The 72,089-nt window shown below is 41.9% G+C and overlaps 3 protein-coding genes across 4 annotated transcripts in view; 1 reads left to right on the top strand and 2 right to left on the bottom strand.

Moving 5' to 3' along the window:
- Positions 1 to 17,524: 17,524 nt before the first annotated feature.
- On the bottom strand, positions 17,525 to 30,276 carry MORF4L2 (mortality factor 4 like 2). Of its 2 annotated transcripts, none has more exons than XM_068532577.1 (4): positions 30,196 to 30,276; positions 27,354 to 27,442; positions 20,623 to 20,726; positions 17,525 to 19,080 (listed from the first exon to the last, which is right to left on the bottom strand). In XM_068532577.1, exon 4 carries the CDS (start codon positions 19,054 to 19,056, stop codon positions 18,190 to 18,192), a length of 867 nt encoding a protein of 288 aa, XP_068388678.1. In that variant the 5' UTR covers positions 19,057 to 19,080; positions 20,623 to 20,726; positions 27,354 to 27,442; positions 30,196 to 30,276; the 3' UTR covers positions 17,525 to 18,189. The 2 variants fall into 2 exon arrangements, with proteins under 2 accessions (XP_068388678.1, XP_068388676.1); XM_068532575.1 differs by lacking the exon at positions 30,196 to 30,276 and adding an exon at positions 28,868 to 28,970.
- Positions 30,277 to 32,939: 2,663 nt separating this feature from the next.
- Positions 32,940 to 54,133, top strand: TMEM31 (transmembrane protein 31). The gene is given in 3 exon segments (XM_068533445.1): positions 32,940 to 33,038; positions 53,080 to 53,204; positions 53,729 to 54,133. Coding segments are annotated over 2 exon segments (507 nt in total). The 5' UTR covers positions 32,940 to 33,038; positions 53,080 to 53,102.
- A 17,028-nt stretch (positions 54,134 to 71,161) lies between these two features.
- The window catches only part of LOC137756896 (glycine receptor subunit alpha-4-like), a 10,173-nt gene continuing 9,245 nt past the window's right edge, over positions 71,162 to 72,089 (bottom strand). The window contains 2 exon segments of the mRNA XM_068533444.1: positions 71,162 to 71,196; positions 71,199 to 71,471. Coding sequence (XP_068389545.1) covers positions 71,162 to 71,196; positions 71,199 to 71,471 — 308 coding nt within the window.

Below are 72,089 nucleotides of genomic sequence, written 5' to 3' on the forward strand. Positions count from 1 at the left end.
TACTTTGTCAGTTGCATTGTAATCAGATTTAAACGTGCCTTCTTAAGTCTTTTGTCATTATAGACAGTTATGATTTCACTCTGATGCCTTTGCAAAAATGCTTCCTCTTCAAGAAGATTTATAGAAAGGACTTTTGGATAAATGCAAGTTTCTGACTTTCAGACCATAATGCTGAACTGGGTAAGAAATTGAAGAATTCTAATGGGAAACCTGATGGCTTCATAAAGCTGTCAACAAAAAGGATTAGTTACATAGGACTGAGTGAACTGGTGAATATGGTTATAATTTTTATGGTTTCTATCTGAAAAATTACTGGTTTAAATCTGTGTTTTCCAGATGTAAGGAAAACCTTCCCCTTACACTAATTATGACTTACAATAATTTGGTAAATTATACCTTTGTCAGCAGAATTGAAACATTTATCTTTTCTCTCTATCTGCTTCCTCCAGAGATTGAAAACTCTTAGGTTCCCAGCAGCTTTATCAGATAAATTAGGAAGGCTACCTCACTAACAGGTACAGAAATCTCAAGGTATTTTGGGAACCTTGAAAAGGGAGGAATTCACCTAGATCTATGAGGCAAAATCTGTGATAAGCTCTTGGTGGGAATTTGCTAGCCCTGAGAGGTCTTTTAAAAGTCCAGTCTGAGACTCCTTATAAAAGTTTCAGCAAGCAAAATGCCTATATGATCAATTATAGTTATATAAATCATCAGGCCAAGATTATTAAGACCAGAGTTATTTTGCAAACAAACTAGTCTTAATTTGGTTATATTTTGTAAAAACGAGGGTAATTTTAGAGAGAAAAATTACATTTCAGTGAATATTAAATTCCAGTTTTGTTTACGGAGGTCTGTATTTACTAAGACTCACCTCCCAGATAGTTCCTTGCTGTTACGTTATATTAATGTAAAGTTTAATTGAAGGACATGCTAAGTTTGTTTCTGAAGCTTATCTCAATAATCTATCTTTGGATGAAGATCAGATGCCCCACGACCTGCAACCAGGGGATTATGCATGCTGGAAAAGACATAATTTAAAGGACTTTCTCTACCCTGGGCAGAAGGACCCTTATCAGGTGCTCTTTAACTAGCTCAAGCACGGTGAAACTGAAGGGAATTGACTCTTGGATTAATTTCCACTCACAAAGGGCCCCCGCACTGGACTGGCCTGTAGAGAGGATGGTTTACCTCAAAATCACCTTGAAACAGTGCTCAAACAGAGGAGAAACTACACTCATACTAGGATGCAAAGAAGACCACATCAGAAGTAGACAGCTTGCTCAAGATCCTCAACCTGACTCGTACGATCACTTATAATGTTTTCTTGACTTCTTGGACCCTTGCATATGAATCAAATGTTCTCCTATCATGAGCACGATCCTATGCTAGTTTTAAAAATCAATCCAATTGTTCGGTTTGTGGCCAATTACATGTATCTAGTACTTCTGGGTTACCTTGGTGAATTTCTCCACTTCAAGGCTCTAACTGGTTGGCTCTGAGGAAATTTACTTTAAAAGCAAAATTATAGTCATGTTCAGGTCACTACTGATATTACTAGATGGAATCCCCTCACCTGGCCAATTAATAATGCCTAAAAAAAAAAAAATAATGCCTGCTCTGACCCCCTGGCTATAAATATGAGTTTTCGTCTATTACTCAGGCTCAATCAGAGCAACAAGCAAAATTTCAGCCAAGGAATAAGACCTCCCACAATTATGGGATGGATTTATGTAGCTATGTAACACCAGACTATGGTAATTAAGGCTCCTATATGTTGGGAACAATTAAATCATACTAAGGATAATCAGTCTAGTAACACTAGGAAACTGGGCTGGGTGCCTTATGGACAATGCTAATATATAATTTCCCTTAAAGATAAGGATTGGTACAGAACAGACTAAGTCAGATGACCTAGGATATACTGGGCTGCACCTAATGGAAGTTCTTGACTTATGTTCTTGCTTATGACCTTACTAATCTGCTAGCTATATTGTTTTTTTATACTGCCTGTTTTACAAAATTGTTGTTTCTTGCATTACCAAATGTGTGACTGAGCCTCTGATAAAATGATGATATATAGTTCCATATAAGATCAATGATTTAATGGTGTAATTCTAGATATGGGAAGAAGCAACAAGAGGGAATATTTTCCTGGACCATAAGAGACTAGTGAGACGGGTGGTCTGGAGACTAGTGGCACTGTTAATGAAGCCTAGTCCAATAATAGCAGGACACTGAGTGGCCTATCAGTGAAATCTTCGCCAGACCTGGGAATAGGTATTCTTAGCACCGTGGGACGAAATGGTCATGAAATGCCCCACAAACCATGGTCAAACTTATGACCCTGAAGGGGCTCTGCCAACTGAAAATTGCCATCTGCCTCTGCAAGGGTTAAGTCAATGGCCACTGTGGCCACTGACCTTCAACATCCCCTGAAAGGAATTCAGGGTGTAGATCAGGATGAGGCACTCTGTGCTCTGAGAAAACCTGGCAGAACAGGCCTTTAGCTACTTAGATGTTTTCGGGAGAAGATCTTATGAGCCCAAATTCTTGCATCTTCTCATACTTAGAGAAACACTAACATCATTAACGGTGACATCTGCTTTGGCTATAAGGGGAATATTACAATTAAAAGTCAAAATGGAGCAGCTATGGTTTAGACACCCAATGAAATAACTAGGTAACATTATGGGTGTGATTTCAGACAAGTCCTTGTATTGCTAAGAACTTGAGTTTTCTGAGCTGTGTCAGAATTGGATGCCACCAGCCATTCTCAAAACAATGTCAGCTGGCAGCTGGTAACTGCAACCTTACTTTTTAAAGGTCTCGTCTTGTAACTATTACATTTTTAGACAATGAAATTGCTTTAGATCATACATTAACAAACAGAAGAGACATGTATGATGACCAATAGCACCTGTTATCTATGTGTTAATACCACATTAAAAGTTAAAACCTACTTAGATAAAAGTAGACAACTGGCTACCTGGCTACAAGTCTCCCCAAAGTGCTGGTCCAGATTGGGTTTCAGGCTTACTTTCCTGAAATGAAATGAGATTTATTTTTCCTATTAAAATTCCAGTCGTCACTCCTCCAACTACTTCTAATTGGGTCTGTTACACTAAAATGGCAGACCAAGGGATTGAGATTTTAATCATACAAGACTCAGATCCAGAACTCGGAACTCAGAAATATTTCTGATTCAGTGTCTATTTTCCAAATTGAGGCAGGACTATGCCCCATTTTAGCAGGAAGTGGCCAGAGCCATCATCATCCAGTTCCCTGAATTGAAACTGAGCAGGACTCTGTGGGGCTCCGGAGTACAAATCCTTTCTGTGTCCCCTGTTTCTTGTTTGTAGGATTTAGACTTCATTCAGCCTCCTTGACCATCCCTGAATTCCAAAGGGCAGATTCAAACAGTTGCTAATCAGAGAAGGGAGGGGATACAGAAACAGGGGAGTCAAGTGGTGGTACAGCCTTGGGACAGGCTTCTGGCTCCTCCTAAGGAGTATGCATAGCAATACCTTTGAGTTCTTCTGCAGGAACTAAGGCCCCCACCCAGGTGGAGGATGGTAACTTCAAGCTGAGTGCAAGATTCCTGGAGCAATGTCCTGTTACTTTGCCACCGACCAATCAGAAGAAAGTCACACATCCTGCAGATTTTGCCTTCTTTTTCTGGGCCCAGTGATGACCATCCAGTTAGACTTCCTGTTTGGCCCCTGTCTGTTTCATCTCCGACAGGGTTCAACAGTTTCAGGCTAAATTGTTGTTACCATGAGGGTGAATACTGGTTTCGGGCACAGAATACCTCGATTTAGATCAGGTGGAGAGAGACTTCTACTCTACTAGGCAGGACTATGCCCACTCTCAGCAGGAAATAGTTACAGAAGAAAGAGACCTCTTCCCCAACTCCCAAGAACTATCTTGAGTATGAAGTCTCTCAGGGGGGAGTTGTTAGGGGAACCACTGACTGAAACTGCCCGCTCTGGCCAGGCCCAATAGTAACCACTTGCATGAGTTATCTTAAACAGGAGGTCCTGGTAAGGAGCACGGAATTAACAAGCCACCACCTACTGGAAGAATTCGGGAAAGGTCAAAAGGAGACAGGAGACGGCAGTCCATATGTCCTCCCAGAATCCTTCTCACTGGGATCCATCTTGGCTGAGCGATGCACACGCCACCAGGAAGGACCCTGAGTCAGAATGATTGGCCAGAGACAACCGGGAAACTAATCCCATCACCATAAAACCCGAGACTGCGAGCCATGTGGCAGAGCAGTCCTCCTGGGTTCCCTTACCCTCCTGCTCTCCACCCGGGCACCCCTTCCCAATAAAAGTCTCTTGCTTTGTCAGCACGTGTGTCTCCTCGGACAATTCCTTTCCGAGTGTTAGATAAGAGCCCACTCTTGGGCCCTGGAAGGCGTCCCCCTTCCTGCAACAGTGAGATGGAGGTGGGCATGTCTGGGATCAAGCTGAAGGGAAGCTGACTTGGAATTACATTTAGTTTGGGTTTAATTGGATAATTTATTCATGTGTTTCTCAGTCACTTCCATGTATGATTAATTACTAGTAAGATTTCACAGTGTAGTGAGTAGAAGCTCTAGGATTCAAACTAGGGTTGTCTGATTCTAATGCTAATGAACTAATGCTACACTCTATTGCCTTTCATATGTTTAGGGAACCATGAACAAATTTTACAGCTCAAATTAATACCATGGTGGTTTAACACCAGCTACTTGCCAGCATTTGATGCTATTTCCCACTTCATTACCTGATTCCAAGATGCTTTTTTTAGTCTTGGCTCCCATTGCTGCCCTATAAGTACGTACGATATGATTTATCAAAAATGCACTCCTGGTCTTTTGCTACACCGACCACATGTATGGTTTTGCCCAATCACATCCACACAGGTTCGTATTAATTTCTTGGTGATGTGGCATGAAATACTGACATTGGCTAAGATACCTTAAAACTCAAAATCACTACTACAGTGAGGACTGTGGGGGAGGACAAATAATTTTCCTTCTACCCTTCTAGGTTCTTGGCTGAGACCCTCCTGTAATAAAGAACAGATTAATAAGAGAAAAACAAACACATTTAATAACACGTATAGGGACTTCCCTTGTGGTGCAGTGGTTAAGACTCTGCACTCCCAATGCAAGGGGCACGGGTTTGATCCCTGGTCAGGGATCTAGATCCTGTGTGCTGCAACTAAAAGCCCGCGTGCCACAAGTAAAGATCCCGCATGCCGCAACGAAGATCTTGCACGCGGCAATGAAGATCCTGCGTGCTGCAACTAAGACTGGGCGCAGCCAAATAAATAAATAAATATTAAAAATAATAATAATGTGTATACAGAGGAGAGACCCAGCAAAACTGAGTAACTCCCCAAAATAGCCCAAGACACCACTTTAAATATCATCTTCTTCTAAAGACAAAGGATGTTGCTGGGGGGGGTGGGTGGGTGGCCAGTTATGGGAGGTGACCAGGAAAAGCACAGTAAACAAGAGTAAGGTTGTTATGCAAATTCGAGTCGTTGCCTTCTCCATTGATAAGAGTTTCTAGAGATTTAGTCATCCTTCTCCTCCAGGCACTGAGAGGGAGACACCCCTACAAATGGAGATTTCCCTTATAAATGTAAATCTCTCTTACAAAAGGGTAACTTACCAGTTTTCTGAGCTTCTGCTAGTGAAACCGTGCATCTCAGATTGGGACTTGAACCCAGCTAAACCCCAGATTGGGGCTTGAACTCAGCCAAAACCCAGACTGGAACTTGAACCCACGGTCTTTTAACTGAGATCACACACCTGGTCTCAGGACTTAATGAAGCTCAGGTTCTTGATGTCTCATCGCAGAAAGAATTCAGTGAGAGACAAAGTGATGGGTAAGAAGTGGATTTATTTAGAGAGAAACACACTCTACAGACAGAGTGTGGGCCACCTCAGAGGCAAAAATGGCCCTAGAGTATGGGGTTGTTAGTTTTTGTAGGGGTTGGTAATTTCATAGGCTAATGAGTGGGAGGAGTATTCCAGCTATTTTGGGGAAGGGGTAGGGATTTCCAGGAGTTGGGCCACTGCCCACTTTTTGACATTTATGGTCGGCCTTGGAACTGTCATGGCGCCTGCGGGTGTGTCATTTAGCGTGCTGATGTGCTACAATAAGCGTATACTGAGGCTCAAGGTCTAGTGGAAGTCTCGTCTGCCATCTTGGACCTAGTTGGTTCTAACCATTTATGTCGTGTCTATGTCATTCTTTTAAAGGTTGTGCCCTGCCCCCTTCCCTCTTGTTTCACTAGGTCTGGGTTTCTTAAAAATAATCAGTCTAAAATAATCTTTATGCCCAGGAGGCATATTTTGGGGTGGCAAATTCTGCTCCTCTTCAGGACACTGACATCAAACTGGTTTGTAAGTGTCATTATTAAGACTATTTAAGATAAGAATCTGCACAAGAAAACCTAAATCTTAAGCCCATATAAGAAAGAAACTTGACAGAGTTAGACAGCAGTTTACTCAAATTTGATAATACTAAAAATTCACCCATCACCAAGAATGAGTTGTAAAGCTGAAACTTTTATCAACAACAATAATAATAATAAATTGATTAACCATGCAAAGGAAAGACTGAATTATCTTTACATTTTCTCTAGGAAAAATATTACACAGGCATATGAAGAGAGGATCAAAGAGTTTATAATAAAAAAAAAATTGTAGCGAAAATATCATAGAGGTGTGCCAGGCAGTAATTAATAAAAATATTGTTTGTATGGAAATTGGGATGTTTTGTATATGCCAGCTGTTCAAATTTCATAATTTCTTGTGATTTCTCATTATAAATAAATATTAACTTTGGCACCTAATTGCCTGCATTACCCATAAATTTTTAGTGTCCTTTTTCTTAAAGAGGGTCCCCTGAATCTTAAGTTTCAGGCCTCACAACCTAGATCTGTCCCTGAGATGGTAAGAAGTAGTATGAAATTTTGGTTGCAATTGGAAAGGGTTAATAGGGATGTGGATGTGGTAGACAACTGGGAAACAGAGCAATTGTGGAGGTTAAATTAATAATAATCTTGAAGACCAGGACATGTGACCAGCTTTTAAAATCTGAAATTCCAAGTTGGTATTATGAAATTATGTGACCTCAGAGGCTGACTTCATGGACCAGCCCCCCAAACACACACACACAGGGGCCCCTCCCAAGAGGAGCCTCCAGCTGCTCTGTACATTTCAAACTTCCAAAAACGTAGCTGCCTAAAGGATCTATATTTGTATTAACACTGAGCAGGGAAAACAGGTGGCTGGGTTGTTTGCTTATTCCCACACACACGTGAATCTACCTCTTGCTTCCCAAATGACAATAGATAGCTCTTTTCTATTTTCTAATGGTAAAAAGGACATAGGCTGATAGTAATAACGGTAATGATAATAATAACTACAAGGCACAGAACTGACAAATGTTAAAAAGAACTAGTAAAAAATCTCTCTCTCACTCCGATCCTTACTTCCTGAACCCCATTTCAGTGCCTGGACAGGACTGCAAGGGAAATGGTAGACCTTCGGGTCTTGGGGGAGGGGAGGTGGAGAATCTAGGGAGCAGGGGGGGCGGGGGAAGGAGACACGGGTCGACTAACCTTCAGGGGCTGATCCTCTCTGATAATCTGAGAAAGGCGCATAGAAATTCCAAGGAGATGATACACTTCTCCAGTTTCTGGCCAAGACTGAAAAGATTGTCAAGTGGGGCGGGGCAGGAACAACCTGGCTCCTGCTGCAGTGCTGTTGGGAGAGTTAATTGGGGAACTGAACTCACTGTTAACATGGGCCTCGCTGGACAAAGGGCTGACGTGAACTTCAGTCACTGTGTAGTCTGACTCCTCTTTCCCCCGCCTGAGCACCATCTCCCTCTTACCTTGGAGGCAGGCGGGCGCTCTTCTGGACACTAGACCAGAGGAAGTGACTACCACCTGCCGGGGATCTGAGCAGGTTTGAAAGAGCAGAGGCTATCCGAAGGCGAGGGCGAACACCATTGCGGGTCCAGGACTGCATTGGCTATGCTCCTTTCCTGCCCCTGCTCCGGTCCATTTTGGGGCAAAAAAAATGGTGGGCTTGGGGGAGGGATCTGGGAAGGGGGCGGCGGTCATGTTTGAGTACCAGCTCCCTACTGCATTGAAAGCAGGCTGGCCTCTGGCCCAGAAAAAGAGGAGGAGGAGGAAAACACCAGGGTTCCCTGGAAGTGGAAGTGCAGGTGGGAGCCACCTGCAAACCACTGGAAAGGAAAGGGGCGTGGGGGGTGGGGTGGGAAGCGGACCCCGTTCTGCAGTTTTCACCCCACATCCACGCCTTCTATCCATTTTGATTCAGTAAATGGTGGGCAATGGGGAATGCTGGGGAGGTGGGCGGGAACCCTGCGTGGGTGCAAGCATCCTATTGCGGAGGATGTGGGCGGGTCGAGGGAAAGATGGAGAGAGGTAAGCACCCCGGATCCCTGCAGATGGGTGCGAGAGTGGCTGGTGCCTGTAGCCCTCAGGGGCGGGGGCGGGCAGACATGGAAGCGAATCCTTTTCAGGACTGCATTCCCCACACTCTTGCCCTGCCGCGCGCGCGCGTGCGTGCCTGTGTGTGTGTGTGTGTGTGCGCGCGCGCGCGTGTGCGTGTGCGTGTGTGTGTCTGATTAGGGGAGCTGACGGAGCTCTTGAAAGGAGTGCTGTGCATTCTTTTTTCCATTCCTCTCTTGTAGGGAAAACATGGACTTTTTTCAAAAGAAAATTCCTAACATGCCACACTAGAAGGTTAGCAATATCTGTGTGGAGTTCTGGATTTTTAATTTTTCCCTTTTGTTTGCGTCTTCTGTTTTTCCAAGCACCTGGGTGACAAATACTATTATAAGGTTAAAAAAATTAAAAAGTATAAAATTCAAAAGGATTTGTCAAATCAGCTGATAATTGAGTAGTTCTCTCCTATCATCACTAATCCATGTCTGTCCCCCAATATATTTTTTGTCACAAAATATGTATTTTAACGTTTCACAGGTGATTCTATTGCATCCTAAACTTTGAGAGCCATCGCTGTTTGTCAGGTTAGGCTAGGCTTATGCTGGGGTAACAACCCCCAAACTTCAGCGGCTTAACATAGTAAGGGTTTAGTTTTAGCACGCAATAAGTGCCCAACAAATGTTGGTGAAGGTCAGGGGTGAGGGGGCTCTGCTTCCTATCTGTCAGGGACCCCAGCTGACAGAGGCTCCACAGCCTGGAACATCGCTGGTCACTGTGGCAAAGGGAGAGTGTCATAGAAATCTCTTATTCTTCTAAAGTCACTGTAGTCTAGAAGTAACATAAGTCACTGCTCTGCACAGCTGACTGGCCAAAACTAGTAACGTAGCCTCACCTAATGGCAAGGGGCTGAGGGTGCTATGGGACTAGGAAGCATAGTTTTTTTGTGTGTGCAGAGGCAGTATATACTATAAAGTGAGAAAAATAAACTAAAAGAAAATGTTCATAAAAATTCCAGGGGGAGTGCCTTTCTAAAGCACTAAAACGAAAAATTGAAAATTGTAAAGAAAAAGTGACAAGTATAATTAAGTTTCTATGGAGCAAAGTAAGAATGAATGTACCCTTGGCTTTTTGTTTTCTCAGTGGTGTTATTTTGGGGGAATCTTCAGACCATTCTTTAAGGTTATGGTAGCCTGATGGATGCTGATTGGGCTGGATTCTGGCTGGAGTGAGTTGAGGGTCCAGCAACTCACTTGCCAGCTTTATAGGATGGAATGAATCCAGCCCCCTGGCACTGAGGGTTGGTGCTGGGGCAGGATGTGGAAAAGCGCCCCCAAGCCATACTCCTCTCCAGGGTGGTCTGACATTGGTTTCTCTGCTCCAGCCTGCAGCAGGCACCAGACTCTTCTAGGCTAAAGGCCAGGCTGTCCTGGACATACACACCAGGAGGACAACGACTGTCCCATTGCAGGTCAGAGCACTTTGCCTCTCTTTCCTTTTCCCTGTCTCTTTTGGGGAACCTTTTGTAGGGGAGGAGATAAAGCCCAAGGGTTCCCAAGTGGAAACATTGGTCGGGACAGTCTTTGAGCAAACAGATGTCTGACCTGGCTGGGCCTGACCAGGTAACTTGGGGCTGAAGCAGAAGGGGCTGGCCCTTCTGTCAGAGTCCAGTGAAGTAGCCCCCCTGAAATGGGGTTAGACCTCGGACACGACCTCACCCATCCCTCTCCCACTCACGTTGCTCAGATTCCCAGAAGGGCCTCAGATGTGCCCTGGCCTGTTTGAGTGGTTCTGCAGTGACTTTAGGTCTGTGTGTGCCTGGTGCGGCGCTCCTGAGGTCTGCGTCAGCCCAGGCCCAGAGGCACGGGAGCCCCCAGGTAAAGGGAGCTTCAAAGGCATGTGGTCTCACAGCTCAGGAGAAAAGGGGTGGCACCTCCTGTGTGAACACCCCTATGCACTGCAGGCCTAGCCCACGACTTGGAGGTCAGGGCAGTCAGGCTGTGGATTGGTGTGAAGATGTTTTGGAGGCGTTGATGGTGGAGGGTCAGCAGCATCCAGAGCCTGGTTCTCTGGCCCCCTCACCACTTCCCTGCCCACACAGAAGGCTGATATCCCCATCACGTGTCCAAGAAGCTACTTGCCTGGCCAACTCCAGAGCAGAAAGCATTGAGGGTCCAGGACCCTGGAGAGAGCTGTCTGCTAAGCAGGATGCCCAAGCCCTTGGGAGACAGTGCCTGGGAGTGGGAGCCCCTCTGGTGAGGCAGGGTAGAGGGATCAGGTTCAGGGTTCTTGCAAAACACTCAGGCGCCAGAAGGTATGTGGATGACTGCCAGGAAAAAGTCACTGGGTCTGTGGTGGCCATGGAGTCACATAGCTCAGATATTTCCTCAAAAGAACCTTTAGATCTCCCCTGACATTCACGCTAAGGCCACATTTTACCCAGATTGCTCCCATACCCTAACTGAGCACAGTTGGGCAGCCAGAGCCAGGCCGTTTCTGCTCTTTGCATTCCCTTAATCTTTGCCTGTCCTCCCCACTGGCCTGGTGCAGACATTCTTTTTTTTTTAATTTATTGATTGATTGATTGATTGATTGATTGATTGATTTATGGCTGTGTTGGGTCTTCATTGCGGCGCACGGGCTTCCTCTAGTTGCGGTGAGCAGGGCCTATTTGTTGTGGCGTGTGGGCTTCTCATTGTGGTAGCTTCTCTTGTTGCGGTGGCTTCTCTTGTTGCAGTGCACGGGCTCTAGGCTTACGGACTTCAGTAGTTGTGGCACGTGGGCTCAGTAGTTGTGGCTCATGGGCTCTAGAGCACAGGCTCAGTAGTTGTGGCACATGGGCTTAGTTGCTCTGCGGCATGTGCGATCTTCCCGGATCAGGGCTTGAACCCGTGTCCCCTGCATTGGTGGGCAGATTCTTAACCACTGCGCCACCAGGGGAGTCCCCAGACTTTCTTATTGCACCACAGTCTGAGGCTCTTCCTGCCTAGTCTGCCTGCCTTCCCTCTCTTCTTTCACAGGTGTGAGATGTGCATCACAGTCTGAAGGCTTTCCCCATGTCTTCCAGGTCCTTCCTCTTTTATTTTTCATAAGTGCTCCCCCAATAAATCTCTAATGTTGCCTAATCTTGTCTTGGCATTTGCTTCTAGGAAGGCCTGAACTGGTACCTAGGCTCAGGGTACTTTCACAGATGAGAGCTCACGTTTCACATTTCTCAATAGCTGTACTGTTTTTCAGAGAGGCAGGGTAGTATAGTAGTTAAGAGCCTGACTAACTGGGTTCAAGTCCCAGGTCTATTACTTTTAGCTGTGTGTCCTTGGCCTCTGTGCCCCTTTTCTAAAACTGAGATAATCACATTACTTCCTCTTAGGATTGTTGTGAGGTTTATATGAATGATTTTTATACAGACCACTTAGTATCTCACACATATTAAATAATATCAGCTATTTTACCACCTTTGGTAGATGAAGGCAGAAGAGGGGAAGGATCTTACCAGGTCCTGTAGCTATTGATGAGCTTGGGTCTGGAACTCTCAGTCTTACGGTTCTACAGCTCTAAGTACATATGTTTTATTGATTTTTAACCTAGAAGCTAAAATTAAGGTTTAGGAAAACACATGAACCAGTTAAATGGCATGATGATTGTGACTCCTACCTTCAATTCCATTGGGTGGGTAACTCCCAAAGTGAGAATGGTATGATAATATTGTCCCTTTTCCTATATTGTATCCATCAGACAACTTATTCTGGAATACAGAAATGGCACTGAAGACCATACCTGTGATTCCTCTTCTTGTTACATTTACCAAATACTCTTTATGGTAGAGTGTGTCACAGGCATGTTTTTCAAGGAAGGGAAGAGGCAGGGTGGGAAGGGAACTAACATTTTCATGAGTGCTCACTAAGGGCCAGATGCAGTGTTTGGTGTTTTGGGTTGATTCTCTCTTTAATCCCCATAACAGTCCTGTGAGGTAGGTAGCAGTATTTCCCTTACATGAAGAAGAAACAACTCCGAGAGGTTAGGTGTATTTTCCAAGGCCCTTAATCTAGTAAATTATAGAGTTTATATCCTAACCTAGGTTTTGTTATACTCCAAAGCCCATACCCTACCTTTTAAAATTTTTTAAACTTTAGATGGTGACCTTCCAGGACTGGGGGATTTATTGGTTTAAATTTGCATGACAGGATGTTAAATTTGAGTTTTCTCATGAGCAACCAAGATATAATAGATACGAAATTCTAAAGCCACTTTTTCAAAGGAAATAACCAAGCAGCTCTAAAACTTAAAAGGATTAAAAGGATTAAGAGAGAGGAGATATGGAGAAAGAATTTTTTTGAGGATTTCTTTGGAGTGGGCTTCCAAGGGCGAAGAGTTCCGGTGCTTTGCCCTTCACCCCAAGGCTTTAACTGGACCCCTTGAAGCTTGATATGTAGCTCCTGGAGTTTGGAGGCACAGTGAAATGGGATCTGACTCTAGCATAAGAAATCTGATGGGCTAGAGAATGGGGAGGATAGGGAAAGAGAAGAAACCCAGCACATCCCTTCCCCACAAAGTGGGAGGCCCACCAGAAGTTGGTGCTAGCTAAGGGAGGAGAGGTTTAACTCTGAATCGAGTTCAAAGGCTCCTTTATTATTTGGGACTAGGGGTTCTAATCACGGAAATGAGGCTCAATTTGTGATTTAAAGTGACTGGAGAGCTCTTTGGAGTGAGCTACAAAGCCATGGGGCCCTGGGAAAAACTTTTGCTACACTAGCTTTCTTTTGACTAGTATTTGCCTGGTATATATTTTTCCATCTTTTTATTTTGAATTTTTCTGGATAATTTTAAGAGCATCTCTGAGAAAAAGCATGGAACTGGATTCTGTGCCTGGAAAATAAATCCAATCTGAGGTTTTATTCCTGTTGAGTTTAATCCGTGTATCTTTATTTTGATTATTGGCATACTGTAGCTACATTTATTTCTACCTTCCTAATTTGTGTTTTCTGTTTATAATGTTTGTTCTTTGCATCCTTCCCCTCCTCTCCTTTCCTGCCTTCTGCTGGACCAATGGAGTTTTCTTTGGAATTTTGGTATTTACACATTCTATTTTTTTTTAATTTATTTATTTAATTTATTTATTTTTGGCTGCGTTGGGTCTTTGTCACTGCACGCGGGCTTTCTCTAGCTGCAGCGAGCTGGGGCTACTCTTCCTTGCAGTGCGTGAGCTTCTCATTGCGGTGGCTTCTCCTGTGGCAGAGCACGGGCTCTAGGTGCACGGGCTTCAGTAGTTGTGGCACGCGGGCTCAGTAGTTGTGGCTCACAGGATCTGTAGTTGTGGCGCACGGGCTTAGTTGCTCCGCGGCATGTGGGATCTTCCCTGGACCAGGGCTCAAACCCGTGTCCCCTGCATTGGCAGGCAGAGTCTTAACCACTGCATCACCAGGGAAGCCCCCTCTATTTTTAATCTTTTAGTGCTTGTCCTAAGATTTTTCTAAATTGATTATCTAACTTTTTAAATTTTTATTTATTTATTTTGGCTGTGCTGCACGACTTGCAGGATCTTTTTTCCCTGACCAGGGATGGAACCCAGGCCCTTGGCAGCGAAAGTGCAGAGTCCCAACTACTGGACTGCCAGGGAATTCTAACTTTATATTTTTAAACAAAATCTAAACTATCTCCAACTTCTATGCTCCTCCTTATTTAGACTTCTACATTTTGAAAGGTCTTTCAAAATATATATATATACAGCTTCTGATAACTGGCATTTCTATAAGCAAGCAAACTGTTAACCATTATTATTATTATAATTCACAATTCATGATGTATTTTAAAATATATTATCTCCCTTGATTCTAGAAAAAGCTCAGCTAGGTGTTACTTCATAATGAATTAGGAAAAAAAGAAAGAAGAGGGAAGACCCGAAGAGAAGAGAGCTCTTCAATTCTTAATGGTATCTTTAAAAACCCTTAAGAGTCTGGGGACCTCAGGTTGAGAACCACGGATCTTAGAAATATATTATTCACCCTTTTCTTTTGGGAAGTGAAAGAGGAGAGAGGATTATCATTTTTGAACGTTTATTCTGTACCAGAAAATTTTCTTAGGCAAGATAAGGCTTATATTTAATGGCTACCTTTACTTTCTAGGTGTTTTATGGGTGTCATGAGAGTTATTTCACAACCTGCTTCCGTTGTGAAATCCACATACATTCTCCTGAATGGAAAATGACTTATTTTTCTTGTTAATGATGTTGCTGAAAATAATAAATAACAATTATAATAGCATTTATAATGGAACCACCATGTTAGCTAGGTGCTGAATCTGATGCGGTAAATATATTCTCAAAACCACCCTTCAGTTTCAGAAGGGAAGCCTTTAGTCATTTAGATGGCTAGATGAAACTACATCACCTGTGTAGTTTAAGAATATAGAAACTTGCTAAATCAACAGAGATTTGGGTAATAATTTGGATATACTTATTATAATTGCCTTCTTTTTTTTAATCAATAGGATGGCCTGGTTTAGGTCCTAACAAAGCACTTTAGGCCTCTCCTGAATATTCCTAAGGTGTTGCTTTTAAAAAATGACACAAGAAGAAATCAGCTAAAATAGAAAGAAACTACCTGTGAACCTAACTGGAAAATACTGAATTATTAGTCATTGAGATATTAACATGTATATTGTGTTCTTATATTTTTTCTCTCCTCCCATTTTCCGCAGAGATCCATGAGAGGGAGGTTTATAGCAGAGCTGGAGGTGAAAGCTGCTTGAAGCCAGTGGCTTTTATATTTTGAAAAGGACTATATGCCTTGACAAAATCAAACACGGTTTCCCTAGATGGGAATGGAGGGCATTTGAAGGCAGCAAGAGAAAAGAGGTCAGGGTTTATGGGTCCTTCCAGTAGCAGAGACATGTTTTTCCATATTAGGCCCCAAGGAAGACTCTGTGGTGGGTTCAGAGAAGCTGGGCACCTAGTCTTACTAAAGATCCCCCTACCCAGAGGGTTGATGGAAGCAGCAGGGACAAGGGATCTGAAGATACCGGGCCAATTCAGTAAAGGAGCACCTCATTCCTAACCAGTGTGGACAGACATCTGATGTCAGTGGGGACATCCTCAGGCTTTGATGCGACCATAGAATGTTTGTACAAGTAATAAAGATGGGGGATCCTCAATAATAACTGAAGTGGCTATCCCACCAACATGCTACGGTTGGATCTCAGGGTCATATTTATGTTCATTTAGAGGCAATGTGATTTTTAGAAATGTGATGTTTTAAAATGTGATATTTCTAACATGTTCAAGCATGTGAGCTAACATCCGTTTGTTTACTAGGCCTCCAGTTCAATGGATAAATGGCCTTGTTAAGAATCCCGCTAGTTGGCCAACGCCCTAGGTCCCAAAGAGGACATAATAATTCTAAGAATATATGGCAAAGTGTGAATAATGGTTATTTCAGGTATGTGTGTGCTAGAAATCTCATTTGCTCTACCCCCACCAATCTACTTTTCCTCCCTGCTGTGTCCCCCAAGCTTACCAATATAGATATATCAAAGGTCTTCTTTGCCCTTTGGTTTCCAATATGGCCAAAGGGAAATACCCAGCAGGAGATAAAAAGCAGGGAAGAGTGAGGTCAGGTACACCACCCCAGCCCCTCTTCCTGGATTCTGCCTACTTTGAGGTTTCTGTGAGCTAACTGCATCCTAAAGATTCCAGCTGCTGTCAGGTGGCCCTTTCCACACAGCTGTCTACCATTCCAGTAATTTCCCCCTTCCCTCCCCCCTGCCACTACTCCTATTTTCTCCCCTCACCCTGCTCCTTCCTCTCACCCCTACTCCACAGTCTCCTACACTCCCTCCTCCCGCTCCCTCCCCTCACCCTGTTCTCTCCTCTCCTACTCTTCTTTGTCTAGATGTAGTAACACCCTGTTACAGGCTGAATTGAGTCACCTCCAAATTCATGTTAAAGTCCTACCCCCTTCCCCCCAGTACCTCAGAATGTGACTGTATCTGGAGATAGAGTCTTTATAGAGGTAACTAAGTTAAAATGAGATCATTAGGGTGGGCCCTAATCCAATATGACTGGTCTTATAAGAAGAGATTAGCAGGACACAGATAGGTACAGAGGAAAAGACCATGTGAAGTCACAGGGAGAAGGCAGCCATCTACAAGTCAAGGAGAGAGGCCTCAGAAGAAACCGACCCTGCCAACACCCTGATCTTAAGACTTCTGGCCTCCAAAACTATGAGAATATAAATTTTTGTTGTTTAAGTCACCCAGTCTGTGGGTGACTCCTCTGCTGACAACTTGGGAAAAAATTCTCTATTGAACTTCTCAAATCATCCATTTTGGGTCTCATTTATTTCCTGCTGGGACCCTGACGGATCCAGTAGCATTATATGTGATTCTTATTCTCATATTTGTTCTTAGTGTATTTTCCAAAATTTCTGCAGTAACCATGGAATATTTTTTTCACTAAAGAAGTAAAAAAACACTGTCATGAAGCAAAACTTGGTTTGACTAGGGAATTTTCATGTAAGATGGATTTATAATCATAGGCGTCCAACACCATCCCTCTTCTCCACAGATACCCTACTCTAGGATTCTCAATCTTATGTCCAAGGGATTATAAAAGCATAGGGAACATGGCATCAATGCTAGAGCTGGGAAAGCTGCCATCCTTGGCCCCAAATCTACAAGTATTTCTGATACAGTACTGAAGGTGGCTGCCCATGCTTCCCCTGGTGGGAAAGAGCAAAGGTCTGCATAAGTATAAGGGGCTGTTATAGTACCCATTAAATATCCTATTATACCAGCCCAACTCACAGAGGCAAGGAGCATCGGGAACAAAAGTGGCTCTTACAGGCAGCACTAGAAAGCAATCCCACCCTGAGAAGCCTCACAGAGGGGAGAGGAGGGAGACTGGCCGGGCAGGGTACACACCTGGCTGCCCCACCCAATAAAAGGAATTCTTTCACTAGGGGTCAGAACTCTCTCCTTTAATACCACCTAGATCTTTCCTGAGCCTGCTGACTTCTCAGCCTCAGTAACATTAAAGGCACACTGCAAATTTCTTGCTTTGAAATTTAGAAACAAATTTTATTTAAGATCTGAAATACAATTCCTAAAATATCAACTTCTCCAGAAAACCGTGGCTACACAATAATGCATTGCCTCTATCATGTTAGAACGTGCATTAGACTCAAATACAAAAACCATGAAACAAACCACCATCCTTCAACAATTTGAGCAAAGATAGAATGCCTAAGGAACAACATAGATGGACTTGCAGAGGATGGGCTGTTTTACTTCAAGCACCATAAAAAAAAGAGCACAAATGCATGGGTTTTCGGGTATATACATTAAGTTGAACCTTTGGCACTAGGAATCAGGGCATTTTTTTTCACGTAGCATTAACACATATTAGAAAACTGTGTAGTGTCAAAGGGATAGAACCACCAGCATTCAAGCAATGTTGTCAACTAGGCAATAAAATGTTCTACTGAATGTTTCTTCTTTGTCTAATTACTGCGTACACTGGTAGCAACTTTGAAATGAGAAAAGGAGCTTGCACTCCTTTTATTTTCTGTTTAGAACAAAACAGAAAACAAACTGAAACATAAGCCCTGTTATACATTAACAATTTTAAAGAACATCAATTATACAAGAAGAAGACTAAGAACAAAAAGAGTGTTTACAGATACCAGACATTAACAGTGAGTGGTCAGTAGACCCTCACAGGGCTTTGCGGTGGTACTCAGCAGAAGCCACTTTATAATCACTGGCAGTAAAGAGAGACGCAGCATTCTTTGCCAGATATTTTAGGAAATCATGCAAATAGCCCAACAGTAACGCAAGGCTCTTCTCATCAAGGGGCGTGTATGCCAACATCGCTCCAATTCTTACAAATAATCTCAGTAGGTGTGGTGCCCCATAAACCTGGGACATCGGCGCATCAGGGTGAGCCAAGAGGATTTCGGCATACTGGGGCCTCTCAAATTTGTAGAGCAGCTGAGTGCCCAACATCACATTGAAATACTCTTTTATTCCTGCCACAACTTCATTAACTGCATACTCCTTATTATCAACATTTCCCTGCGATTTCTTGCAATTAGCATACTCTTCCAGAATGGCATCTACATTTTTCTTAGCAGGGAGTTGAAACAGCTGCTTCTGCCTGGTAACTAAGTCCCAGTCCTCAACAAGCCATGGTTTTAATTCTTCTGGAATCTTCACTTTAACTTCCATTCTATTCTTAAATGCCTCCTCACTTTCAACGGTGGGGTCTGCCCGGGCCCTTTTCTTCCGAGGTGGCTGAGGTGCTTCGCTGGTGCTGCCACCATCTCCGTTGCCAGGGGTCTTCTGTTTGTTCTTTCTTGTCTTCCTCACAGACCCTGAAGGGGGGTTCTCTGCAGAGCGACCCCCCCATCTGCCTGGGAGTGCTGCTTCCAGATTCTTCTGCTGGGGACCAGCTGTCTTCTTTCCCGAGGAGGCCCCTCTCATCTTACTTCTCTGCATGTTGCTTCTAGTTGGTTTTTTGAAGTTGTCTTCGTCTGCAGATTGTTGTCCACGAGTTTGAGAACCCTGCTTTCTGGAACTCATTCAACCCTGTTTTTATTCCAACCACTGTAATATATAAAGTATTTTACTTGGTTGTTTTCTATGGCGAACTTTAACACACCGTGCTTCCTAAAAACCTATCAAAGCACAACACACGCTACTCTCTTGGAATTTGGATTTCAAATCCTATTTCAGGGCCAACCAATTAATTGTAAGTGACTTACTACCTCTTCTCTCTCTTTGATCCTCACTACCACCCACCCACTACTCTCAGCCCACCCAATCACTCATCAGACCTGCCCATAAATTAGCTTTTCAATGCCACTCAAAAGACAGGAATATAATTTTAGCGAAAGAATGAATTAAACTACAAAAGGCAGTGGAACTGAAATTCAAGACTTCTGAACAGGAAAATGACAAGATGAAAGAAACAAGAAAGATTAACTTAGGTGGCTGGAGGCAAAATGAGTAACAGCAAAGGTTTTTCTGTAAGTCCAGTAGGCCTGAACTAAGCTGATGACAGAGTCAAGAGAAACTGAATATAGAACTTGGTAAATGAAGGAGAGGGAGGAGTCAAAGGTGCCTCCACAGTTTTAAGCCTGAGTAATTAATGAATTAATAAAAGCACTAATTTTTAATGGTTAGTTTGGAATCAGCAATATAATAATAGGAGCGCCCGATCTTATTTTTTTTTTTTTGGGAGAACACACACCAAGTTTGATTGGGGGGAAGCGGAGTATTTACAGAGGCAGGTAGACGAGAAGGGAGTCACACAAGTTGGGGAGATGGTGGGTACAAGGCAGACAAGGATACAGAATGACCCCTGCACCCACCCTAACCCCAGGAACCCCACCCTAACCTCATCCATTCAGTTAGTCATCATACATTACTGCTTATCTGCTTCTGGACATGTACTATGCTAGGCGCTAGGGATTCGAATATCTAAAGTGACAATTATAAAACAACAAGGTTAGTAAAGTGATAGTTATAGGCACAGAATATTTTCGGAGCAAACAAGAAATGCTACCGAACACCACTTTCAGCAATAGCTTGTTGGAGGAGATAATAAATTGGTGAGGGATAAAGTCAGTGATGACTGCCAGGGTTTTGAGAATGGGTGATTAGGTCATAGTATTATCACCAAATAAGACTGCATCTAGAGGAGAAGGAAATGGATTAGAGAGGAAAGAAGTTCAGTACTAGATGTAGTAAGTGTGAGGTATGGAGTTAAACAAATGACTTTAAAGCTTATGTGAGAGGTCAAAACCAGAAACGGAGATTTGAGAGTAATCCTCATATAGCTGGTAGTAGAAGAAAAACTGAACCAAGTACAGAGTTCTGGAAAAACCTAAGAAAGAATGGTATTTAAGGGGTGAGGAGAGGGAGAGAGAGAGAGAGAGAGAGAACAAATAAAACAAAAAGGTCAGAGCAACCGTATGAGAATTAGAAGAATGTTATTTTGGAAGCCAAAGTAGTTGAGAGTTTCAAGAAGGAAAAGAGATAATCTACACTGTAAAATGCAGCAGAGAGGGTTAGTGAGATAAAGATGAAAAAACAGTGTTCTGTGATTCTTATGGTATGACAGATTAAACAAGTCCTTTGACTTACGTAATCCTCTTCCTTCTTTCCCTTCCAAAAACTCCTAGTGTTTTCCCAGATGGAATCTTACAGATCTTCTGGGATGTCTGGAGAGATGAGGTGGGAGACACAACCTAGAAAGGAAAGCAGACATCAGCAATGAAGATAAACTTTTCTGAAATACTGGGAAAAAAATCTAATTTAAAAACATGTGGTTTACAATTGTGATATCAAAGAAAATACATGAGTTCTGCTGTTAGACATACTTCTACTTCAATAAGGCTCTGCCATTTATGGGTTGTGAGGCTCTGGGCAAGATATGTAAGCTCTCTTAGCCTGTTTTTTCATCTATGGAATGTAGCAAATTACCCCCAGCCTTCACAGGTTCTTGTTAAGAATTTCATAAATACGATGTGGCTGAACAGCTAGCACAGTACCTTGCAGGAATACCTGCATATGTGAACATGGATACAAGGGTGTTCACTGCAGTGGTGTTTGTAATACTGAAGAACTGGAAACAAATATTCTTCAACAGGGAAATGGTAATAGAAATTATTATGTATGCACACCATGGAAGAACATTCAAATGAATTAAGCAGAGATTCATGTACTGACATGGAAAGATGTTCAATTATACACTATTAGGTAAATAGGCAAGTTGCATAATAATGTGTACAAGAGGATCCCAGAGATAGCACAAGTGGAGAAATAACAATATTTTAGACAGTTTTTATGAACAGTGAGGTCCAATTTCTATGTTTTAAACTGATGTGTATAAAAATACATAGGAAAGTTGGGAATTCCCTGGTGGTCCAGTGGTTAAGACTCCGCGCTTCCAATGCAGGGGGCCCGGGTTCGATCCCTGGTCAGTGAACTAGATCCCGCACGCCACAACTAAGACCCAGCGCAGCCAAATAAATAAATAAATATTAAAAAAAAAATACACAGGAAAGTAACTAGATGAATAAACACCACACCATTAAAGCCAGGGTAACCTCGGTGAAAGAACGAGATATGATGGTGGGCAAGCCTTAAACCAGGTTTCTCTGGTAACTACAATTTTAACCCACAGAAAAAAAGCCCTTTTGCCAATCGCTAGCCCCTAAGATTATGTGGGCAGGTGTCAGGGAATCCGTGAAGAGGAAATGAGGTGAGAAATGCCAGAAAACTAGAGCTGTGAATCAGGGAAGCCAGTTATTGGCGAGAGAGGCCTGGCTTCTATCACTAAGCAAATGATATCCTCTGACAGAACACAAAGCTCTCAGCAGAAATCAGAGCAAAGGTGCTCCTCAGAGAGCATCAAGATCTGTGAATACAGACACTGACCCTGTGGGAATCAGAAACTTTCTGGCTGAGAGGGATATATAGACACATCCTGTGAAGGATCAGAGAGTGGCCAGTGTTTCATGGCATTATATTGTAAGCTACCAAGCTTACAAAGTGTTTCTAAAAAAAAATTATTGTGACTGGGACAGAGGGGACACAGTATGTGTGGATATCAGAGAATTTAGTTAAGTTATATAGGTGAAATCCAGAAAGCCTACCTGGGGGCTAATAATGGGCAGACCTTCCACAAAACAAGGGTATAGTTAAAATACAAACTAAAGAAAGCAGAATGACCCAGTGCCAACCAGACTGTAAAACACACAGAAGTAGAGCCAGGCTGCATAGGAACTCTTTTGGAAGTCACACTGGTCATCAGCAATTCCTTAGTGAGGAACTTGAGAATGATCCCTGAACCTACTGTATATCCTTGGCATTGATTACATGTATTTATGCACAAGAAAATTACAACAAGGAATTCTACCTGGCTCTCATTAAGTGGGTGAGTTCCATCATTCTCTACAAATTCTATTTTTCATATAAAGTCCCAAGTTGAATGAAATACCTGACATGGTACAGAAAAATACCCACACGAGTCAAGATTTTTGCCCAGACTGAATAAAGCCAGGGAAGCAGACTTTCTAAGAATTGTCTCAGTACCTTTATTTTCATCTGAGTATCCTACAGATCAAGCAACTATTACTACCTGGAGTAGGAAGCCAAACATCAGAGGGAAGACCCATCCTTTTGATGTCTGGCTCCTACCTGTAATACAAATTTATGGAGTTTCATTAGGGTCACTGTACTTTGTACCTCCCTTCCTAGAAGCTTACATTACTCCACGGCTTGGTGGCAGACGTGCTGTGCATATTCCTCATTAAAAACGTTAGCACTATATATTGCTTTGAGCTGTTTTAAACTTCAAATCTGCCAGTTTGACTTTATTAACATCGTTTACTGGCTTTGTATACCCACTCTTAACTCCAATCATGCTTCTTCCCTTCATCTCCCTCATCTAAATATCACGAAAGTCCCATTTCCTCTTTAAATTTCCTAACTACTCTAGCCCACCTTTCACTCCCATCGCCAGTGTCATATGAAGCCGTTAGTACTCCACAGCTTAGTATTTAAATATTTCATGTGTTAGTTTTGCTTATGGAACTACATCATTAACCTCCATTTGCCATAGGCCTTGTGTAGTATGTATCTTGTGCTTTTTGCAGTAGCACTTAGGTCCCTGGTGGGTATGGTATACATTAGTGAATCAGTGAGGAGGTGATTCAACACATGGGGAAAATGGAAGCACAAATTAGGGACGACAGTCATCAAATATTTTTCCACTTGTTCCCTACAGGTCAGCTCTAGGGTATGCCAGATATTGAGAAAACACATCCGTATGTTTGCCTTAGTTTTCTATCTTCAATTTCTGTGTAAATACTTGGAGGTAACCTCATCCTGGTATTAAATCAGATTTTCACTTAAAAAAAACTTGCTATTACAACAGATCATTTCCCTATGTTAGTAAGGTTATAATCTGCATACATCTTGAGAGCTGTAGGAGATCCACCAAATGGGCATACTGTAATTTACTTAACCACCCCCTTTCTGGAAAGTGACCCTCCCCCTCAATCTATCCTGTAAGTAAAATATCTTTTGCCCTCATTATTCCTTTAAGATTCCCAGATGCAGATTTAGTAGGTTGAGAGGTAATACGTTTGTTGCCAAATTACTTTCCCCACAAGTTGTACCAATTTTCAACCTCACAACTCTGGTCGGCACCGTCTATCCAGCACTGTAAATCTGATAAGGAAAACGGGTGTTATCTACTCAGCTTGTATTTTTTATTAGTGGTTTTGACATTTAAAAAATGTGTTTCCTGGCCAGTTATATTCTACTTGTCCTCTGCCCATTCATTTTGAGTTGGTTCTTAATGAGTTTAACATTTACAGTTGTTTATCAATTATCATATTGGGCAAATATTTCCCCTAGTTTAGTGTCTGATAAGATTAAGATTTGTATGATGAAATATGTGGTTTTTCCTTCCATTAAGCTTAAAGATTAAGATGACATTTTAATGGATTTGTTTATATTTTAATTCCTTAATCCACCCAGAAATTATTTAAATTGTGAACTGAAAATATATATTCCTCCCGCCTGAGTAATTAATTTTGTGGTAGCATTTGAGTAATAGTTCCTTTACGTAATTATAAATACCAGAATATATAAAGATGTGGGCATTCTCCCCTCCCCACCTCAATCCCAGAATGAGTGTGTATGCTTTCAAATCTTTTTATGTACACATTCACACAAAAACCTACCTTTAAAACTAAATGTGTCTGTTCATATTGTGAATATGTATCATGCATTTACTTGATTTGTCTTGACAAATGTGATACATATTGCTCCCCACCTTTTCTCACTTTATCACGGCCATCTATATCCACACATACCTAGCTCATTCTTTTTAATATCCGCATCATTCTATAATCTCCACATAATATAATTTAACCAGCCCCATATAAATGAACATTTAGGTTGTTTCCAATACTTCATTATTATAGAAATGCTGTAACAGACATCAGTGTACAGACATATTAGCATGTTAGGTAAGTATTCAGGACATTCTCAGCAGTGGAACTGCGCAAAGGATTTGCTTATTTACAACTTTGATGACATACAGGCAAATTAATTTGTAAAGAGCTGTTTTAATTTGTACTCCCAGCAAATACGTTAAAGTTCATTCACCCACACCTTCAGCAACACTGGATAAACATCTTTTTGGAAAAAAAATTGGGGGGTCCAATCTAGTATGTAGTAAGACGTTTTTATTTGCATTTGTGTGATACTGAGCATATCTTCAGACATTCGTATGTATCTTTTTCTTATGTAAATATTTTGTCCTCGTTTCTACTAGGTTGTTTTGCCTCTTTTATTGACTTCTAATAATTAAATACTAAGGTTTTTTGGTATGTTGGAAATATTTTTTCCAAACTGTCATTTTTCTTCTAAGTGGGTCTCTCTGTGTGTATAAGAAACACGAATGTGTCAACCTTTTCCTTTGTGAACTTTGGCATGTCATGCCGGGGGAAAATGCTCCCAAATCAATATTCTAAATGACTTCCTATATTATTTCTCAGTATTTTTATAGTTTCTTCCAAATATACAGCTAATTTTTCCTAGTATTAATTATTAGAGCCTATCCTTTCCCCACTGATTTGAATTGCTGATTTATAACATTCTAAATTCCTAGAGGTCTATGGGTCTTTTAAGGTACTCTCTTCCCAATGATTTTTGATTATTCAATTTTTAAAGGTATCACTGTTACTAGGTCATCTGTTCTGTCACAGTGATGTCTGTTCTCACACCAGTATCAACACTGGTTTAATCATCATAGTTTAAAGATATAAATATTGCCCTGGAATAACACTTGTAAATGGGTTCCAAGGATGTTTGATGCAGTATAATTTGAAACAGCAAAACACTGGAGTCAACCTAGAGGACTATCAATAGTGATTTGGCAAAACAAAATGTGGTTTATCCATTACATGGACTATAATGCTAGTTAAAGGAATGCCACTGTGAATGGAATCAGAACTCTATGAATGGATGTGAAGATATCAAGACAATTTGTTGAATAAAAATAGCAAGTTGCAAAACAATACCTATAATGTGACACCATATTTATGTAAAAGAAAACACAAAACAATATTTTATATGTATCCATATACGTTTTTAAAACAGGTACATAATTAGAGATCTCGAAGGAAACAGAACTGATAATAGTGGTTAACTCTGGGGAGAGTAAGAGAATTGGAGGTATGAGAAAAGGAAACCTGGGCCTACTGTCATATTTTAGCTTTTTACATTACAAGGAGACTGATTCACATGATCAATTATGTGACTAAAGATTTATATTAAAATACACATATTTAAAATTCATAATGATTTTCTGATGTATTCTTATCCATGGTTCTAACACACAGCTAGACTTTTCAGTTAATTATCATTGTATGTCGTATACTTTGTAGGCATTCCATTTGAACTGGTTTCCTTCCCCCCTTCTAGGTTCTGCCCATCCTCAGAGGCCCTGGTCAAGGTCCTTTTCCTCCTTGAGGCTTTCTCCATTTCAGGCTACCTTGACCCTTGTCTTCTCTGAGCTGCTACTGGCCTAACAGTACACCTCCCTCCCTTTCACCTTTAATCATTCTCCAAATGGCCTCCTGTAAAGGGGTTCTGTGCCTACCCATCTGTTGCATCTTTCCCACCAGGGCAGTGCCCTTCTCTGCAACCTAGTTTTCAGAAGAAAAAAAAGTAAAAAGGAAAATATCGTGACTCCATGGGAAAATAAAGCTGTCAAGAGACTGAAAAACCTTCCTTCATCTCCTCATGCAAATGATGGGCCATTCAGGAATACAGACTCCAAATGCTGACATTTTTGTGTATGAATGTGTCACAAGTGAGTGTGAACAATATCTCCAACAGTTTGTTGGAATAAACCTTTAAATGCATATACACCATGTCAGTTACATTTATATCAATTCTGGATCTTGGAACACTTCCTTTATGTTTAACAGATATTTTTTGAGTCTGAGACAAAAGAGGAATGATATAAAAGCTGTTAGCAGACTGAATATGGTTATGATTTGCTAGTTAAAATTATAGCTCCTGGAAATTCCCTTATAAATAAACATGATCAACATACTCAATATCTTTCTAGATTGTTAGGGTAAGTCAGAAGTTATAATTTCAGAATTCAGTTCTAGTAGTAACTGCTGCTTCTGGAAAATCAGGAGAGAAACCAACAGTATTATTATTATTATTTACAACTCCAAAAAGGTATCTACTGCTTTTATTAACATGTGTGTGCACATGTGCACATGTGTGTAAAACAGGATGAAGCAGAAGGACTAAGAGTCATAATTATTAACTCAAACACTTATATGTGCCAAACAATGTCCTGTAATTTTACATGTAATTCCCTCAACAATCCGATGAAGTAGGAACTGTTATTATCTTTATTTTACATATGAGGAAATTTAGAGACAAAGCGAATAAGTATCTTGCCCAGGATCACACAATAAGTGGCAGAGCCAGGATTTATATTCAGGAAGTCAGTATTTGCTCTTAACCACTAAATTATTCTGCATATGGGATGCCACAAAGTTAAAAAAAAAAAAAAAAGGATGTATGGAGCTAACTATAGGGGATCAATTACAGTATCTTTTATCAAGGAATGTAAAATTATACAGCCCTCTGTTGTTTAGGCACTTTCTATACTGGAAGCACAAATGGACTTAGCTCCATCCTTCCCTTCTTAGAATGTAGAGTGCTTTCCTAGACAGGCGCTTATTAATCCTCAAAATATTCCTGGACAGTTAGGAAGGTTATGTGGAATTATCTTGTTTGCAAACTGAGGCCAGGAGAAGGGAGGCACTTACCCAAGATTCTGTAATCAGGGATGTTCTGCAATCAGGATCAGATCTTCTGATCCTCACTATTCAGCAAACTTAGCTTTTCTGATGGTAGCCTAGAAGGTCAAACAAGGGGACAGGAAAGGACATAAAATAAAAAGATATGAGATGAACGTTTTCTTTTCCATCAATGCGTTTTATCACACACAAAGGACACCAAAGCTGATAAATAATGTACAAGTGTTCTTTTCCTTTCTTGTGGTTACATTTTCAAATTTACCTTATTGTACATTTACCCTGATTTTTGATAAAGTAATTTGTTTTTGCTTTTTTAAAGTACTTTTTATTAAGGATAATTTCAAATGGATAAAAATGTAGGGGGAATAATATTATAAACCTATGCGAATGTATAATCCAGCTTCAACAATTACCAACTGAAGGCCATCTTGTTTTATCTATAACCCCACCCACTGCTCCCCCCCACTCCGTTTTTTTCAAGCTCACTGAAGAGCTGACTTTCTGTATTTTATTATGGAAAATTTCAAACATATACCAAGGTAGACAGAATAATATAAGGAATCCCATATGGCCATCACTCAGCTTAAACGATTAACTTAGGGCCAATTTTGTTTCATCTATACCCCTCCCCACTTCCCCCTACCGCTGAGCTTATTTTGAAGCAAATCCTAGACATCAACGTATTTTGAAGCCAATCTGAGACATTTTATTATTTAATCCATATTTTCGTATATTATCTCTACAAGCTAAAGACAATTTGAAAACATAACCACAATACCATTACAACGTCTAAAACATCGTCATTAATTCCTTAAAAAACATCAAATATCGAATCCGTCCTCGAAATTTCCCGATGCGTGTTAAACATTTTTTTTTTTATAGTTGGTGTGTCCGAATCAGGATCCAAACAAGGCCTACTCCTCGCATGCGGTTCACCTCCAGCTCGCTCTCATTCTCCATCTCTCCCCACCCCCACGCCGCTTTTTTTTTTTTTAACTTTTCAATATGGAAAATTCCAATCCCCGCTATTTTGAGGTAATTCCCAAATAAATTATTTCATCGGTAAAGATTGATACGTCTCTCTTATATCTCGAATTTCTTCTAGGGAAGGGGGTGATGGGCAGGAAAAGCACTGTAATGAACGACTTTACATAATTTTATGCTTTTTCTCATTCTATTACCCGGGTTTTTCTCTCCACAATAATAGCTAATATGTTCCGGAGCCAGGCTTCGTATTAAGTTATTATACGCACTACATTACCTCGCTTTCGTATATTACACGCACTAATATACAGCACACGCCTCGGAGGCACACGTCTCTGAGGTAGATACTATTATTATCACCACTTTACAAACATGGAAACCGAGACGCAGAAAGAACAGCAGCCAGCCCAAGCTGGGCGTTGGCGAGTAGGAATTTGAATCTAGCTCTGCCCGATTGTAAAGCCATTAGTTAATCTTGCCTATATACGCAACGATAAGAGGAAATCGTCAACCCTTTCTCCCCACCCCCACCCCGAAACCTGAAACGAGAATCCAGCTCTTTCCAGCAGCCGACGTGTGATGACTGCCGACCCTCCAACCGCCATAGTAAAGCCAGGTTTCTCTGGCAACTGATATCCATAGGCAGACACGTCACCCTGGAGGCGGGTTTATGCCCTCCAGCCAATCACAATCGTCCTGTCTAAGTTTTAGAATGTTCTATAACCAAATGATTGGACGAAGCCCACCACGTCAACAATGACACTTCGCCGCAGTAAAGGCGGGTGCTAGCAGCCTGCTTCTTCACGGTTAAGGCTTGAAGCAAACCAATCACCTTCCTCCTTTAGTGTGGGCTCTGGCCAATGATGTTCGCCCTCTTAGCTTCTTAGCCCGCCCTCCAAAAGCGCGACAGCAGTTGGGTCATAAGTCTATAGGGCAGGGTGTTCACGTGGCCTACTTTCACGACCCAGAGTTCCCCAGAGCAGAGGTGTTTTTTTTTTTTTTTTCCTGCAGGGAGGCATTATGGGTTTTTTTTTTTTCCACTGGGAAAGGAAGTGTCTACGTGGCCTGCGGAAACAGGATGGGCGGAAATGAGCTAAGGTTCCCGCGAGTGGGGAAGCGCTAGGTCAAATCTGGGGCCACGCCCCCGAACCTGTTGCACAACACTTGGAGGAAAAAAAAATAAGGTAGAGTGGGGGTTTTGATGTGTGTGCGAGTTGGGGTGCGGGGGAGCGCTGCGGGCGCGCAGTGTCACGGCGTCTGCGCGCAGGCGAGCCCACGTGGCCTTGGGGTTGGCGTGTGCGTGAACGCCAGGCCTCGTGGCGCTGGAGGTAGCTGGTGTGCGCAGGCGTGCGCCCCTAGCGTTGGGGCCGGTGTGTGTCCCGAAGCGGGTGCATGTGAGTGGGTGCGCGCGTAGGTGCGCGCGCTCTACGGATAGTTTTCTACTTTTGTGTATGTTTGAAAATTATTCTCAGGAAAAGGAAAATTAAGTAATTAAGGCAAGGCGACCGTAATTGAGATAAAAGGTCTTAGCTAGAAATATTTCGGTGTCCCCTATCGATTTAATTTTAGAGCCTAAAAATACACTTTCTTCCCACGTCTTTCTCCATGTCAAAATCCTGTTCTAAACCGTAGCCCTCCAGCGGTGAAGAGCCAAACCCTCCCATTCTCATATTAGCAATTCCAAGAAGCAGCTTATTGGTGTTCCCTAATAGCCTTCCCCCCCAACCCCCGCTCCCTCCGCCCTCCCCTCCTCAAGTTGCTTCCAATTCTCCTGGCACAAACAATTTTCTGCTGAGAATATATATATACGACAGACTTCCCCTCCACTAGGGACTCCGAATTTCTGTGGGGGCTGAGGCTCTCTTACCTTTTTGTCCTGATCTCCAGGCAGAGTGCTCTTCAGGCAAGTACGCACTCTTAATTTTCCAGAAAGTTCTCTGGGTGAGGTTTATACCTATTGAGTTTGCCACTAGATGCCGCCAAATTCCAGCAAAGGATTGGCTGTTTGGTCCCTGGAATTATGGGATCCCCCCCTTTTCTGATTTGTTGAACTCTCCAATCTATAGAGATCATATATATCTTTCATTGCTAGGGAAAAATCAAATTAACTTCTGTTACTAGCCCCACAAGGCAGGGGACTATGGCCCTTGATTCAAATGTTTTACCTGATTTCTTTCCTTCTTTCCTCCTTAAAAAAATCCTCCCCCCATCTCTCTCTTCTTTCCTACTTGCCTTTTGCGGGTGGGGGGCGGTCAGAAATGATAAATGACCCCAGGCACTAATGCTGATGAGATTCTAACCCTTTCTGTGGGGTTAAGATCTTCTCTTCAAATGCCGCCCCCCCCAAAGGGAAAATATAGATGGCTGTTTTGTCAGTAAAGACGTTTCTCTTTAATGGACTTGGACCCTGGTATTGAAAACTGATCTCTTTATTTTTGAAATTATGATTAGATATGTGTGTTTTCACCCTATTTTCTGTAGTGGTACCGTTAAACTATTATGTTTTTGGAGTCAGAGGCCTAATTTTAAACCCCATTCCACACTTACTAGTTCTGAGAACCTGGGATTAATGTTCTGTGATCCTCAGTTTTTTTCATGCTCTCTATATTTTAGATGCTGTGTCATATCATTCACATGGATATTCTTTTATTCTTCACAAAATCCTTATTAGATGCATACTAATAAATGAACATCAAACAACAAAAGTTATACCTTTTTCAGTTACAGATCTTATACATGTGTGCATGCATGCACGTGTGTGCTCATGAACACACACAAGCACACACCCGGAAAGGGCAGGATTTAGAGCAGAAGTTCTCAGAGTGTTTCCCAGACACACCAATAGCATCGTTATCACCTTTTGGGAAGTTGTCAGAAATTTAGATTCTCACCTCCAACCTAATTAATCAGAAATTCTAGGAGTAGGTAGGGTTTGGCTATCTGTTATAACAAACTGTTCTGGTGATCCCAATGCACACTGAAGTTAAAAGCACTGCTTTGGAGGGCAGAAATACTATGCTTATTTTTGTACACTCCACTAGAGGGTACTACAGAATGTAAAGCAAAATAATAAATGCTGTGTATGTTTTATTGAGACCCCCTGCGTGTTATCTGTCCCATTTCACAGATTAAAAACTATTGTGAAGAGGTGCCTAATATTTTCTCAGTGCATACAAAAGTTTGGGAACCAGAATTGGACTTTACCTGTCCTTCGAGCCCAAGCCTTTGACAGTACTGTGTTGTTCAGCCACAGTAGCTTGTCTTTCTGGGCCTCAAAATGCATCACAGACACCTTGTTCCCTGCCTTGGCTAACGTTGACTAGAGCATCAAGAAGAGGGCAGGGAAGCAAACCAAATAAATGGAAGTATTTTGATGATTTCATACCTTCTCTCATCTCCATTCTATAATAAAATATCACATGAAAGCTCGTGTTTCCTTTCTTGCTTTTATATTTCCCACATGCTCTCTACCCTACAGTTATCTTTTTTAGTTTATGTCTAAACCTCTTCTATGTGTGGGGGAGGAAAAAGGACGGTGAGGAAAGACAGTTGTTGAAAGCGACACTCTATATATAGCTCTAACCCATTAATCTCAACAATAAGCCTATAAATTAGGTGATAATTATCCTTATTTTATAGATGATGAAAGTGAGTTCTAGAGACTATAATTATTTCTCTTTGGTTATGTAACTTGTAAGTAGTAGAGCCTAGGTAATTCCTGGTGTATCTGACAGTACTACCCTGCTAAACTTTCTACTCCTTGTTTTGAATCTGATTTAGTTATTTACTATTTATGTGACTTTCAGCAAGTTCTTTAATTTTTCTGAGCCTCAGTTTCAACATATAGTAAATGGGAACAAATATTCCTGCTTCATAATCTTAGAGCTGCAGTATCCAATACAGTAACCACTAGACACATAGGTATTTAAATTTGAATTAGTTAAATTTAAGTAAAATTAAAAATTTAGTTCCTCAGTTGCACTAACCGCATTTCAAGGGCTCAGTAGCTACTTATGGCTAGTGTTAGTACAAAATTAGATATCAACAAATATAGAACATTCCCACCATCAGAAAGTTTTATGGGACAGTGCTGATTTAGTGTATATAAGGTATGTAAAAGGGCCTAGCTTAGTGTATATTTCATGGCAGGTGCCCAAGAAAAGTAATTTCCTCTGCTCTTGCCTTTCAGCGTCAGAGCTAGGTATATTCTCCTGTTTTATTGATGGGGTCCGGAGAGGGGAGTAACTTACCCAATATACTATATAACAGCGGATATATCTGGCATTGGGACCCACGTCTCCTGACTCTCCCTCCAGTATTCTGTCTGGTAGACCTGTCCTTATGCTCTACTGAGTGAGGTCCTAAGGCCACGGGTGTGAATAATGTGAATTAAATTTGGAGTCAGGGTAGTAGCAGAAAAAGACATAGGAACTGAATGCCTCCTATGTGCCAGGCAGCACTATGCTCAGCTCTTTACATCAGTTATCTTAGTGACTCCTCACTGAAGCCCAGAGAAGTTAAATATTTACTCAAGTTGCCAACTAGTAAACAGCAGACCAAAGATTCAGACTTCTCTGTGACTTCAGAGCCCATGTTTTTTCCCATTATGCCATGGAACCCTCTCAAATGTGAATACTCTCCTGCCCCTTCCACTTACTAGTGGGATGAAGCTTCAGCAGACTCCTGACTCTTATTAGATCCTCAGAAAATGTGAGTTACTTTTCTTCCATTTTATTTTACAGCTGAATCAGTGTCTTCACAATCTGTGTCAACTGGAAGGGAAATATAGCTTTGGTCAATGTTTGGTTTCAAGGCCCAAGGCCAAACAGGCTATTTATGGTCGCAGCCTTCACAGAACACCTGATGGCTCTAAGATCTCTAAGTTAATTTTCAAGGCCACCATTTGCTCATATGATGCCTTTGTGCTAATTAGAAACATGTGCCACCTGGGGGCAGACAAATTGCAGAGATGTGTCCACTCTAGTGGAACAATGAGAAAAATGTTTTCTTTCTCAGGGGTATTGGAGCTCCACCAGGGCAGTTGAAGAATGAATTTCAGCCTCCACTTGTTCCCTCTCAGTTGGGTACCCTTGTGCAGGGTACAACCTGCCCTGCCCAACAGTATCTGCTGGCCTTGCTTGTCTTACCTCGTGGCTAGGTCTGGAAGGTAGTGGTCAGTGTCTTCTGGAGGGTGGAGAGGGACACCAGTATCTTCCCATGGCTTCTGGGTAGTAGATGAAATTGCTCCATTTTAAGGTTAATTTGATATTTTTTCATTTGGTTCTGACTAGCTTATTGGATGATTTTTAAAAGAATGCTTGGTTAATTTAAAAGTTTTTTAAAAACCTAATATTTCAAGGCTAAGCAAAATGGTATTTCTTTAATAACAATGTTTTTTCTATCTATTTGTACCTGCCTTGTTCTATAGGGATTTCATAAAACAAGTTCAGCAAATTAGTCTGGATCAGTCTAGTTTGCTAGCCCATGATAGACAGGGCCAATGATGGAACTAGTCATGGGAAAGTTTTATCCTTTTAGGGGTATCTGTTCTCTTCTAGCTCCTCTCCTCTTCTGTAATCAACCCCCGCCCTGCTCCAACTGACCCATCCATGTGGCAGAAAGAGGTTACTTCAAATGACTGAGAACCTGAATCTAATCAGTGTAGTCCTCGAGTGGCCTTGGGATGCCAGACTTGCACACAATCCCTTGGTTTCCCCTTCCTGAGTCAGTAGTTTAGCATGCGATTCACCAAAATGTATGGCTTTGTGAACCACACACCTCACTTGGAATCATCATGTCAACTCATCCGTAGTACACATCGACCAACAGAGATGAGGACTGATTTCCCCCAGTGTATACTGACTCCTACAATCTGAGCATTGCCTCGAGAGGATGCCTTGAGCCCTTTTTCAGAGATAACTGTGTTCGTGCTTATAACCTGCACTCACAGTCCCCATTTTACTGGGAATGATAAAAGCTATGCCTTTTGAAAATTTCAGCTGTCGTATTAAAGAGGACAAGCCAGTAGCACTTAAAGTGCTGTGTCTTTAAATTGTCGAAGTTTAATGATGGGCACATGGGGGTTCATTATACTAGTCTTCCTACTTTTGTGGTTTTTTTTGAAGGTTTCCATAATAAAACAGTTAAAAAAGACAAAAAAAAAAAAGAAAAATTAAAAGTGCTTCATCAGTCCTGGGAAGGAGAACACACATGGGATTCTCTTCTGTTAACCAAGGGCTTGGGTGATAACATTTAGTAGGAAGGTACCATGTAAAAATATGGGGAGGGGGGGTATTTTAGATTGAAAAAGCCTCTGTGCTGGAAATCCTGAGAAGGTCTCCTAGAAGGGGAGACTCCTCCGGTCTGCAGTCCCTCTCTACCGGATCCCTGAAGAAGTGTTGCTATAATGAGCTACTGCAAGTGAGAGAAGTGAATCATCTCCCTCGGGCCTTTGGGAGTGGGGAGAGGGTGAAAACCAGGAAACAGGCCTCAGCTAATTGGTGAAAACTGTTAGCCAGTAGGCAGAGAAACACAGGCAAAGAGAACCTGGGGGCAAGAGAAGGCGCTTCTTTCTCACCCCAGGTGAGTGCTGGAGAGGGCAAAGGTGCTAGGGAAGGAGGAGACCAGGGAGCAGAATATGTGGCAAAGAGGCCCTCACTTGGGATCTCAAAGGATAGTCTTTGAAGGCTCCAGGCCCCATCTGATTTGCAGGTTTTAAAACAAGTGGGAAAGCCGTCTGAAGGCAAAGACTACATACGCACGCGAGCGTCCAAGGGCCTGGAACCTTGTCTGCTCAGCTTGGAAAGGCAGGCTCAATAAAAGTACACTTTGAAAACTGGGTGGTTTGGTTCTTTTTTGTTGTTGTTGTGTTTTTACTTCGACTGAGCAAGCAAGGGTGTTGGTGCACTGGTGGGAGTCAGAAGATATGGTTGGAGAGGTGGGGCACTGTGGAGTGTGGGGACCTAGGAGGACAAGTTCTTTCAAAGCCCTAAAGTTGAGGTAGCATGATTAGAGGCTGGGGCCAGAGAAGAGAGCAAGGGCAGTGCCTAAAAGGTACAAAGCCAAGATTCACCCAGCAGCTCCCAGGCCAGAGTTGTGGGTGGGATGTCAGTGAGACCCAGGCGGGTGCAGCCAGTTTTCAATAGAGCTGGTCTGTGAAACTTGGCTGAGAGGACAGAAGAAGATTGATGTTTGCTCCAGCGTGGGGCTGTCAGCTGTGCTCACCGCCTCACCATGGTCCCAGCTGTAAACAAAAGTCCTGGCCCTTCATGGCACTGCAGAGCAGTCCAGGCTGGTGTAAGTCTCTGAGGACAGCTAGACCATTTTCTCATCCTGGCTGACAACCAGAAGACAGAAGAAACAATAGAAGGTGGTGGTGGGAGAGGGGGCAGGATTGGAAGGGGGGTGAGAAGCAGTGACCAGTGGGAAGGAGCTGTTGATTTCGAATCTTAGGTCTTTGGATGCAAGTAGCAGAAATCTTGTAGGGAAAGAAAACCTTTTCCTTGTCAGCTTCACAGATAATAGTGAATTACTAAAGGAGGCCTGCAGGGGCTCTAGTGCCTCATTCATTCATTCATTCATTCAGTGAGTACCTTATGTGCTCATCACTGAGCTAGGTACCCTGGGTGATGCCAAAGTAATCGAAGACAGTTCATAAGTTTAAGGAGCTTACAAAGAGTTTGTGGTTATGTGTAAAGTTAAATAACAACACTAAATAGTGTATCTTTAAACGCTAAGTGACAAACATGGAATAGGAGTTTAGAAGCAAGAGAAGCCATATCTGGGTGTGATCAGAAAAGGTGGGATTTGAGAGGGCCTAGAAAGATAGACATGATTTGACTAGAAAGAAAAGGCACTTGGCATTCCAGGTTGAGACCAAAGCATTAGCAAAAAGGACTGCTTTGGCTAAAGCAGAAGATTATTGTGATGGAGATTCTCTTCAACTCCTCACCCCCTCCAGCTCCTCACCATGCCTAACCCAGCCTTCAGGTCTCACCTGAAATGTCACTTCTTCACAGAGGCCTTCTTTGACCTTCAGGACCAGGTGAAGTGCCCTTGCTTTACGTTCCCCTTGGACCCACTACATTCCCCTTTTTCCTTTGCCATCTTCATGTCATGTCCTACTCTTGTCTCCCTACAATTTGTTTCCCACACTGTGACTCAGAACGTTCTTGGCAAAATGCAAATCTGTTTCATTTTTTTCCTTTTAAAAACTCCCTTTGTTCTCTTTTCCCTCCTCTTATGTCCTTCCTGCTTCCCTCCCTCTCACTTTCCCCTCAGGTCATATCTTAAATGTCTCTGTCTCAGGGAAGCATTCCATGACACCTCTTCCCCAGCTTCTACCATAATCAGGTCAATTCTCCCTCTTATATATTTTCATAATACTTTTTCCCTTTTACTATTCTCCACTAACTTACTACAGTTTGTCTCCTGCACCAGAATATAAGCCCTCTGAGGCAGGGGCTAAGTTTCTTCTTCACTGTGTTGCCCTCGTAGTTAGTACAGTGCCTGGCATATTGTGGTGGGTGCTCCACAAAAATTTATGAATGAATCCAAGGGGGATGAGGCAATATTCATAGATGAAAGCCAGCTGAAGAGATTGTTCTCACATCTATGGGCAAAGTTTAAAAAACTTTCAGTGCTTTTGATTATGGGATGAAGAAATCATTAGACAACACTGACTTTTTTTTTTCTTTTAAGGCCGTGCCATGCAGCATGTGGAGTCTTAGTTCCCCAGCCAGGGATTGAACCTTTGCCCCCTGCGTTGGGAGCATGGAGTCTTAACACTGGACCACCAGGGAAGTCCAACACTGACTTGAAGAAAACAAAACAAAAAGCCAGTTCAGACTAACAATACCCAACTCCAACCTCAGCTTACCCTGAACCCTATCCTCCCAATTATCTTGTAGACTCATATTCCCTCCTTACCTGCTCCCCTACACCACTCCCTCCTCCAAAAACACAAGAAAACTTACTCTTTGGTCCTTCCAACCGGAGAGATTTAGCAGTAGGGCCAAATGCACTTACTTTCACAGGTGCGGTTGTTCATTGGGCTGGCATTTATTGCCCATCTCGGTTGTTTCAAACACTGTGCTCTTAGCTACAGGTGAAGAAGGCCTTATTCCTACCTTAATGGGGTTCACAGTTGAGTGAACCTCTCATACTGATCACTCAGTTGATACGCTCAAATTGTTGAGTGAAGAACTTTGCCTTACCTGGGCTCAATTTGGGAGATTTTTTAGGGCACTAAGAGCCTGCAAAGGAGCTGAATCTCAGGGGTTAGTCCTCTGCGAAACTGGGGACTCAGTGAGACACAAAGAATGGATGCCAATCCGCACTAGATTTTCACCCTTCCAGGAGGAGGCTAAGTAGCAGGGTGAAGAATGTCTGGAAGGGCAGTCAGGTAGTAGCCATTCTTCAGCCTTATGAGGTTGTACCTAATAAGGCAAACGGGCCTACAGTGTACACCCCTTGAGTGAAACAGAGTGAAGGAACTCAAGGAATCACAGGAAAAGCAATTAGATTTCCCAATAAAAATTGAGCTGGCCTGCCCCCTGAAGTGAGCTGAAACAAAAATGTGGCTCCAAGAAACCTTCCAAAGGTCATCATAAAGCACCCACCTTCAGCCTGGGGTAGAGGTTAATGCCAGGGGATGGTTCCTTTTCATCTTAGATTTGGTTCCCAGGTGGTTAGGAACATAACAAATGGGGATGTCAGAGAGGCAGTGCACTCCTGCCCCTGACCCCACCCCAAGGGAGAGTAAAGGGAAGCAATGGATACTGTTTTGTAGCTACAGGCCTAACTGGTTATCTCTTGCTTGAGGGATAACATCAAACATAGTGCCAATGAAGTTTTGAAGATATATTCATTAGTTTTTACCCTTTCTCTTTCCCTTGAATCCTTTTCCCTGAAAATGAATCCACCACCAGGGTATCAGAGAGAGAGGAATATATAAGTAGCAGATAGACATGAATGAGATTAATTTCCATGACTCATTACTCTGTTAGGTGGCCTTATGTGAATAGGGTTCATACATCTGAAATTTGAAATTCTAAGAGATGGGACAGGAAAGGTTAACTCCAAAGTCAATGGAGTATTTTTCAAAGAAGGATAATGATGTGTTAGTGAAAAGTCACATTATTTCCTTCCTTAAAGGACAGCTTGAAGCTTAGGCTAATCAAATGGGTGATAATAGGTATGTTTCCATTAGGGAAAGGGTAAAAGAAGTGTAAGACTAAGGGCTTCACAAATAAATTCACAAAAGAACCCTGGACAAGGATACCCTGAGTTTGTAGAATTTGGAGCTTGGCATCACCATTTTACACCTGTACCATCCTAAGTGTTGGCAAGATTTGTGCTATCCTCTTTCTATGGGGACTTCGGACATCTAATGTGGGTATCAGCAAATGGATTAACGTGGCAGAGGTTGGGGACTGAATGGTATCACAGGGACAGTTTCCTCAGCTACAGATTCCATTTGGCCTTGAATCTGCTGTAGTCAACTTGTCAGAGCAGTCTCAGAAATGAGTCTCTGGAGCTAATAAATTATGATACACTTTGGTCCCTCACTTTCTATTCCATCCTTTCCCTTAACAGCTTCAACTAATTTGAAAAAAAAAAAAGGGAGTTAGTTACACTTAGGGCCTGGACTTTATCCTATCAGGCCCTCAGTGTCCCCATGTTGTCTGATGAGCAGACGAGACAAAATGACCTGGGAAGGCCCTTCCAGCTCTATTGTGCCGGCATCTAGAATTCTAAGACATTGTAATCCATTGACCCAGTTGCCTTATGGGAAAATCCCATGAGAGATTAGTTTTCTAAAAGAGCCAATTGTTTGTTTCTCTGTGTGGGAATAGTGGTAAATGCAGTCAAGATAGCAAATGTGCTGCTGTGACCAAAGTTCCCAAGCATTCTTGCCCTCCTGATAGTCAAGGCTGTATTTATAACAATGATTCTCACTGCCTGAAGTAGTTAACGATTAGTGTTAAATTGAGGACTGATAAGACAGATCAGTCAACAAGGCATTGTTAGTAAGTATAAGGGGAGAGAGGCTGATAAGAATTCAGGACTTCTGTAAGTTGATAATTTGAGGAGGAGCTTAGAGTCAGAAAGATGCCCAAATGTTAGATTCCTTTGTCATGACTGCCCTTCATTTTGGCTTATTTTTAAAACACAAGGTCTTTCTATATTAGTATCCAAATAATACAGTTGTAACACCCATTGACTTGTTAAATGGATTACCTCTGAAATTTGTATTTAGATAATGCAGTTTTTTCCCTCCAAATTATAAAAGCAGCAGTAAACTCTCTTTCCCCCCACTCCTACCCCAAATGAAGTATTATGGTGAAGTAGGTATATCAGCTGAAAGTAGAGTTACTCTGACTGAATGTGCAAACAGTGTGTATGTGAGGGGAGGAGAGGAGGTGGTTACCTGTTCTAGGACTCCTTGAAGCTGACTTTTAAAATTCCTGGCCCAGTAAATAAGACATTAAACTGAGAAACAGGAAAACTGAGAAATAGGGTTTTGGCTTTGTCACTAACTCGTTGAGAGACTTGGGTAAGTCACTTGGTATCTTTGAGCCTCATTTCCTCATCTCTTGCATGAATACATAGTTATTTTACCTAAAAGCTTTGCTCTGAGGATGACATACCACTTAAGTGCTTTGAAAAGGAAAATATTACAAGGATGCTTTTTACCTTGATAGTATAGTCCTTCATGACACAACCCTTGCAAAGTAAGTATAGTTGGTGAGAACTAATGCTGCAATTGAGCGGTTGAAAAATTTTAAAAATGTTTTTAATTTAAAAAATTTAAACGCAAATCAATCAATCAATGTGATACACCATATTAACAAATTGAAGAATAAAAACCATATGATCATCTCAATAGATGCAGAAAAAGCTTTTGACAAAATTCAACACCCATTTCTGATAAAAACTCTCCAGAAAGTGGGCATAGAGCGAACCTACTTCAACATAATAAAGGCCATATATGACAAACCCACAGCAAACATCATTCTCAATGGTGAAAAACTGAAAGCATTTCCTCTAAGATCAGGAACGAGACAAGGATGTCCACTCTCACCACTATTATTCAACATAGTTCTGGAAGTCCTAGCCACGGCAATCAGAGAAGAAAAAGAAATAAAAGGAATACAAATTGGAAAAGAAGAAGTAAAACTGTCACTGTTTGCGGATGACATGATACTATACATAGAGAATCCTAAAACTGCCACCAGAAAACTGCTAGAGCTAATTAATGAATATGGTAAAGTTGCAGGATACAAAACTAATGCACAGAAATCTCTTGCATTCCTATACGCTAATGATGAAAAATCGGAAAGAGAAATTATGGAAACACTCCCATTTACCATTGCAACAAAAAGAATAAAATACCTAGGAATAAACCTACCTAGGGAGACAAAAGACCTGTATGCAGAAAACTATAAGACACTGATGAAAGAAATTAAAGATGATACCAACAGATGGAGAGATATACCATGTTCTTGGATTGGAAGAATCAACATTGTGAAAATGAGTATACTACCCAAAGCAATCTACAGATTCAATGTAATCCCTATCAAATTACCAATGGCATTTTTTACGGAGCTAGAACAAATCATCTTAAAATTTGTATGGAGACACAAAAGACCCCGAATAGCCAAAGCAGTCTTGAGGCAAAAAAATGGAGCTGGAGGAATCAGACTCCCTGACTTCAGACTATACTACAAAGCTACAGTAATCAAGACAATATGGTACTGGCACAAAAACAGAAACATAGATCAATGGAACAAGATAGAAAGCCCAGAGATTAACCCACGCACCTATGGTCAACTAATCTATGACAAAGGAGGCAAAGATATACAATGGAGAAAAGACAGTCTCTTCAATAAGTGGTGCTGGGAAAACTGGACAGCTACATGTAAAAGAATGAAATTAGAATACTCCCTAACACCATACACAAAAATAAACTCAAAATGGATTAGAGACCTAAATATAAGACTGGACACTATAAAACTCTTAGAGGAAAACATAGGAAGAACACTCTTTGACATAAATCACAGCAAGATCTTTTTTGATCCACCTCCTAGAGTAATGGAAATAAAAACAAAAATAAAGAAGTGGAAAAAAAAAAAATTTAAGTGCTCACTACTTAAAAAATTATCTAGCAAAAACTAATTCATTTCATGCTGTGAGCTTGGTATGAGGAATTGAAAGATAAATACATTATAATTCTTTACTTAAAACTCATATTTGTGTGTGAGGGAAACAAAAAAAACTCTATATAATCTCTCAAGTACAAATATAGAGCTATGTACAAGGCATTATTGGAGAACCCAAATCTGTCTGGATGTTGGAGTTGTCACCAGAGTTTGAGTGAAAGTGTGATATCTGGTTAGAGTCTTGATGGATGAGTAGGGGTACCTCAGGTGGAAGAGGTCAGAAGAGGGCATTTAAAGACTATGGAACAGCATGTGCAAAGGCACAGAGCATTAGACAGGATGAGTCATTGGGTTCAGGGATCTGTGGGTGGATCAGCTTGGTCAAATGCAGCTTGCATTTAGGCGGGTGAGGGAGTGACGAGAGAAGAGGCTGGAGGCGCTGGCCGGGGCCAGAGCAGAAAATCTCTTGGAGGTCAGTTTAAGGAATGTGGCCTCTTTCCTGAAGATAATAGGGAGCTATTGAAGGATGAAAAGCAAGGAAGAGTTTCCCAAAGATTTCTGTTTTAGAAAGGTCAAATTGGCACTAGTGTGGAGGATAGGAAATCATACTGGAATCAAAAGCTGAGCCAAAATGAGATCCGGGAGGATAGAAAAGGAGGGACAGATTTCAGAAATATTTGAAAGGTAGACTCAGCAGGACTTGGTGATTGATTTGATCTGAGGGTCGTGGAAGAAGGACTTGTCAAGGCTGACTCCCAGGTTTCTGGCTTAGGTGACTGGGTAGGTGGAAGTGCCACTCACGAAGATTGGGAAGAATGGAGGAGGAAGTTTGAAGGAGATTGTGAGCTGCTTGGCTCTTGACATGCTGAGTTTGAGGTCCTTGTGGGCACCCAGGTCGGAATGTTCAACAGAGAATTGGAAAATAGGACTAGAGCTGTGGAGATTCGGAACTGAAGATAGAAATTTGAGAATCATCAGCATACAGGTTATCACAGCCACGGAAATAGTTGAGAACAGCCAAGCAGTAGGCACGCAAACAGCCAAAGATGAAATACTGGAGAATGAGAACAGCAAGAAGCAATGACCAGAGGGCTGAGAGAGGAAACTGGAGAATTAAAGCCAAGGGAGAAGAAAATTTCAAAGAAGGTGTGACAGCTTCGACAGATGTTACAGGAAGTTATGAAAGATTAGGACAGAAAAATGTTGACCTGATACAGCAAATAGGAAGGCGGTGTGAGGAACATGAGATGGAATGAGGGGGCAGAAGGCAGAGGATAGACTGCAGTGTGTTAAGGAGTAAATGGTAGCTGTGAGGTGTGTAAATGTCTAATAAGGACATCCCTTTAAGAAACTTGATGATGAATGGAAGGAGGGCAATAAATCAACAGCTAGAGAGAACTTCAGGGTCAAATAGAGGGTAGTTTTTACTTTTATTTTTCATTTTGAATGGGAGAGACTTTCCCTCTCTCCCCTCTCCTCCCCTTTTGTTCCTCCCTCTCCCCCTCTCCTCCTTCTCCTCTTCCTCCTCCTCCTCCTCCTCCTCCTTCTTCTTCTCCTTCTCTCTCTCTGAAAAAGCTGAGGTTCCGAGAGATTCAGCCACTTGCCATGGTTACATAGTTTATAAGCATGTTATATGCCAGCAGGAAGAACCCAGTTACAGCAGAGAGACTGAAAATATAAAAGAGAGGTGATTTTCACTTGACCTTTTTTGTGAGTGTGGACCCAGCAAGATGAGACACACAAAATGGCAATCTGAAGTTCCAACCAGGTCCATGTGCTAAAAGTCTGACAGACTACGATGATTGGTCTGGTCATATAATAGCTAATCTTCGTTGAGCAGTTACTACGTGCCAGGCACTGAGTTAAGCACTTTATCTACATTAACACATATAATTCCCACAACAACCCTATGAGGTAGGTACTGTTATCACCTTCATTGAACAGACGTGAAAATTGAATCAGAGAAACGTTCAATGATTTACTCAAGGCCACATAGTTGTTGTGTGCTGGATCTTTCAGAGCCTTCAAATGACCCCTTAGAGGAGGAAACTGGTGCTGAAGGAGATGAAGCCATTTGTCCAAGAACCCATATCTAGTGAGTTGTAATGTAAGCCCAGGCTCTGTCTGGTACCAAAGCCACGCTCTTAATCACTACACTGTCATGAATGGTAGCTATTAAAATAGACAATATGTGCACATTTTTCTAGATCCAGCTCTGTAAGGCAAAATGTTCCCTGAACTTAAGTAATAGTAAAAATTGCCCTTATTCCAGGGAGCTGATAGCGAGAGCATGTACTTCCTTGGTAATGTACACGGTATAATGCAGCCAGGGCATTTGTAGAAAGCGTCATGGTGAAAGGAGAGACTGAGAAAAACAGAGCTACTCAGGTGGGGCAGCAATAGCTGAGTTCTCATGTGACTTTTTCAGGTGGCTTTATGACAGCAGTAGTACTTTGTTCTTCCATGAAGAGAATGCTCTGTGAGCAAGAAAGCCCCTGGCTCAGACGTCCTTCCTCCTCCTGGCCTAAGATTCGATAACAAGCTGTTCTGATGCCACCAGTCCAAGTTTGTAGACTGTAAATAAACGCTATCCTAGATGTGAAGTATAATGAAGCAAGGAATGTGAGGTGGGAAAGAACAGCCTAATTGCTATCCCTTCAGGGATGACTGGCTCTCTGGTGGGACAGCATATGGAGCAGGGAGAGGCAGATGGTTGTACTGCCAGAATCCCTGCTCCTGTACTCTCTTGTCACTACCAGAGTTTTCATTTGGTGATTGGTTTTGAAATATAGCTTGATACTGGTCTTCCTATTTAGAATATTATTAATGTTTATTCAGATCGCCATCATTCTTTATTCAGTAATGCAATTTACCAGGTTTTGATGTCTTCTGAACTTTGGTTCTGTTATACCCAAGGACCAGCTTGGTTATGTGTGTGTGCATACACACGTGTGTGTAAATTTTATTTGATTTTATAAGTTCCCTTCCAAGTCTATTTTTCTGTGGTCAACAGGTTAATGGAAAGCAAATGAATAGAAATGTGGTATATAATAGGTCATATGAAAAGTCATGCTTTCGTTCTACATATACATACTGAGCATTGCTATGTACCAGGATCTGTGTGGGTTAGAAAGTTGTGTAAGATGCAGTCCCTGCCCTCAAAGAGCTTGTTCTACATTTCTTCCATTGAGCAAGGGATAATACTAGCTGGGTTCCTAACCCCTTGGTGGTTCCCATGTTTGGCTGATTTGTTTTTCACCAGCAAAGCAGCCTAGGAAGATCTTTAATCCCAACATAGTGAATTTGAATTTAAGATTTTGACAGCCCGAAATGACAAGATATTAATAATAATTACAACATTGATAATAGTAAACTGAGAATGGAGAGAGGCAAGTGGGGACACATATAAAGATTCCTAGGAGGTGATATGTTCTGGACTAAGTTGGGATATTTGCATGGCTCAGTGAAAAGGAAAAATAATGTTAACAGTCAACATTTCAGCTAGAAGAGTGTCAATTCTTTGGTGACAGGTGGGGAAAGAGGCTTATGGTAGAAAGTAAAAGGAATAAATTTTATTCACTACCTTTCTTCAACATAGAAAATTTAAAAAAGTATGACTGTGAAATTTGGGAGAGCAAGTGGCCCTGCTAGGGGATTGAGAGGAAAGAGGAAGACAGACCACTGGCTCTCCAAAGAGCAGAGCAAACTGAAGAGAAGATGAAGGCGCTGATAGCCTCAACAACTGAAGAAATAAAGCCCTTTCTCTGGAAAAACATATGTATAAAATATTTAACTGACATTAAATATTAAGAATTAATGAAAACACCAAAACACTTTATTTATGTAGGAAGTTTTTCCCCTTTAGAAAATATGCTGTTTTAAAACTTAAAATCATTTCATACGTGATCCAGGGAGAAAGCAGTGTGGATCTCTAGCGGTGGGTACTATCAGAATGACGGTAGATGGAAATGACCTCCAAATGAGTCTCTTATATCGCCTCCTGCCAACTCACTGTAAGAAGGGTCCAAATTCAAGAATTCCATGATTGCAATGGATTGCTAGGTGTCAGACACTTCTAGTGAGACCCGCATCCCTCCCCGCCCCCAAACTTGTGCGGGAAGGGTGAGGAAAATGAAAGCTATTTGCACCGAATTCTGACACCCTGTGTCTCCCTTCTCCACTTGCCAGCTCCGATGGGGAGGGAGAGTACCTTCCACCTGGCATTGCTTCTGAGTAGCTTTGTGAACTCCTTTGGGCTATTATGTTGGCTGGTACTTTGGCTTCTTTGGCTCCCAGCACCAGCTGATGCCCTGAGCTGAGTCCCAGTTGGGCAGGCTCTATTGCTCAGTGCTGTAGCTGTCTCCAAAGCATTGTTCTTGAGACTTCCAACAGGGCAGATTTGTGCAGTTGGCCCATCTGGACAAGATCTATAACAAGTAGAGCTCTGTGCAATAAACTCATCTCCATAGTCCACCCCCCCCCCCGCTACCCCCGCCTTCGGGCTGCAGCAGCCTGACACCCCAGCCCCACCATAAAGAGTATCAAAGAGATACTCTCTGCTCCTTTCAAAGGGGTATTGCTTGTGGCCTCTCATTGATTGGCACTACCTGGGCAGAAATGGGAAAACAGGGATTCTTTGCCCTCTCAATTTAATCTCCTTTCTTTAGCCAGTCCTTTAGTTTTGAATCTCCTTGGCCACCAGAGTCATAATTAATATTTTCAATAAGATTAATTTCTGGTCCAGCTACCCTGATCAGCCCAGAATGCTCTCCTCAAAGCCAAGAGACAAGAAGAGTATCTTAGTGAACAGGAAAGAGCAGCCAAGCTCAACAGGAAAAAAGGGGGAAAGAAGCTGAGCTCTTGGTTTGACTATAGGATTTGCTTTGGTCATTGGATTTATTGACTTTCCATTTTGAACACCGTTTTGAGAAAGGGAGTAAAGGAGGGAGGGGAAAGGAGGAAGATGAGAGAGAGAAAGAGAGAGAGAGAGAGAGAGAGAGAGAGAGAGATTAGACTCACATAGTTAATTATTGTAGGTCCAGAGAAAAAGTCAAGATGTTAGAGATCATTTGATCACGTCTGTCTTCCAGTTGTTTAGCTCAGCACGTTAATCTTCCCTTTTTCAGTTCTTCACAGTGGGTCATTTCAAAGGACTCAGAGTACCAGGCCCATGCTTCCCCATGTCCCAGTGGTATGTCAGGCCTGAGATGAGCCCTTCACACCCTCTCTATTCTGACATTTCTTGTAGCTTCAACTGACTGCTTCCCCTCCTCACTGTGGAAGGAGAAAGGAAGCAAGAGAAGGATTAAGAAATAACTCCAACTTATGTTTTTCTAACTTCTACAACTCCATCCTGAGATTGGCCAAGTCAATATTTGTCCAGAATAGGGGCCCTCTATATACCTAGTTCCTCCCTCCTTTAGGAACCTTGAAGCCCACTTTATCCCAGACAAGGTTACATGGCACTATTATTTGCTTACTAAAAGGAGCAAGTTGGAAATGAGGGGTCCTGGGAAATAAAGAGACTTTGGAGAAAAAGAAGAAACAAATAAAAGCACAGCTAACAGAAGACTCTCTGAGGATAGTTTCTGTATTGTACTCCTCCTAGGTCCTACTGCTTTGGATCTCACTTTTCTTAAAAGGTTTCTAGCATCGCTGAGTAACTTTCTTGAAGACTAAGCATTTTTCTCTTTTTACACTCCATAGCAGTCAAACACACCCTGCCGCCGTGTTAGTTAGTTAGGGAATAAAACAAATATTTCTGAGACCAGGAAATTCAGGTAGATGTGGAAGGGTGGTCTCTCTGAGAGTCCAAGATTTCTGACCTCATTCTGACAGTGTTGAGCTTCCAAGGAAGCTTGAAGACCTCTCTGTTGGGTCATATAGCAATGCCCTACCCCAGTGCAGCCGATGACTGTTCCAACCTTGCTGAGCGGTGGGGAATCTATCCCCTGGCCTTCCTCCCACAGTCAAGGAAACCTGACTGGGTCACACAGGGCAGCACTTGTGGATGGGAAAGACTCCCTATTTGAGCCTGTGGTAGAAGGTACAGAGGGCACAGTAAAGGTCAGGCTCTGGGTGGGAGGTGGCAGGGCAAAGATTCGTGCAGATTAAGATGACAAATGCCAGAATCTAGTAGCAGTGGTCTGAATAGTCTCCACCAGAGAACTGAAAAACAGAGAAGCTCCAGTCAGGGAAGAAGGTCATCCTGGCCCCAAGAACATGGCCAAACCTTACTCTCACGAGAAATGGGATAGTATGGAGAAAATATGAATTAGGGTAGGTAAGCCATCTTTCTAAGTAAAGCCACCATTGGCCTCCTGCATTGTAGACCCACATAGCTTGGGGATTGGCTGTTGGAGTTCTGAGTGGGAGATCAGGAAGGAACTGTTCAAGCCCTTGATGGAATCTAATGCAGGGGGAAAGCCCACCCAGGAGGAAGCAGGAAGCCAACAGCTGGACTCTTTAGCTCCTATTCACAGTGCCTGGTGGATATCTTCTGACCATAGCACTTTATAGACAACCCAGTAGAAGATGTTGAAGATGAGGAAAGTGAAAGGGAAGACAGCCCGGGAGATGGTGTCAATCCTCTTGGCCTGGTCCACGTAGAGTTTCCGCATGTTTTCTCCTTCTCTTAGAAGAGGGGCTGGAGGTTGGGGGCTATAAATGCCAGAACCTTCCATTGGACCTCCATCTCTTGCCTGCAGGCAGTGGCCCAGGCCATAGCCACGGAAATAAAGGCGACTTTCTCGGGTGGTATCTTCCTCCTGGAATTACGTGGAAGAAAAGGCAGAATTTGAGGTCACAGCTCTAAGGCAGAGGAATAGAGACCAGGCCACACAAATATCTCAGGTGGTGCTGTGCAGACAGGGTGGCTGGGTACACAGGCCCATTGCATGTTTTTTTATGGCCACAAAACTACTCACGAGATAGATGTATGTTAAGCAGCTATACGTGGTATGGATGGTATATGTTATGATTCCATTCACAGATAAGCCCCGAGCAGCCTTTTTAAAATGCATAACATCATTTAGAGCCATCTAAAACCCAGTGAAGTGCCACCTCACAGCGAGAAGGACATCTCAATGTCAAGTTATCTCTGACTGGTAACAAACAGAATAAACAGAACAATGAAACCTTTAGAAAGCACAGCTGAGATATTTAGACTTGGAAACTTGACTTTAATGACTTCCAAAAGCTGCAAAATTAATTCTGCTTGCACATAGTATCTTTAAAAAAATGTTTCTCTCGACTTAAAGCTGAAAATTCCAAAAGTTTCAGATAACCTAGTGGGCTATCTGAATTATTGTAAAGCTGATCATGCTCTTGCAGATACGTGTGCTACTAGGGTAACATTTATTACCCAATACACATTCCATTCATGTACAATATATGCATTCTGATGAACACATTAACACTGAAGAGGTAAGTTTTTATATAAGCATTAAGCAATGTAGCAAACTACACAAAGTTTGTCTAATAAATGACAGCTGACAACCTTAAGTAGCTATAACACAGCTGAGAGCCAGAAGGTAAGGCCACAAAGATAGATAGATAGAGATCTAGAGAGAGATGGAGAGGGAGAAGGAGAGGGAAAAGGGGGGAGAGAGAGAGAGTGAGAGAAAGAGAGAGAGAGAACCAAAGCCCCTGAGTGATCAACAGAGAGAACTTTACTCATATAAGAGCCTTTCAGGGCCCCACTCAGAGCCTATTTACTCTTGGTTTCTATATAACCCAAACCTGCCCAATTTTGGCTACTTCCAAAGGACATACCACCATCAGAAGTGGTGGTTCACAGCCTGGAAATTACACAGAGGACAGGTAAGTATATACCAAAACCTAGAAATACTTCATTCAAAGATGGTTATAATTTTGTAAAGTATTGATGTTTACAGGAGTAAAAGCTTCAGCTATGTAAGAAATAACCTGAAGTGAAGTGCCCCCTTGTGGGATGGTGCCAACTATCTTCTCAGTTTGTCCAGGGCTGAGGGCTTCCTGAGACTAGGGACTTTCAGTACTAAAACAGAATAAGGCACATGTATGTTGAATGGATGTGACCGATATACATAAAATGTAGATAAAAGTAGATTTTACACATGCTATGCAGTTAGAAGGACATCATAGGATGTTTATAATGAGATCTCTGTAGCTATAGTAACCCACTGAAAAGTGGTTTCATCGATGAGACGTTGGTGTGGTGGGTCCCAGTGAGCCTTGATTAAGACAGCACTAGAAGGCCTAGCTTGTCACTGGGCATCAGAGGCAGACAAGCTCAGGTCAGAGATTTATCAACAGATCCCACCTCTTTCTCTGCTTCCTGTGGGCTCATAGTACAGACGTGGGAAAGGGCATCGGTCTTGCTCACTGCTGTGTCCCCAGTACCTAGCACAGAGCTGGCATCCAATAGGCACCCAGTAGACATTAGTTGAATGAATGAATGGACTGATGAACCACATGCCTCAGAGTACAGGACAGGGAATGGCTTTGTTCTCATGAAGCCAGCCTCCTCTCAGGATCTCATACTGAAGAGTCTACTCAGAAGAGAATCTTAGCTACAGAGTACTTGGCAGAAAAAGCAATTACTCCTTGCGCCACCCCTGCACAAGGGCGTGATGCCCTTCGGCCTTTAGAAAGAGTGGCACCTTTGGCATAGGGAAGGGTCTCTCTAAGTCTGCCCACCAGAGAGCCTTGCTATTCAATCCTCGATTTTGCCAGTCTCTGTGGAGAGAGTTGTACATGTGTAGGCCAGAGGCAATTCACTCCTGTGGTGGTGCTTTGACCCTGAGTTGTGGTGAGGCAGCCTCAGTTCTCTCCTCAAAGTTCTTTACATAACCTGTCACCATAGGCCTTGGCTCACCTCATCTGTATTCTGTAATTCATTTTCACACTGTTTCTACCAGAGAGGTTGTGCTGGACCCATTTTACAGATGAAGAACCAGAGGCAAACAAAATATCTCCCACATAAGTGAAAAATGAGGGGGTAAATAAAATGATTTTTCCTTTTGCTTTCCAGTTCAGAGTCCCTCAGACTCCCTGTTCCCTGCTGCTCATCCTGATCCTCTCAGCTCTCCAGCCAGAGGATATAAGCATGGAATATATCTGTTTGCAAAAAGCTCTGAAAGAGAAAGTTGAATCCAACTGCTCTTTCTGTTTCTATAGATCTAATTATTTCCCCTTTTCTCCAATCACAGTAAATCTAACGGGAATTATTGGGAAATATTCCTCGGCTGGAAAAAGCTATTTCACACAGGAGAGAAAATATGGCCAATAGAATGTCACCCTTGGCTCTTTTTAATTTTAACATGTTGTACCACTTGTAGTTGGGGGAGCAAACATGAGTGGCCTAAAATTCAAGGGTGGGGGTCCTGGATTTAGGTATTACCTATTTAGGCCAAATTCTGAAGGGTGTGTGTGTGTGTGTGTGTGTGTGTGTGTGTGTGTTTGGAAGGGGCAACGGAGGCTTAAACTCCACTTTGTGGCTTCCATGGCTGTTGAAATAGAACATTTCTGTGGCAGATATATATAGGGGAGGAGGGCTGGGGAGCTAGAGAGGAAAGATATTCCAAAACCAAGCTGGGGCGGGAATGCACGGTGTGGGAGATGAGGAGTGGAGATGGGAAGGAGGGATAGATATTGAGTGATATATATTGAAGTGAGAGAGGAAATTGGAGAATGGGGGAGGGTCCTGGGGGATGGAAAGAGGCAAGCAGGGTTCTGGGATCAAGCGCCTGAGAGGATTTGGCAGTATTTTGAAATTTCTTCCATTTTTCAAGTTATTCTATTGATAATGGTGAGGCTTTTTCTCTCTCCATCTTGAAAGAGAGCCCTTGCCAATCAGCCTGCAAAGGTTGGTGGAGTAGATTCTGTGGCTGCTGTGTCTAGAACCTGGTTCCAGGGCCTGTTGAGATTATAAAAAAGGAGAGACAGACTCTTCCCTGTGGGGTTTCTAGACTAGCTGGGAAGACAAAGTGGAAATGTCTGGGGAAAAAAATTGAGCTATTGGGTTGCCCAAAAACCCGAACGAACTTTTTGGCCAGCCCAATATTTTAGACCGTGACATGGAAGGAGATCACCATGCTGTGGAGATGGGTGGTTGAGGAGAGATTCGAGAAGAACAGAATGAAGTCTGGAGCTGGATGAACAGCTGGCTGGCTTCTAGAATACTCCTAACTTGCTCTTGACTAAGGGATCCCTGAAGATCATATGGATTCTCTCTCTCCCTTAAGAGGGCTCCTCTCAAGACTAAAAACTGCCCCTCTAGCTGGAACAGCAGGGCCCAGAGAGAGGTTCTAGAAATGCATTAACCCTGCATCAACTTTTTCAGCCTGCTCAGTGACCTCTAGGATTCTGCTACATTTCTTCTAGGATGGCAGTGGCTTTAGGAAACTCAAAAAGGGGCAGGACTAATGGCACAGGTTTTGGTTTTCAGGTTTTATTTACATTAATCATAAGCCCAGTCCACTTTGAGGCAGGATCCAGGTGCCTAAGCAGGGCCCAGGCTGATGTTATAACTTTAAAATTATTGAGCACTGGTTATGACAGATTTCATTATGAGATCAGGATCACCCTGTACATGACCAGGAGGGGAGAGGCTGTGGGCAGTTGGAGGTTGGAGAGGTGCAGGGAAGGGGGCGGGACTAGTGTCAACCTGGAGTAGCTCTACAGTAACTGCAGCAGTCTTCTGTTGCTGGGACACCCACACAGGCAATCTAGCTGGCAAAAGGACGCTGGGACTGGTTGGCAGCCTGCTCTTCTTTCCCAAGGTAGGCATTGAGAAGGCATCAAGATCAAAACCCCTATAAAGATAAGATTTTGGTACCTGCGGGCAGGCTTGACACAGCTAAAAAGGAGGTGGGGACAGTTAGCTTAGAAAAGGGTGCATCTACTTTTCTTGCCCTTCTGCCAAGTCCATATAGTTTTTCTAAGTCTCAGCATCGGATACGAAGGCTTTTAGGTCTCTTGAAGAATCGGTCCTGCTCAAGGAGATGTAGTTATGGATCAATCCACTAGAGGGCGTGTTTCCCAGGACACAGCTCAAGGACTGAAGCCAGGCAAGAATTGATAAATTCCGACAAACCACTAGATGAGGCAGGAGCCCTGCCCTCAGCAGAAAGGGACCTTAGCAAGGAACATGAAATCCCGGAGGATAATTTTAGTGCAGACATATGGTAAGGGTACTCCAGGAGCAGCTGAAGTGGGAGGTGGGATGTTAGGAAGAGAGAAGAACCTTAGTGCTAGAGTGGCCCCGACAGGCTAGAGCCAGTGGGCTTAGATAGAACATCGTTTCCTCTCCCCCCAGAGGTCATATGTGCCTGCCCCTTGGCTTTGGAGCCTCCAGATAAGGCAGAAAACAAGGAGTCAGAGCTCAAGACAGGCCAGAGCTCTGTGTGTCTGATGATTAAGTGGCCAGTATGTAGCTCAGCAAAGGCTTTTAGCTTTGCTCATAATTGGGCACTGGCTTCTATGAGAGTGGCCCAGGCACCTCTCTTGTCATGGCAACGTACCTAGCACCTATGGTCTGGGCAATGGTGGGGAGGAAGAACTGCCTCTGTTGTCATGATGACAAGACCCCTACTCTATTTCCCCAGGTGATCACTCTACTGTAGAAGAAATGGGGTTAACAAACAAGAGCGAGGGAGAACAACAGCTCATGCCCAACAACTCTGATGCGCCCAATGAAGATCAAGGTGAAGAAATCCAACAGCCAGAAGAGGCAAGTGGTGGTTTTTCAATTCCAGTTTAGTTATGGGGACCCTTTTATAATGCTCCCCTAGAAAGGCAACAATGCCTGATCTGAATTCTTAACCACCAAACAGTATATGACAACTTGGGGTACCTTCCTCCTGGGTGGGAGGAGAGTCAGGAGCAACCACTACTTATTCTCAAAGCAATCTGATGTTAACTAACTTGACAAGGTTCATGCTCTTAATCAGTCTGCTAGACTGCCCCACAGGAATTAATGTCCCACTGGACAGAAAAAGAAATGGAATCAAAGAGGTTAAAGTACTTAGCTTATTTGTGACCAGCTTGGGACTAGAATCCAGGGTCCTGATTGCCTGTCTAGTCCTTGCAGCCTAGGTCGAGTCTTGGTTTGTGGGAGGAGTAGTAGGGAGGAAGGAGTCCAAAGGAGAAAGGAAGTGGACCCCTCCCTAGTTATACTCACCATGCGTTGGCGCCTCTGCCTTCTTCGAAGTCGCATGAATTCCTTATGCTGACGGGAGACAAAATTGACAGCAGCGTACTCCAACAGGGCAGCGAACACAAAGAGGAGGCACACAGCCATCCAGATGTCGATTGCCTTCACATAGGACACCTGCAACATCCACCAATGGAGCAGTCAACTTTCCAGGAGTCCTTCCATGGCCTATCCAGTGAGTTGCCAACCCATATCAACTGCCTGCTGTTCTTCAGTTTTATCCTGAATTTCTTCTGGTTTTTAAAGAAGCTTCCCATGATATGTCCCATTACCTGAAGGCCCATGTCAAAGAGATCGGGCTACCCATCATCCTTCACCTCACTGCCCTCTCCACCCTCCACTTCCATCTGCCTTTCCTCCCTACACTTCTTCTCCTTTCTTTCTTTCTTCTTTCCGTACTTCTGCTTCTGCTTCTTATTATTCTTTTCATTCTTGTCTTCTTCTGATTCTTTTCTTTCAATAAAAAGCAATGAACAGAACAGTCAGCTCTACCCACCACCAGAGCCTCCCATCAAGCCTCTTAGATAGTCTCAACCACCAGAGGGCAGACAGCAGAAGCAAGAAAAACTACAATCCTGCAGCCTGTGGACCAAAAACCACAGTTACAGAAAGATAGACAAGATGAAAAGGCAGAGGGCTATGTACCAGATGAAGGAACAAGAAAAAACCCCAGAAAAACAACTAAATGAAGTGGAGATAGGCAACCTTGCAGAAAAAGAATTCAGAATAATGATAGTGAAGATGATCCAGGACCTCGGAATAAGAATGGAGGCAAAGATTGAGAAGATGCAAGAAATGATTAACAAAGACCTAGAAGAATTAAAGAACAAACAAACAGAGATGAACAATACAATAACTGAAATGAAAACTACACTAGAAGGAATCAATAGCAGAATAACTGAGGCAAAAGAACGGATAAGTGACCTGGAAGACAGAATGGTGGAATTCACTGCTGCGGAACAGACTAAAGAAAAAAGAATGAAAAGAAATGAAGACAGCCTAAGAGACCTCTGGGACAATATGAAACGCAACAACAGTCGCATTGTAGGGGTCCCAGAAGGAGAAGAGAGAGAGAAAGGACCAGAGAAAATATTTGAAGAGATTATAGTCGAAAACTTCCCTAACATGGGAAAGGAAATAGCCACCCAAGTCCAGGAAGCGCAGAGAGTCCCATACAGAATAAACCCAAGGAGAAACACGCCGAGACACATAGTAATCAAAGTGGCAAAAATTAAAGACAAAGAAAAATTATTGAAAGCAGCAAGGGAAAAACGACAAATAACATACAAGGGAACTCCCATAAGGTTAACAGCTGATTTCTCAGCAGAAACTCTGCAAGCCAGAAGGGAGTGGCATGATATACTTAAAGTGATGAAAGGGAAGAACCTACAACCAAGATTACTCTACCCGGCAAGGATCTCATTTAGATTTGATGGAGAAATCAAAAGCTTTACAGACAAGCAAAAGCGAAGAGAATTCAGCACCACCAAACCAGCTCTACAACAAATGCTAAAGGAACTTCTCTAAGTGGGAAACACAAGAGAAGAAAAGGACCTACAAAAACAAACCCAAAACAATTAAGAAAATGGTCATAGGAACATACATATCGATAATTACCTTAAATGTGAATGGATTAAATGCCCCAACCAAAAGACATAGACTGGCTGAATGGATACAAAAACAAGACCCATATATATGCTGTCTACAAGAGACCCACTTTAGACCTAGGGACACATACAGACTGAAAGTGAGGGGATGGGAAAAGATATTCCATGCAAATGGAAATCAAAAGAAAGCTGGAGTAGCTATACTCATATCAGATAAAATAGACTTTAAAATAAAGAATGTTACAAGAGACAAGGAAGGACACTACATAATGATCCAGGGAACAATCCAAGAAGAAGATATAACAAGTATAAATATATATGCACCCAACATAGGAGCACCTCAATACATAAGGCAACTGCTAACAGCTCTAAAAGAGGAAATCGACAGTAACACAATAATAGTGGGGGACTTTAACACCTCACTTACACCAATGGACAGATCATCCAAAATGAAAATAAATAAGGAAACAGAAGCTTTAAATGACACAATAGACCAGATAGATTTAATTGATATATATAGGGCATTCCATCCAAAAACAGCAGATTACACGTACTTCTCAAGTGCGCACGGAACATTCTCCAGGATAGATCACATTTTGGGTCACAAATCAAGCCTCAGTAAATTTAAGAAAATTGAAATTATATCAAGCATCTTTTCTGACCACAACGCTATGAGATTAGAAATGAATTACAGGGAAAAAAACGTAAAAAAGACAAACACATGGAGGCTAAACAATACGTTACTAAATAACCAAGAGATCACTGAAGAAATCAAAGAGGAAAGCAAAAAATACCTAGAGACAAATGACAATGAAAACACGACGACCCAAAACCTATGGGATGCAGCGAAAGCAGTTCTAAGAGGGAAGTTTATAGCTATACAAGCCTACCTAAAGAAACAAGAAAAATCTCAAGTAAACAATCTAACCTTACACCTAAAGGAAATAGAGAAAGAAGAACAAACAAAAGCCAAAGTTAGCAGAAGGAAAGAAATCATAAAGATCAGAGCAGAAATAAATGAAATAGAAACAAAGAAAACAATAGCAAAGATCAATAAAACTAAAAGTTGGTTCTTTGAGAAGATAAACAAAATTGATAGGCCATTAGCCAGACTCATCAAGAAAAAGAGGGAGAGGACTCAAATCAATAAAATCAGAAATGAAAAAGGAGAAGTTACAACAGACACCGCAGAAATACAAAGCATCCTAAGAGACTACTACAAGCAACTTTATGCCAATAAAATGGACAACCTGGAAGAAATGGACAAATTCTGAGAAAGGTATAACTTTCCAAGACTGAACCAGGAAGAAACAGAAAATATGAACAGACCAATCACAAGTAATGAAATTGAAACTGTGATTAAAAATCTTCCAACAAACAAAAGTCCAGGACCAGATGGCTTCACAGGTGAATTCTATCAAACATTTAGAGAAGAGCTAACACCCATCCTTCTCAAACTCTTCCAAAAAATTGTAGAGGAAGGAACACTCCCAAACTCATTCTATGAGGCCACCATCACCCTGATACCAAAACCAGACAAAGACACTACAAAAAAAGAAAACTACAGACCAATATCACTGATGAATATAGATGCAAAAATCCTCAACAAAATACTAGCAAACAGAATCCAACAACACATTAAAAGGATCATACACCACGATCAAGTGGGATTTATCCCAGGGATGCAAGGATTCTTCAATATACGCAAATCAATCAATGTGATACACCATATTAACAAATTGAAGAAGAAAAACCATATGATCATCTCAATAGATGCAGAAAAAGCTTTTGACAAAATTCAACACCCATTTCTGATAAAAACTCTCCAGAAAGTGGGCATAGAGGGAACCTACCTCAACATAATAAAGGCCATATATGACAAACCCACAGCAAACATCATTCTCAATGGTGAAAAACTGAAAGCATTTCCTCTAAGATCAGGAACGAGACAAGGATGTCCACTCTCACCACTATTATTCAACATAGTTCTGGAAGTCCTAGCCACGGCAATCAGAGAAGAAAAAGAAAAAAAAGGAATACAAATTGGAAAAGAAGAAGTAAAACTGTCACTGTTTGCGGATGACATGATACTATACATAGAGAATCCTAAAACTGCCACCAGAAAACTGCTAGAGCTAATTAATGAATATGGTAAAGCTGCAGGATACAAAATGAATACACAGAAATCTCTTGCATTCCTATACACTAATGATGAAAAATCTGAAAGTGAAATTATGGAAACACTCCCATTTACCATTGCAACAAAAAGAATAAAATACCTAGGAATAAACCTACCTAGGGAGACAAAAGACCTGTATGCAGAAAACTATAAGACACTGATGAAAGAAATTAAAGATGATACCAACAGATGGAGAGATATACCATGTTCTTGGATTGGAAGAATCAACATTGTGAAAATGAGTATACTACCCAAAGCAATCTACAGATTCAATGCAATCCCTATCAAATTACCAATGGCATTTTTTACGGAGCTAGAACAAATCATCTTAAAATTTGTATGGAGACACAAAAGACCCCGAATAGCCAAAGCAGTCTTGAGGCAAAAAAATGGAGCTGGAGGAATCAGACTCCCTGACTTCAGACTATACTACAAAGCTACAGTAATCAAGACAATATGGTACTGGCACAAAAACAGAAACATAGATCAATGGAACAAGATAGAAAGCCCAGAGATTAACCCACGCACCTATGGTCAACTAATCTATGACAAAGGAGGCAAAGATATACAATGGAGAAAAGACAGTCTCTTCAATAAGTGGTGCTGGGTAAACTGGACAGCTACATGTAAAAGAATGAAATTAGAATACTCCCTAACACCATACACAAAAATAAACTCAAAATGGATTAGAGACCTAAATATAAGACTGGACACTATAAAACTCTTAGAGGAAAACATAGGAAGAACACTCTTTGACATAAATCACAGCAAGATCTTTTTTGATCCACCTCCTAGAGTAATGGAAATAAAAACAAAAATAAACAAGTGGGACCTAATGAATCTTCAAAGCTTTTGCACAGCAAAGGAAACCATAAACAGGACGAAAAGACAACCCTCAGAATGGGAGAAAATATTTGCAAATGAATCAACGGACAAAGGATTAATCTCCAAAATATATAAACAGCTCATTCAGCTCAATATTAAAGAAACAAACACCCCAATCCAAAAATGGGCAGAAGACCTAAATAGACATTTCTCCAAAGAAGACATACAGATGGCCACGAAGCACATGAAAAGATGCTCAACATCACTAATTAATGGAGAAATGCAAATCAAAACTACAATGAGGTATCACCTCACTCCTGTTAGAATGGGCATCATCAGAAAATCTACAAACAACAAATGCTGGAGAGGGTGTGGAGAAAAGGGAAACCTCTTGCACTGTTGGTGGGAGTGTAAATTGATACAGCCACTATGGAGAACAATATGGAGGTTCCTTAAAAAACTAAAAATAGAATTACCATATGACCCAGCAATCCCACTACTGGGCATATACCCAGAGAAAACCGTAATTCAAAAAGACATATGCACCCGAATGTTCATTGCAGCACTATTTACAATAGCCAGGTCATGGAAGCAACCTAAATGCCCATCAACAGATGAATGGATAAAGAAGTTGTGGTACATATATACAATGGAATATTACTCGCCATAAAAAGGAACGAAATTGAGTCATTTGTTGAGATGTGGATGGATCTAGAGACTGTCATACAGAGTGAAGTATGTCAGAAAGAGAAAAACAAATATTGTATATTAATGCATGTATGTGGAACCTAGAAAAATGGTACAGATGAGCCAGTTTGCAGGGCAGAAGTTGAGACACAGATGTAGAGAATGGACATATGGACACCAAGGGGGGAAAACTGCGGTGAGGTGGGGATGGTGGTGTGCTGAATTGGGCGATTTGGATTGACATGTATACACTGATGTGTATAAAATTGATGCCTAATAAGAACCTGCAGTATAAAAAAACAAAACAACTAATACTAAACTTTCATTGGGTTATTTGTATGGAAATATGTTAATATAAATGTTTCAGACATTACTTGAAATTTCTAAAAATCTTGTATTTGTATTTGTATGGAAATATGTATGGAAATATATTAATATAAATGTTTCAGACATTACATGAAATTTCTAAAAATCTTATATGTTCTGGTATAATGTTATAAGTAATAATCCTAGTTATTACTTTAAAATGTATATCTCAGAAATAACTAATTTTCTTGTCAACTGCATTATTATGAACTTTCATCAAATCTTTAAAAAAAAAAAAAAGCAATGAACATGAATGCTGTATTTGTTTGCCTTCTGTTCTTTCCTAGGGTTATCACAGCTGTAGTGGTAATTGGGTGGGGTGCGTTATTCCCATGTGAGACACATGAGGACATTGGAGGCCTAGAGGGGAAAAGTCTTAGCCAAGATTACCCAATGATAAGATAGCAGTTGGGCTTGGGGATCCTGGGCTTTCAATTCAGTGATGCTGCCCTTTACCTAGGCTGTAGTCTCAATATCAGGCTAGGAGGTCCTTCCTTTCCTTCCTCCAACTCTATTCTTCTTTGACCTTGTGATTTTTTCCTGCTGTTCTTCTTGAGAGACCCTGGTGGGGATTTGAACTGAGTGGTGAGTGAGGGCCTCATGTCTTAAAATGAAGAGCAGAACACGGCAGGGATCCCAATGGAGTGTACAATCCACCACCTGCTATGGATGCTTCTCTCATTTCAAGGCACTGCTGGCTTCCACCTATCCATTCCTTAGTGCTCTCCTCTACTACCTGCCTTGGTAGTCTTTAAGTACAGTCAGCCCTCTGTATTCATGGGTTCTGCATTTGAGGATACGGAGGGCCAAATGTAAGGGACTTGAGCATCTGCTGATTTTGGTATCTGCAGGGGGTCCTGGAAGCAATCCCCCACTGGTACTGAGGGATGACTGTACATTTCTCTCCCATTTCCCTTGTGAAGAGTGAATGCTAACTTCTCCTGAAACAGGGTTGTGGCTGGGTGGGACCAGAAGGGAGGCCAGAGCTCAGGTTTATGAAGGCCTTTCACTTCCTCAATCAGATCACCTCCCTACATAGTTTTGAGCAGCTGAGCTCACCTTATGGGGCTCCCCAGCAGGAGTAGGATTAATGACAGGCAACTTTTTTCACCAACCTCTGCTATGTTGGACAGTGAGTTTGCTGCAGGCTCCAGATAAGGAGCAGGCCTCACTAGAGAAATCTTCCACCTCTGTGGTTCTTAACCAGGGCTGACTCTCCCCACCCCCATCCCACCAGGGGCCTTTCAAAATGTTTGGAGACATTTTTGGTTGCACAACTTTGGGGTAGTGCTGGCAACTGGCATCTAGTGGGTAAAGGCCAGGGAAACTGCTAAATATCCTACAGTGCACAGGACACCCACCTCAACCCACACATCAAAGAAAAATTATCTCACCCAAAATGATGATAGTGCTAAGATTGAGAAACCCTAGGAAGACACTGGAACTCACCAAAAAAGATACCCCACATCCAAAGACAAAGGAGAAGCCACAATGAGATGGTAGGAGGGGAGCAACCACAGTAAAATCAAATCCCATAAGTGCTGGGTGGGTGACTCACAGACTGGAGAACACTTATACCACAGAAGTCCACCCACTGGAGTGAAGGTTCTGAGCCCCACGTCAGGCTTCCCAACCTGGGGGTCTGGCAACGGGAGGAGGAATTCCTAGAGAATCAGACTTTGAAGCCTAGTGGGAATTGATTGCAGGACTTCGACAGGACTGGGGAAAACAGAGACTCCACTCTTGGAGGGCACACACAAAGTAGTGTGTGCATCGGGACCCAGGGGAAGGAGCAGTGACCCCAGGGGAGACTGAACCAGACCTACCTGCTAGTGTTGGAGGGTCTCCTGCAGAGGCGGGGGTGGGGGGCACTGTGGCTCACTGTGGGGACAAGGACACTGGCAGCAGAGGTTCTGGGAGGTACTCCTTGGCGTGAGCCCTCCCAGAGTCTGTCATTAGTCCCACCAAAGAGCCCAGGTAGGCTCCAGTGTTGGGTTGCCTCAGGCAAAACAACCAACAGGGAGGGAACCCAGCCCCACCCATCAACAGTCAAGCGGATTAAAGTTTGACTGAGCTCTGCCCACCAGAGCAACAGTCAGCTCTACCCACCACCAGTCCTTCCCATCAGGAAACTTGCACAAGCCTCTTAGATAGCCTCATCCACCAGAGGGCAGACAGCAGAAGCAAGAACTACAATCCTGCAGCCTGTGGAACAAAAACCACATTCATAGAAAGATAGACAAGATGAAAAGGCAGAGGGCTATGTACCAGATGAAGGAACAAGATAAAACCCCAGAAAAACAACTAAATGAAGTGGAGATAGGCGACCTTCCAGAAAAAGAATTCAGAATAATGATACTGAAGATGATCCAGGACCTCGGGAAAAGAATGGAGACAAAGATCGAGAAGATGCAGGAAATGTTTAACAAAGACCTAGAAGAATTAAAGAACAAACAAACATGGATGAACAGTACAATAACTGAAATGAAAACTACACTAGAAGGAATCAATAGCAGAATAACTGAGGCAGAAGAACGGATAAGTGACCTGGAAGACAGAATGGTGGAATTCACTGCTGCGGAACAGACTAAAGAAAAAAGAATGAAAAGAAATGAAGACAGCCTAAGAGACCTCTGGGACAACATGAAACGCAAAAACATTCGCATTATAGGCGTCCCAGAAGGAGAAGAGAGAGAGAAAGGGCCAGAGAAAATACTTGAAGAGATTATAGTCGAAAACTTCCCTAACATGGGAAAGGAAATAGCCACCCAACTCCAGGAAGTGCAACGAGTCCCATACAGGATAAACCCAAGGAGAAACACGCTGAGACACATAGTAATCAAATTGGCAAAAATTAAAGACAAAGAAAAATTATTGAAAGCAGCAAGGGAAAAACGACAAATAACATACAAGGGAACTCCCATAAAGTTAACAGCTGATTTCTCAGCAGAAACTCTACAAGCCAGAAGGGAGTGGCATGATATACTTAAAGTGATGAAAGGGAAGAACTTACAACCAAGATTACTCTACCTGGCAAGGATCTCATTCAGATTCGATGGAGAAATCAAAAGCTTTACAGACAAGCAAAAGCGAAGAGAATTCAGCACCACCAAACCAGCTCTACAACAAATGCTAAAGGAAATTCTCTAAGTGGGAAACACAAGAGAAGAAAAGGACCTACAAAAACAAACCCAAAACAATTAAGAAAATGGTCATAGGAACATACATATCGATAATTACCTTAAACGTGAATGGATTAAATGCTCCAACCAAAAGACACAGGCTTGCTGAATGGAGACAAAAACAAGACCCATATATATGCTGTCTACAAGAGACCCACTTCAGACCTAGGGACACATACAGACTGAAAGTGAGGGGATGGGAAAAGATATTCCATGCAAATGGAAATCAAAAGAAAGCTGGAGTAGCTATACTCATATCAGATAAAATAGACTTTAAAATAAAGAAGGTCACAAGAGACAAGGAAGGACACTACATAATGATCCAGGGATCAATCCAAGAAGAAGATATAACAAGTATAAATATATATGCACCCAACATAGGAGCACCTCAATACATAAGGCAACTGCTAACAGCTCTAAAAGAGGAAATCGACAGTAACACAATAATAGTGGGGGACTTTAACACCTCACTTACACCAATGGACAGATCATCCAAAGTAAAAATAAATAAGGAAACAGAAGCTTTAAATGACACAATAGACCAGATTGATTTAATTGATATTTATAAGACATTCCATCCAAAAACAGCAGATTACACTTTCTTCTCAAGTGCGCACAGAACATTCTCCAGGATAGATCACATCTTGGGTCACAAATCAAGCCTCAGTAAATTTAAGAAAATTGAAATCATATCAAGCATCTTTTCTGACCACAACGCTATGAGATTAGAAATGAAATACAGGGAAAAAAACGTAAAAAACACAAACACATGGAGGCTAAACAGTATGTTACTAAACAACCAAGAGATCACTGAAGAAATCAAAGAGGAAAGCAAAAAATACCTAGAGCCAAATGACAATGAAAACACAATGATCCAAAACCTACAGGATGCAGCAAAAGCTGTTCTAAGAGGGAAGTTTATAGCTATACAAGCCTACCTAAAGAAACAAGAAAAATCTCAAGTAAACAATCTAACCTTACACCTAAAGGAAATAGAGAAAGAAGAACAAACAAAACCCAAAGTTAGCAGAAGGAAAGAAATTATAAAGATCAGAGCGGAAATAAATGAAATAGAAACAAAGAAAACAATAGCAAAGATCAATAAAACTAAAAGCTTGTTCTTGCAGAAGATAAACAAAATTGATAACCATTAGCCAGACTCATCAAGAAAAAGAAGGAGAGGACTCAAATCAATAAAATCAGAAATGAAAAAGGAGAAGTTACAACAGACACTGCAGAAATACAAAGCATCCTAAGAGACTACTACAAGCAACTTTATGCCAATAAAATGGACAACCTGGAAGAAATGGACAAATTCTGAGAAAGGTATAACCTTCCAAGACTGAACCAGGAAGAAACAGAAAATATGAACAGACCAATCACAAGTAATGAAATTGAAACTGTGATTAAAAATCTTCCAACAAACAAAAGTCCAGGACCAGATGGCTTCACAGGTGAATTCTATCAAACATTTAGAGAAGAGCTAACACCCATCCTTCTCAAACTCTTCCAAAAAATTGTAGAGGAAGGAACACTCCCAAACTCATTCTATGAGGCCACCATCACCCTGATACCAAAACCAGACAAAGACACTACAAAAAAAGAAAACTACAGACCAATATCACTGATGAATATAGATGCAAAAATCCTCAACAAAATACTAGCAAACAGAATCCAACAACACATTAAAAGGATCATACACCACGATCAAGTGGGATTTATCCCAGGGATGCAAGGATTCTTCAATATACGCAAATCAATCAATGTGATACACCATATTAACAAATTGAAGAAGAAAAACCATATGATCATCTCAATAGATGCAGAAAAAGCTTTTGACAAAATTCAACACCCATTTCTGATAAAAACTCTCCAGAAAGTGGGCATAGAGGGAACCTACCTCAACATAATAAAGGCCATATATGACAAACCCACAGCAAACATCATTCTCAATGGTGAAAAACTGAAAGCATTTCCTCTAAGATCAGGAATGAGACAAGGATGTCCACTCTCTCCACTATTATTCAACATAGTTTTGGAAGTCCTAGCCATGGCAATCAGAGAAGAAAAAGAAATAAAAGGAATACAAATTGGAAAAGAAAAAGTAAAGCTGTCTCTGTTTGCAGATGACATGATACTATACATAGAGAATCCTAAAAATGCCACCAGAAAACTACTAGAGCTAATCAATGAATTTGGTAAAGTTGCAGGATACAAAATTAATGCAGAGAAATCTCTTGCATTCCTATACACTAATGATGAAAAATCTGAAAGTGAAATTATGGAAACACTCCCATTTACCATTGCAACAAAAAGAATAAAATACCTAGGAGTAAACGTACCTAGGGAGACAAAAGACCTGTATGCAGAAAACTATAAGACACTTATGAAAGAAATTAAAGATGATACCAACAGATGGAGAGAGATACCATGTTATTGGATTGGAAGAATCAACATTGTGAAAATGAGTATACTACCCAAAGCAATCTACAGATTCAATGCAATCCCTATCAAATTACCAATGGCATTTTTTACGGAGCTAGAACAAATCATCTTAAAATTTGTATGGAGACACAAAAGACCCCGAATAGCCAAAGCAGTCTTGAGGCAAAAAAATGGAGCTGGAGGAATCAGACTCCCTGACTTCAGACTATACTACAAAACTACAGTAATCAAGACAATTTGGTACTGGCACAAAAACAGAAACATAGATCAATGGAACAAGATAGAAAGCCCAGAGATAAACCCACGCACCTATGGTCAACTAATCTATGACAAAGGAGGCAAAGATATACAATGGAGAAAAGACAGTCTCTTCAATAAGTGGTGCTGGGAAAACTGGACAGCTACATGTAAAAGAATGAAATTAGAACACTCCCTAACACCATACACAAAAATAAACTCAAAATGGATTCGAGACCTAAATGTAAGACCAGACACTACAAAACTCTTAGAGGAAAACATAGGAAGAACACTTTTTGACATAAATCACAGCAAGATCTTTTTTGATCCACCTCCTAGAGTAATGGAAATAAAAACAAAAATAAACAAATGGGACCTAATGAAACTTCAAAGCTTTTGCACAGCAAAGGAAACCATAAACAAGACGAAAAGACAACCCTCAGAATGGGAGAAAATATTTGCAAATGAATCAACGGACAAAGGATTAATCTCCAAAATATATAAACAGCTCATGCAGCTCAATATTAAAGAAACAAACAACCCAATCCAAAAATGGGCAGAAGACCTAAATAGACAATTCTCCAAAGAAGACATACAGATGGCCAAGAAGCACATGAATAGCTGCTCAACATCACTAATTATTAGAGAATTGCAAATCAAAACTACAATGAGGTATCACCTCACACCAGTTAGAATGGGCATCATCAGAAAATCTACAAACAACAAATGCTGGAGAGGGTGTGGAGAAAAGGGGACCCTCTTGCACTGTTGGTGGGAATGTAAATTGATACAGCCGCTATGGAGAACAGTATGGAGGTTCCTTAAAAAACTAAAAATAGAATTACCATATGATCCAGCAATCCCACTACTGGGCATATACCCAGAGAAAACCATAATTCAAAAAGACACATGCACCCCAATGTTCATTGTAACACTATTTACAATAGCCAGGTCATGGAAGCAACCTAAATGCCCATCGACAGACGAATGGATAAAGAAGAGGTGGTACATATATACAATGGAATATTACTCAGCCATAAAAAGGAACGAAATTGAGTCATTTGTTGAGACGTGGATGGACCTAGAGACTGTCATACAGAGTGAAGTAAGTCAGGAAGAGAAAAACAAATATCGTATATTAACGCATGTATATGGAACCTAGAAAAATGGTACAGATGAACCGGTTTGCAGGGCAGAATTTGAGACACAGATGTAGAGAACAAACGTATGGACACCAAGGGGGGAAAACCGCGGTGGGGTGGGGATGGTGGTGTGCTGAATTGGGCGATTGAGATTGACATGTATACACTGATGTGTATAAAATTGATGAGTAATAAGAACCTACAGTATAGAAAAACAAACAAACAAGCAAACAAAAAACAACCAATACTAAACTTTCTTTGGGTTATTTGTATGGAAATATGTTAATATAAATGTTTCAGACATTACATGAAATTTCTAAAAACCTTATATGTTCTGGTATAATGTTATAAGTCATAATCCTAGTTATTACTTTAAAATGTATATCTCAGAAATAACTAAATTTCCTTGTCAATTGCATTATTATGAAGTTTCATCAAATCTTTAACCGTGGTCATTTTTAAGTCTTTTGTCATTTACAGACAGTTCTGGGTGTACGCTGATGCTTTTGCAAATATGTTCCTATAAAAGGGTTTCATCTTCAAGAAATTCATGGAAAAGACTCTGACAAGTACAGGTTTCTGGTAACTGACTGTACTGCTGAACTGAATGAATAAGCATTTTCAGAACTCTAATGGAAAACTGATGAATTCATAAAGGTGCTAACAAAAGATCAAGATAAAAAAAAATTAATTACATGGGACTGAGTGAACTGATGAGGATGATTATATTTTTTGTGACTTTCTGTTTGAATAAAAAAAAAATCCCACAAGGACTCAGAGGCAAAGAATATACAAATCAGTTTTCACTGCAAAGTAAAGCAGCTGTTACAGTGGAGGATTACTGGACTGTATGTCAATATTATGACATAGTATGAGTGTGTTTCGTGTTTGGTAATTGCAATCATTGTTGCTTTTGTTGTGGTCATCCATTTACAATGCTTGGTGTCAGTTTATCTCTTGTAAAAATAAAATACAGTGTGTATGTGTTAAAAAAAAAAGATTGAGAAGCCCTGCTCTTTTCCTTTTAAGTCAGTTCCACTGAGATGGTAGTGGTGGGTTGCTAGGCAACCCTGATTAAGCATCCCTTGGTGTTTCCACTTTGCCACATACTAAAAGGTCATCCTATTTCATTCACCATCTCCCAGTCCCACTGTGCCCCCAGGGATGTTAAGTGCTACAGAAATCCGTAGTGAGATAATGACAAGGGAGGTCCACGAAGGACTTTGGACCATCAAAAGAAAAGGACACCTTAAGCAGCAGGAAGAAAGTCTTGTTAACAATACATGTGTCAACAATACGCCTTAAATATCTGTGGAATCCATCCACTTGCTATCCTGGCTCATCTGAAGGAGTGCAACAGTTTCCCTAAACGGTCTCCCTGCATCTACACTTGCCACCTCCAATCTGTTCTCCAAATAGCAGCCAGAATTTTGTTTTGAAAATGTAAGTCTGATCATATCACTCCTCTGCTTACAACTCTTCAGTGGTTCTCCATTATCCTTCCGATACAGTCAATGCTCCCCTTAGCATGACATCTAGCCCCTGCCTACTACTTCAGCCTTGTCTCGCCCCTTGCAATCTATGACCCTGCCATGATGATCAATTTCAGTTGTCTCCCAAGGAGATAATCTCCCTCTGTATCTCTCCTTTACCTCGATAACTTTTACTTAAACGTTCACTTCAGATACCATATCCTCTGAGAAGTCTTCCCTATTCATCCTAGTCTGGGTTGGTTGCCCCTACTGTATGTGCTCAGGTTACCTACACCTTCTTAGCATCCATCAAATATATCTGGCTATTTCCTTCACTAGACTGTGAGCTCTTCAGTGGCAGGGACTGTTTCCATCGTGTTCACTGTTCCTAGCTGAGTGCCTGGCACATAGTAAGTATATTTTGAATTAATGAATGGATGGATGGTTTATATTCGTCTCTGCTGGCTTCTGTTTGCTCTCTTGGCCCTCCTTGTTACTACTTGCCCCAAGAGCTGTGAGCCATTTAGATTACAAGATTTTGAAAGAATTGGGTCCCTCCTCCCCACTGCAACTTTAGGTCTAATCTGTCAGTCTCTGGTAGAAACTTCCATTTAACCCTTCCATTATGCACTGAGCCACCTGCAGTTGTGTAGATCACGAACCTGGCAAAGAGACAGCCATGGGTGTCTTTGAGAGCCCTAGCCCTCATAAACGCAAAGAAGGAGTGGCTTCCGGGAGCATGGGGAATGGCCATCCCAGCTGAGTCCCCTTACAAAGCGAGCCTCTGCTGCTCTTATCCTGGACACTAGAGTTGTACTGGGGGTGGAATTGCTGTGGCTTTCAGAAGCCCCTGACCTGGCCCCACCTTTTTCCTTGGGGCTCCTATAAAATCTAATGTTGCACAAACTCAAGAGTGAGCGGAAGTTCCCTGACTTAGTCCCTTGCTCTGTGGGGCTGGCCAATGAAGCTATTTAGTTCGGGGTGCATGCCTACGTATTTTGCTTATTGGCCAATGAGGCCAAGAAACGGTCCCCAACATAGAGAACAGACTTGTGGTTGCCAAAGGGGAGGGGGTGGGGAAGGACTGGGAGTTTGGGATTAGCAGATGCAAACTGGTATATATAGAATGGATAAACAACAAGGTCATACTGTATAGCACAGGGAACTACATTCAATATCCTGTGATAAACCATAATGGAAAAGAATATGAAAAAAGGATGCCTCTATGTGTATAACTGAGTCACTTTGCTGTACAGCAGAGATTGACACAACATTGTAAATCAACTATACTTCAATAAAAATATATATACGTAAAAAGAAAAGGTCATCAAAATCTGATAAGGCATCAAATACTGCAACCCCCACCCCAAATCAAACCAAATCAAACAATCCTCCAACAAAGTCCATTTTTTCCATAAGAGAAAACAAAGTGATTCCTGGGAGCAGGTGGATTGTGTTTGCTCACAGGAGGGGATTGGAGGAAGAAGTTCTCTCAGCAAGAATAAGGCATAAATTGCAGCACTTCCCTGAGATAGAGGAGAATCTCCTTCTTGTGTGGCAGTGGCAATAAACAAGGGCAGGGTTCTTAGGTCTGAACTACTTTTCTGCCTCTGGCTTTCATACAAGGCCACTACCGAAGCCCCACCTGGCCCTGAAGCCCTCGCCTAAGCCCAGTCTGCCTCTCAGAGCCTCTTCAATATCCGTGTCCATTTAGAAAATACATTTACAGGCCTACCTCGGAGATATTGTGGGTTCGGTTCCAGATCACTGCAATAAAGCAGATATTGCAATAAAGCGAATCACATAAATCTTTTGGTTTCCCAGTGCATATAAAAGCTATGTTGACACTACACTGTAGTCTCTAGTAAGTGTGTAATAGCATTATGTCTAAAAAAACAATGTGTATACCTTAATTAAAAAATACTTTTTGCTAAAAAAATGCTAACCATCATCTGACAACGCAAGGTTGCCACAAACCTTCAAGTCGTTAAAAAACGCAGTATCTGCGAAGTGCAATAAAACGAAGTATGCTTGTATAGGAAGTGATCTCTGACAACGTCCCCTAGGACATTAGATCCTAATCTGAGTTTTGTCACTATTTATCCCTAGAGGGCTTAGGACCACCTCAAAGGTTTCCTGGTGACTCAAAAATAATTGGAAACATCACCAGCTGCTTTAGGCCTAGGTCTACCACCCAGTTCTTTCTACCTAGACCCCTAATAATTATAACAATAGTTAACATTTATTGAGCGGTTATTATGTACCAAACACTGTTCTCTGTGTTAATACATTATCTTATTTATTACTTGCAATAACCCTATGGAAGAGGTAATATTTCCATGTTACAGGTGAGGAGACTGAGATGTTAAGGAATTTACCTAAGATCACCACTAGTAAATGACAAGGCAGGGACTTAAATCAAAATCTACCTGACTCTATTCTCTTACTCTTAACCACTATTACCCCCACCCCCACCTCCCCACCATATAGCAAATTTGTAAATTCACTCTGGGTGTCTGGATTACCCCCTGTTTAAGTCCCCAGTAAAAATCTTCTTAAAAATAAACACTGGGAGATGGGCGATCACAGGGCCTGGTTTCCATCAATACAGAGCAAGAGGGAATATATTCACTGGAAGATCTGCAAAAGCTGTGTTGTTTTGGTTTCCCATTATTTCTCCGTGGCCTAGTACAGTGCCTGGTACATAGTACGTGCTCAGTAAATATTTATTGAATGAATGAATGAGTTTGCTCCCTGATTTTCTCAGAGCCTTGCTGACTGTAAGGACATTGAGGTGACAACCTCTAAATTCTGCACATGAAGACATGAGGCAGGGAGAACCTAGGCCTAGTTCCATCAGCACAAATCTCTCTGTGTAATCAAAATATCACCAGGCCTTAGGTGATCAAAGTCTACTGACTTTAATTGCTATTTGCTACCTCAAAGTTTTCTCACCCCAAAAGAAGGGACATTGTCTCTAGAGTTCTTTGTAATAGTATCCGATTTCCGACATAGCAAGAAACAGATGTCGGATTGTTTGATTGTTTCTTGTGAAGCATGACCTTGAGAAAGTCATTCTATCTCTCTGGGCTGTAATGCCCTCATCTGTACCGTGAGGGAGTGGGACTTTCTACTTGCTAAGGGTCTTTTAATCTTGGACATGCTAGTATTTCCTGATGAAAGTCAAAGTAAGTCAGCACTGTCTCTACTCGTTCCCCAGCCAGACAGCATCTGCAACCCAAGCCTCCACACTGTTAGCAATGTTGTTAGCGGTATGTTCTGGGGGAAGAGAATGCAGGCCACCTGCTCTTGCTCGATGGCTCTTCCCTACCTTAAATCCAAGGAAAATAGTCAGCAGGAGGGAACAGGGGATGAATGGGAAATGGGGAGCTCTATGGCAAGCAAGTTCCCTTGCATGTCTCTTCACCTTAGGCAAAGAGGCCCGGGAGCCGGAGCTCTGAGTTGTCATGGTGAGCACAGTGGTGATGCCTAGGCCCACCCGGGCAGGGGCAGCATCCATGTTGATCCAGAAGGAGACCCAGGACAGGATGACGATGAGTAGGCTGGGGATATACATCTGAATCAGATAGTAGCCCATCTGTCGTTCCAGGTGAAACTTTACCTCGATGCAGGTGAATTTCCCTGCAAGGAAAGAGGTGAGGTATCAGGCCCCAGGTCCCCAGCCTGCAGCTGAGCCTGAGAGGCAGGACTAGGGCAGCCCTATTTCTGTGGGCCAGCCTCTGGGCACCTAACCTGGGCCAAAAAATGAGCCTTTCGAAATGGCCCCAGGGAGCACCAGATGCATGTTTTGAGGAAACTCTCAGAGAAGCCACTGGGGACTTGACCTCTTGCTCCCAGCACTTTAGTTGCCAGCAGAAGGCCTTCCCCGTGACAGCACTGCAAGAGGATTAAGGGTGGGAGGGCTCCAGAGCCAGACTGTATGGCTTTGAATCCTGAACCTTCCACTCACTAGCTGTGTGACCTCAGGCAAAACACCTAAGCGTTTAAAGCTTCAGTTTCCTTGCCTGTAAAATAGAGTAACAACAATATCAATTCCATCATTGGGCAGTTGTAGGAATTAAATGAGATAATGTACTTGAGGTGTTGAGCACTAGGTAGCTGGTACTATTATCATGATGAACAAAACGAGCTTAGACTCCACTCAAATCTCAGCAGCCTAGCTTGTGTGTGCTGGGACCCTTGAAGCTCTCCGGCAACGATTCACTGAGATAAACACTGCCTGTGTCTTAAGCAAGTCAG

Source organism: Eschrichtius robustus, chromosome X (genome assembly GCF_028021215.1).
Source record: "Eschrichtius robustus isolate mEscRob2 chromosome X, mEscRob2.pri, whole genome shotgun sequence".
NCBI lineage: Eukaryota > Metazoa > Chordata > Mammalia > Artiodactyla > Eschrichtiidae > Eschrichtius > Eschrichtius robustus.

What these genes read in the sequence shown, in the direction of transcription:
- MORF4L2 (XM_068532577.1), bottom strand. Translation starts at nt 19,056, where the DNA reads ATGAGTTCCAGAAAGCAGGGTTCTCAAACTCGTGGACAACAATCTGCA.